Consider the following 72089-nt stretch of genomic DNA (forward strand, 5'->3'; position numbering starts at 1 on the left):
TAGGAAAGCTTTTCATGAGTTGTTGAGAGAGTTTCATGACGACTTTCAAGTTCCTGATACTTAACGTGAAGATTTTTTATGTCTTCAATTAAGGATTCAGATCGAGTCATTTCAGCACCTAACAGATCATCGCTTCTGTCTAGCAGTTTTTGAATATGTTCCATAGCTTTCTGTTGTTCAGTTGCAATTTTAGCAAGTGTTTTGTAGCTGGGTTTTGAGTCACAATCAGAGTCATCATCACTAGATGTTTGATAGTGAGTAGTGCGTGTGTTTACCTTGGCACCGCGTGCCATGAAGCAGTAGGTAGAAGCGGAGTAGTCCTTGTCATTTGCATCGGTGTCGGTGACGAGGTCATTGTCTTCAGTATTGAAGATGGACTTGGCAACGTATGCTGTAGCCAGACTTGCGACGCCTGAATCGGACTCCTCCTCAGACTCCACCTCCGCCTCCTCAGAAGCGGACTCCTCCTCTGAATCCATTTCCTTGCCAACACAACGCACGTGCCTTGCCAGATGAGCTCTTCTTGTGTGATGAAGACTTAGAGGAAGACTTGGACGAAGACTTTGAGTATTTCTTCTTCTTCTTGTCGTCAGAGTCATATTCCTTGCTCTTCTTCTTCTTTTTGTTCTCATTGTCCCACTATGGACACTCAGAGATGAAGTGGCCAGGTTTCTTGCACTTGTGACATGTTTTCTTCTTGTAGTCGTGAGCAGAAGCTTCATCATTCCTTGAGCTTGATCAGGAAGACTTTATGAAGCCTTTCTTCTTGGTGAATTTTTGGAACTTCTTCACAAGCATAGCAAGTTCCCTTCCAATGTCTTCAGGATCATCAGAACTACTGTCAGATTCTTCTTCAGATGAGGAGACAGCTTTTGCCTTCAAGGCACGACTTCGCCCATAGTTTGGACCGTAGATATCTCTTTTCTCAGAAAGCTGAAACTCATGTGTATTGAGCCTCTCAAGTATGTCAGATGGATCGAGTGTCTTGAAATCAGGACGTTCTTGAATCATCAGGGCTAGGATGTCAAACGAACTATCAAGTGATCTCAGTAGTGTCTTGACGATTTCATGTTTGGTGATCTCAGTAGCGCCGAGGGCTTGAAGCTCATTTGTGATGTCAGTGAGTCGGTCAAATGTGTGCTGGACATTCTCATTGTCATTTCGCTTGAAGCGGTTGAAGAGGTTGCGAAGGACACTGATTCTCTGATCTCTCTGGGTTGAGATGCCTTCATTGACCTTGGAGAGCCAGTCCCAGACCAGCTTAGATGTCTTCAAAGAACTCACACGGCCATACTGTCCTTTGGTCAGGTGACCACAGATGATATTCTTGGCAGTAGAGTCCAGTTGAAAAAATTTCTTGACATCAGCAGCAGTGACACCTTCTCCAGCCTTGGGAACGCCGTTTTCAACGACATACCATAGGTCGACATCAATGGCTTCAAGATGCATGCGCATCTTATTCTTCCAATAGGGATATTCAGTTCCATCGAAGACGGGGCACGCAGCGGAGACTTTAATTATCCCTGCAGTCGACATAGCTAAAACTCCAGGTGGTTAAACCGAATCACATAGAACAAGGGAGCACCTTGCTCTGATACCAATTGAAAGTGCATTATATCGACTAGAGGGGGGGTGAATAGGCGATTTTTATGAAAGTCTTCAAAACATGGAAGTTATGAAGACAAACGATAGAAATAAACCTATTACCATGCAGCGGAAGGTAGACTACACTAGGCAAGCCATAGTCAAGTATTCAATAAAGTGAAAGCACAATGACTTAATAGCAGCAATGTAGTAAGGATCAGGTAGGAAGATATTATGAAGCCATACAGAACATGCAGTCACTCAGTGAAGACAAAAGATAGTGCAAACATACAATGACTTCACAAGGAGCAACAGTAAGTAAAGGGAAGGGAAGATGAAACCAGTGACTCGTTGAAGACAATGATTTGTTGGACCAGTTCCAGTTGCTGTGACAACTGTACGTCTGGTTGGGGCGGCTAGGTATTTAAACCTTAGGACACACACTCCCGGACACCCAGTCCTGAACACGCAGCTCAGGACACCCAGTCCTCACCATATTCCCCTTGAGCTAAGGTCACACAGACCTCGCCCAATCACTCTGGTAAGTCTTCAAGGTAGACTCCCAAACCTTCACAGACTTCGTTCACTGGCAATCCACAATGTCTCTTGGATGCTCAGAACGCGACGCCTAATCGGCTGGAGGATGCACAGTCCTCAAGTGTAATAAGTCTTCAGATCACACAGACAAGAAGACTCAAGTGATGCCCAATTCTCTTTGGCTCTGGGTGGTTAGGGCTTTATCCTCGCAAGGAATTCTCTCTCAAAGGCTTCGAGGTGGGTTTCTCTCAAACGACAAAAGTCGTACTCTTAATCTGAGCAGCCAACCATTTATGGTTGTGGGGGGTGGGCTATTTATAGCCACTTGGCAACCCGACCTGATTTGTCCGAAATGACCCTGGGTCACTAAGGAACTGACATGTGTTCCAACGGTCAGATTTCAAACTCACACGGCAACTTTACTTGGGCTACAAGCAAAGCTGACTTGTCCGACTCTGGACAAGATTCGCTCTCATAGTCTTCACTCGAAGACATAGGTTTTTGGTTAGGCATCACTTTAGTCATTCTGACTGGTTCTCTTGGACCCCACTTAACAGTACAGTGGTTCCTATGACTCAACACAAAAGAAAAAGAACTACGAAAGATCTAAGTCTTCGAGCTCCATAGGCTTCATGTGGTGTCTTCTCTTGTCATAGTCTTCAATGTGAATATCTTCATATACCACCTTTGACTTCAATGTCTTCATACATTTTTAGGGGTCATCTCTGGTAGGAAAACCAAATCAATGAGGGACTTCTACCTGTGTTATCCTGCAATTCTCATAAACACATTAGTCCCTCAACTAGGTTTGTCGTCAATACTCCAAAACCAACTAGGGGTGGCACTAGATGCACTTACACAAGGCCTAGTCCGAATTGGACTAGGGGGTGGCGCCCCCTCCTTCCTTCTCTTCTCTTTTCCCCTTCCTTCTCTCCTACTCCTACTACTTGGAAGGGGGGAATCCTACTCCAAGTGGGAGTAGGACTCCCCAGGGCACGCCATAGTAGAGGGCCGGCCCTCCCCCTCCTCCACTCCTTTATATACGGGGGAGGGGGGCACCCCATGGACACACAAGTTGATCATTGATCTTTTAGCCGTGTGTGGTGCCCCCTCCACCATAATCCACCTCGGTCATATTGTAGCGGTGCTTAGGCGAAGCCCTGCATCTGTAGCTTCATCAACACCGTCATCATGCCGTCGTGCTGATGGAACTCTCCCTTGAAGCTCTACTGGATCGTGAGTACGTGGGACATCACCGAGTTGAACGTGTGCAAATCGTGGAGGTGTCGTACGTTCGGTACTAGGATCGGTCGATCGTGAAGACGTACGACTACATCAACCGCGTTGTCATAATGCTTCCGCTTACGGTCTACGAGGGTATGTGGAAGACACTCTCCCCTCTCGTTGCTATGCATCACCATGATCTTGTGTGTGTAGGAATTTTTTTGAAATTACTATGTTCCCCAACAGTGGCATCCGAGCCAGGTTTATGCGTAGATGTTATATGCACGAGTAGAACACAAAGGAGTTGTGGGCGTGGGTATATACATATTTCTTGCCGTCACTAGTTGATTCTTGATTCAGCGGTATTGTTGGATGAAGCGGCTCAGACCGACATTACGCGTACGCTTACGCGAGACTAGTTCTACCGACGTGCTTCGCACACAGGTGGCTGGTGGGTGTCAGTTTCTCCAAATTTAGCTGAATCGGATTCAATGAATAGGGTTCTATCTAAAGATCAAAAAGCAATCACTATACCACGTTGTGGTTTTTGATGCGTAGGTAAGAACGGTGCTTGCTCAGCCCGTAGCAGCCACGTAAAACTTGCAACAACAAAGCAGAGGACGTCTAACTTGTTTTTGCAGGGCATGTTGTGATGTGATATGGTCAAGACGTGATGAGATATAAATTGTTGTATGAGATGATCATGTTTTGTTAAAGTTATCGGCAACTGCCAGGAGCCTTATGATTGTCTCTTTATTGCATAAGATGCAAGCGCCATATAATTGCTTTACTTTATCGCTATGCAATAGCAATAGTTGCAAAAGCAATAGTTGGTGAGACGACCATGTGACGACAGTTGATAGAGATCAAGATGAGGGAGATCATGGTGTCATGCTGGTGACGATAGAGATCATGACGGTGTTTTGGAGATGGAGATCAAAGGCACAAGATGACAATGGCCATATCATGTCACATATTTTGATTGCATGTGATGTTTATCCTTTAAGTATCTTATTTTGCTTAGTTCGGTGGTAGCATTATAAGATGATCTCTCACTAAATTTCAAGGTATAAGTGTTCTCCCTGAGTATGCACCGTTGTGACAGTTCGTCGTGCCGAGACACCACATGATGATCGGGTGTGATAAGCTCTACGTTCACATACAACGGGTGCAAGCCATTTTTGCACACGCGAAATAATCGGGTTAAACTTGATGATCCTAGCATATGCAGATATGGCCTCGGAACACTGGAGACCGAAAGATCGAGCGTAAATCATATAGTAGATATGATCAACATAGTGATGTTCACCATTGAAAACTACTCCATCTCACGTGATGATCAGACATGGTTTAGTTGATTTGGATCACGTGACCGTTTAGATTACTAGAGGGATGTCTATCTAAGTGGGAGTTCTTAAGTAATATGATTAACTGAACTTCAATTTATCATGAACTTAGTCCTGATAGTATTTGCATATCTATGTTGTACATCAAATAGCTCGCGTTTAGCTCCCCTGTTTTATTATTTATATGTTCCTAGAGAAAACTAAGTTGAAAGACGTTAGTAGCAATGATGCGGATTGGATTCATGATCTGAGGATTATCCTCATTGCTGCACAGAAGAATTATGTCCTTGATGCACCGCTAGGTGACAGACCGATTGCAGGAGCAGATGCAGACGTTATGAACGTTTGGCAAGCTCGATATGATGACTACTTGATAGTTTAGTGCACCATGCTTTACGTCTTAGAATCGGGGCTTCAAAGACATTTTGATCGCCACGGAGCATATGAGATGTTCCAAGAGTTGAAATTAGTATTTCAGACTCATGCCCATGTCGAAAGGTATTAGACCTTTCACAAGCACTTTGCCTACAAGATGGAGGAGAATAGCTCAGCTAGTGAGCATGTGCTCAGAATGTCTGAGTAGTACAATCACTTGAATCAAGTGGGAGTTAATCTTCCAGATAAGATAGTGATTGACAAAATTCTCTAGTCACTATCACCAAGTTACTAGAACTTTGTGATGAACTATAATATGCAAGGGATAACGGAAACGATTCCCAAGCTCTTCGTGATGCTGAAATCGACAAAGGTAGAAATCAAGAAAAGCGTCAAGTGTTGATGGTTGACAAGACCACTAGTTTCAAGAAAAGGGCAAAGGGAAGAAGGGGAACTTCAAGAAGAATGGCAAGCAAGTTGCTGCTCAAGTGAAGAAGCCCAAGTCTGGACCTAAGCCTGAGACTAAGTGTTTCTACTGCAAAGGGACTGGTCACTGGAAGCAAAACTGCCCCAAGTATTTGGCGGATTAGAAGGATGGCAAAGTGAACAAAGGTATATTTGATATACATGTATTGATGTGTACTTTACTAGTGTTTATAGCAACCCCTCAGTATTTGATGCTAGTTCAGTTGCTAAGATTAGTAACTCGAAACGGGAGCTGCAGAATGAATAGAGACTAGTTAAGGGTGAAGTGACGATGTGTGTTGGAAGTGGTTCCAAGATTGATATGATCATCATTGCACACTCCCTATACTTTCGGGATTAGTGTTGAACCTAAATAAATGTTATTTGGTGTTTGCGTTAAGCAAAAATATGATTTGATCATGTTTATTGCAATAAGGTTATTCATTTAAATTTAGAGAATAATTGTTGTTCTGTTTACATGAATAAAACCTTCAATGGTCATACACCCAAGGTGAATGGTTTATTGAATCTCGATTGTAGTAATACACATATTCATAATATTTAAGCTAAAAGATGCAAAGTTAAAAATGATAGTGCAACTTATTTGTGGCACTGTCGTTTAGGTCATATTGGTGTAAAGCACATGAAGAAAATCAATGTTGATGGGCTTTTGGAATCACTTGATTATGAATCAGTTGATGCTTGTGAACCATGCCTCATGGGCAAGATGACTAAGACTACGTTCTCCGGAACAATGGAGCGAGCAACAGACTTGTTGGAAATAATACATACTGATGTATGCAGTCCGATGAATGTTGAGGCTCGCGCAGGTATCGTTATTTTCTCACCTTCACAGATGATTTGAGCAGATATGGGTATATCTACTTGATGAAACATAAATCTGAAACATTTGAAAAGTTCAAATAATTTCAGAGTGAAGTGGAAAATCATCGTAACAAGAAAATAAAGTTTCTATGATCTGATCGTGGAGGAGAATATTTGAGTTACGAGTTTGGTCTTCATTTGAAACAATGCGGAATAGTTTCGCAACTCACGCCACCTGGAACACCACAGCGTAATGGTGTGTCCGAACATCGTAGCCGTACTTTATTAGATATGGTGCAATCTATGATGTCTCTTCCCGATTTACCACTATAGTTTTGGGGTTATGCATTATAGACAGCTGCATTCACGTTAAATAGGGCACCATCTAAATCCATTGAGACGACACCATATGAACTGTGGTTTGGCAAGAAACCAAAGTTGTCGTTTCTTAAAGTTTAGGGTTGCGATGCTTATGTAAAAAAGTTTCATACTGATAAGCTCAAACCCAAATCGGAGAAATGTGTCTTCATAGGATACCCAAAGGAGACAATTGGGTACACCTTCTATCACCGATCCGAAGGAAAGACATTTGTTGCTAAGAATGGATCCTTTCTAGAGAAGGAGTTTCTCTTGAAAGAAGTGAGTGGGAGGAAAGTAGAACTTGATGAGGTAATTGTACCTTCTCCCTTATTGGAAAGTAGTTCATCACTGAAATCAGTTCTAGTGATTCCTACACCAGTAAGTGAGGAAGCTAATGATGATGATCATGAAACTTCAGATCAAGTTACTACCGAACCTCGTAGGAAAACCAGAGTATGGTCCGCACCAGAGTGGTACGATAATCCTTTCTGGAAGTCATGTTACTAGACCATGACGAACCTACGAACTATGAGGAAGCGATGATGAGCCCAGATTTCACGAAATGGCTTGAGGCTATGAAATCTGAGATGGGATCCATGTATGAGAACAAAGTATGGACTTTGATTGACTTATCCGATGATCGGTGAGTCATTAATAAAAAATGGATCTTCAAGAGGAAGACGGACGCTGATAGTAGTGTTACTATCTACAAAGCTAGACTTGTCGAAAAAGGTTTTTGACAAAGTTCAAGGTGTTGACTACGATGAGATTTTCTCACTTGTAGCGATGCTTAAGTCTGTCCAAATCATGTTAGCAAATTGCCACATTTTATGAAATCTAGCAAATGGATGTCAAAACTACATTCCTTAATGGATTTCTTAAAGAAGAGTTGTATCTGATGCAACTAGAAGGTTTTGTCGATCCTAAAGGTGCTAACAAAATGTGCAAGCTCCAGCGATCCATATATGGATTGGTGCAAGCATCTCGGAGTTGGAATATATGCTTTGATAAAGTGATCAAAGCATATGGTTTTATACAGACTTGCGGTGAAGCATGTATTTACAAGAAAGTGAGTGGGAGCACTACAACATTTCTAATAAGTATATGTGAATGACATATTGTTGATTGGAAATAATGTAGAATTTTCTGGAAAGCATAAAGGAGTGTTTGAAAGGAGTTTTTCAAATAAAAGACCTCAGTGAAGTTGCTTACACATTGAGCATCGGATCTATAGAGATAGATCAAGACGCTTGATAAGCTTTTCAATGAGTACATACCTTGACAAGATTTTGAATTAGTTCAAAATGGAACAGTGAAAGAAGGAGTTCTTGTCTGTGTTGCAAGGTGTGAAGTTGAGTAAAGACTCAAAACCCAACCACAGCAAAAAAATAGAAAGAGAATGAAAAGTCATTCCCTATGCCTCGGTTATAGGTTTTATAAAGTATGTTATGTTGTTTACCAGTCCTATTGTATACCTTAGCATGATTCTAGCAAGGGAGTACAATAGTGATCTAGGAGTAGATCACTGGACAGCGGTCAAAATTATCCTTAGAGGACTAAGGAAATATTTCTCGGTTATGGAGGTGATAAAAGAGTTTGTCGTAAGGAGTTACATCAATGCAAGCTTTTTACATCGATCTAGATGACACTAAGTCTCGATCTGGATACATATTGAAAGTGGGAGCAATTAGCTAGAGTAGCTCCGTGCATAGCATTGTAGACATAGAAATTTGCGAAATACATATGGATCTGAATGTTGCAGACCCGTAGACTAAACTTCTCTCACAAGCAAAACATAATCACTCTTTGGGTGTTAATCACATATCGATGTGAACTAGATTATTGACTCTAGTAAACCCTTTGGGTATTAGTCACATGAAGATGTGAACTAATAACATAAATATATGAACTAGATTATTGACTCTAGTGCAAGTGGGAGACTGGAGGAAATATGCCCTAGAGGCAATAATAAAGTTATTATTTATTTCCTTATATCATGATAAATGTTTATTATTCATGCTAGAATTGTATTAACCGGAAACTTAGTACATGTGTGAATACATAGACAAACAAAGTGTCACTAGTATGCCTCTACTTGACTAGCTCATTGAATCAAAGATGGTTAAGTTTTCTAGCCATAGACATGAGTTGTCATTTGATTAATGGGATCACATCATTAGAGAATGATGTGATTGACTTGACCCATTCTGTTAGCTTAGAACGATGATCATTTAGTTTATTGTTACTGCTTTCTTCATGACTTATACATGTTCCTCTGACTATGAGATTATGCAACTCCCGAATACCGGAGGAACACTTTGTGTGTTACCAAATGTCACAACATAACTGGGTGATTATAAAGGTGCTCTATAGGTGTCTCCGATGGTACTTGTTGAGTCGGCATAGATCGAGACTAGGATTTGTCACTCCGATTGTAGGAAAGGTATCTCTAGGCCCTCTCGGTAATGCAAATCACTATAACCTTGCAAGCAATGTGACTAATGAGTTAGTTGTGGGATGACGCATTACGAAATGAGTAAAGAGACTTGCAGGTAATGAGATTGAACTAGGTATTGAGATACCGATGATGGAATCTCGGGCAAGTAACACACCGATGACAAAGGGAACAAGTATGTTGTTGTGCGGTTTGACCGATAAAGATCTTCGTAGGATATGTAGGATCCAATATGAGCATCCAGGTTCCGCTGTTGGTTATTGACCGGAGATGAGTCTCGGTCATGTCTACATAGTTCTCGAACCCGTAGGGTCCGCACGCTTAACGTTTGGTGACGATCGGTATTATGAGTTTATGTGTTTTGATGTACCAAAGGTTGTTCGGAGTCCTGGATGAGATCAGGGACATGGCGAGGAGTCTCGAAATGTTCGAGACGTAAAGATCGATATATTGGAAGGCTATATTCGGACATCGGAAAGGTTTTGAGTGGTTCGGGTATTTATCGGAGTACCGGAGAGTTACAGGAATTCACCGGGGAGTATATGGGCCTTATTGGGCTTTAGGGGAGAGAGAGAGGCTGCCTAGGGCAGCCCCCCCCCCCAAGGCCTAGTCCGAATTGGACTAGGGGGAGGGGCGGCGCCCCCTCCTTCCTTCTCTTCTCTCTTCCCCTTTCTTCTCTCCTACTCCTACTACTTGGAAGGGGGGAATCCTACTCCCGGTGGGAGTAGGACTCCCTAGGGCACGCCATAGTAGAGGGCCGGCCCTCCCCCTCCTCCACTCCTTTATATACGGGGAGGGGGCACCCCATGGACACACAAGTTGATCATTGATCTTTTAGCCGTGTGCGGTGCCCCCTCCATCATAATCCACCTCGGCCATATCGTAGCGGTGCTTAGGCGAAGCCCTGCGTCGGTAGCTTCATCAACACCGTCATCATGCCGTCGTGCTGACGGAACTCTCCCTCGAAACTCTACTGGATCGTGAGTTCGTGGGACGTCACCGAGATGAACATGTGCAGATTGCGGAGGTGTCGTACGTTCGGTACTAGGATCGGTCGATCGTGAAGACGTACGACTACATCAACCGCGTTGTCATAACACTTCTGCTTACGGTCTACGAGGGTACATGGACGACACTCTCCCCTCTCGTTGCTATGCATCACCATGATCTTGCGTGTGCGAAGGAATTTTTTTGAAATTACTACGTTCCCCAACAGGTGGTCACTTATGTTCAATATGATCATTGAGAGTCTCAATCTCAGGGAGATAGAACTCTCGGGTAAACAGTTCACCTGGGCAAACTCTCTTCCTACTCCTACTTATGAGAAGCTTGATAGGGTACTTGTGAGTGTGGAATGGGAACAGAAATACCCCTGGCATCGGTGCACGCGATGCAAAGGGCGATTTCTGACCACACACCCTTGTTAGTTGACTCGGGTGACGCAACTCATATTGGCAATAAAAACATTTTCTCGTTTGAACTCAGTTGGTTCGGAAAAAAAATTGAGATGGTGGCAAGAGAGTGGGCTAGGCCAGTTGTGGGCACATCCAACATGGAACGCTGGCAGAATAAGATTAGACACCTGAGACAATTCTTGAGGGGTTGGGCCAAAAATGAGAGTGGGATTTATAAAAATGAGAAGGAGATACTTATCCAGCTAATTCAGACGCTAGATTTGCGGGCAGAAACGAATCTGCTGGACGAGTCCGAGCAAGCATGCAAGTCAAAGGCCGAGTCAAAATTGTGTGCATTGCTTAGATAAGAGGAAATGAAATGGGCCTTACGTGCTAAAGTTCTTAAGGTCGTCCAAGGGGATGACAACACCCAATTTTTCCATATGATTTCTTACGGCAAGCATAGGAGAAAGAAGATTATTCAGCTTGAGCAAGATGAGGGAACAGTTGTGGGCCATGAGAATCTTAAGCTTTACATATCCAACTACTACAAGCAGTTGTTTGGACCACCAGTAGATAACGCGGTGACTCTAGATGAGAGTGTGGTGGAGGATATCCCTCAGTTGCCGTCAGGGGATAATGAGACCCTTTCTGCACCTTTTACTAAGAAGGAGGTGTTTGAGGCGATTGCTCAAATGAAAGTGAATAAGGCACCAGGACCAGATGGGTTCCCGGCAGAATTCTATAAGAAATGTTGGCATATTGTGAAAGATGATCTTATGCCTATGTTTCATGATCTATTTAATGGGCATCTACAACTATTTAATTTAAATTTTGGCATGATTACTGAAAGAACGTCGATGCCGCCTAGAGGGGGGGTGAATAGGCGTTTTAAAATAATTACGGTTTAGGCTTTAACAAATGCGGAATAAACCTAGCGGTTAATTTGTCAAGCACAAAACCTAAAACAACTAGGATCACCTATGTGCACTAACAACTTATGCTAAGCAAGATAAGCAACTATGTGATAGCAAGATATATGACAAGAAACAATATGGCTATCACAAAGTAAAGTGCATAAGTAAAGGGGCTCGGGTAAGAGATAACCGAGGCACGCGGAGACGACGATGTATCCCGAAGTTCACACCCTTGCGGATGCTAATCTCCGTTTGGAGCGGTGTGGAGGCACAATGCTCCGCAAGAAGCCACTAGGGCCACTGTAATCTCCTCACGCCCTCGCACAATGCAAGATGCCATGATTCCACTAAGGGACCCTTGAGGGAGGTCACCGAACCCGTACAAATGGCAACCCTTGGGGCGGTCACCGAACCCGTACACTTTGGTAACCCTTGGGGGCGGTCACCGGTACCCGTCAAATTGCTCGGGGCGATCTCCACAACCTAATTGGAGACCCCGACGCTTGTCCGAAGCTTTACACCACAATGATTGAGCTCCAAACACCACCAACCGTCTAGGGCGCCCAAGCACCCAAGAGGAACAAGCTCAAGGGTACCAAGCACCCAAGAGTAATAAGCTTCTCAACTTGTAACTTCCACGTATCACCGTGGAGAACTCAAACCGATGCACCAAATGCAATGGCAAGGGCACACGGAGTGCCCAAGTCCTTCTCTCTCAAATCCCACCGAAGCAACTAATGCTAGAGAGGAAAATGAGAGGAAGAACAAGAAGGAGAACACCAAGAACTCCAAGATTTAGATCCAAGGGGTTCCCCTCACATAGAGGAGAAAGTGATTGGTGGAAATGTGGATCTAGATCTCCTCTCTCTTTTCCCTCAAAAACTAGCAAGAATCCATGGAGGGGTTGAGAGTTAGCAAGCTCGAAGAAGGTCAACAATGGGGGAAGAACACAAGCTCAAAGGATAAGGTTCAATGGGGAAGAAGACCCCCTTTTATAGGAGGGGGAAATCCAACCGTTATGTGCTCAACCCGCACACGAGCGGTACTACCGCTCAGGCGGAAGAAACAGGGAAAAGGAGCAACAAAACATGAACCTTGGGGTGGTAGTACCGTAGGAGACAGCAGTACTACCGCTGGGTTAGGCGGTACTACCGCACCCTTCGGTGGTACTGCCGCGCAGAACGAAGGGTAAAGGTAAGAGGGAATCAGGCGGTACTACCGCGGAGGAAGGACGGTACTACCGCTAAGGAGCGGTACTGCCGCACTACTGCCGCAGTGAGGTACCACACAATCCGACACAGAAAAAGACCCCTCGAATCAACGCGGTAGGGACCTGGTAAGCCAATGGTAGTACTGCTGCGGAGTCACCGCCGGTACTACCGCTGCGGAGCGGTACTGCCGCTTGTGACTCCTCAGCGGTACTACCGCTGGGTACCACGGTACTACCGTTGGGACCCTGACAAAAACCACACTCAAGAAAACCAGAACTGCCATAACTTCTGCATATGAGCTCCGAATTGAGCAAACTCAAGCTTGTTGGAAACAAGACGACGAGTAGCATCAAAACAGCGACTGGTTATAGTAAGAAGAGGCAGGGGAGTTATGCCTAACAAAAATAGGAGTGAAACCTCCAACCGAGAAGAACCGGCAAAACCTCCAACATTGAAAACATCATAGAAGATGCAAGCGAACTCCGTTTTCGATGAACACAAGCTTGTCAACAAGATGACCGTAAGCTCTAAGACTCACAAAGAGAACCAAACAAGAACCAAGAAAGATGATGCAACGATGCAATGGTTTGAGCTCTCAACGGACGATACGATCAAGCTACTCATCGAGAGCCCCCCTTGATAGTATGGCAATCGATCCTATAACCCGGTCTCCCAACTACCAACATGAGACCGGTAAAATAGAAAACCTATCAAGGGCAAACCTTTGCCTTGCACATGGTCCACTTGAGCTAGATGATGACGATCTTGACTCCCTCAAGTTGGACCACCTTTCTTGATTGTGTTGGCTCGATGAAGACTAGTTGATTGCTCCCCCATACTCCACTATGGGTGAGCCTCTTCCGCACATCTTCATAGGTCCATTGTCACCACAAAGGACAGCAAGCTTCAAGCATTTGATCTCTTCGTGGTGCTCCACTTAAACTTGCACACCGCAACCTAACCCCACAAAGAACCCTCACGAAGACCATGGGTTAGACACAAAGCGTAATTGACAATGCTTACCATACCATGGGATCACTTGATCCCTCTCGGTACATCTTCTATGCTTTGTGGGTTGATCAAATTGATTCACTCTTTAACTTAGTCTTGATCAACCTCTCACAAGACCAATCTTTAGGTAATTCCTTGAATAGCACCTTGGTCGACACAAACTCTCCTTGAAACCAACACATGTACTCCAAGAAAAGCCTATGGACAAAACCTTCAAATATAACTCAAGGCAACCATTAGTCCATAGAGATTGTCATCAATTACCAAAACTAAACATGGGGGCGCCGCATGTTCTTTCAATTACTCTTCTGCCTAAGAAGGAGGAAGCCATTCACATAGAGCAATTCAAGCCCATTTGTCTATTGAATGTGAGTTTCAAGATCTTCACGAAAGTGGCCACCAACAGGCTGACAAAGGTTGCCCATTCGATGGTGCAACCAAGTCGGACTGCCTTCATGCCTGGAAGACACATCCTAGAGGGGGTATTTGTCTTACATGAAACTTTACGTGAAATCCACTCGAAGAAACTCGATGGAGTTATATTCAAAGTGGACTTTGAGAAGGCCTATGACAAGGTCAAATGGCCTTTTCTGCAGCAAGCCATGCACATGAAAGGATTTAATGAGACATGGAGGAATCAGGGGGATTCCTTTGGCCAGAGATGTAGTGTTGGGATAAAGGTGAATGATGACATTGGTCATTACTTTCAAACGCATAAAGGCCTGAGACAAGGAGACCCGATGTCTCCGATACTGTTCAATATTGTGGCAGACATGTTGACAGTTCTCATAGGTCGAGCCAAGGAGAAGGGCTTGGTAGGTGGACTAGTTCCCCATTTGGTGGATGGGGGAGTCTCAATCCTACAATATGCGGATGACACCATTATATTCATGGGGCACGACCTCTCAAAAGCCAGAAATATGAAACTAGTATTATGCCTATTTGAACAATTGTTGGGGTTAAAGATCAATTTTAACAAGAGTGAATTATTCTGCTTTGGCAGTGCCAAAGAAGACCAAGACAATTACAAGAACCTGTTCGGTTGTGAAATGGGATCTTTGCCCTTCAGTTATCTAGGTATTCCAATTCATCATAGGAAATTGACTAATAAAGAATGGAAATGTATCGAGGATCGATTCGAGAAGAAACTAAGCTTATGTCTTATGGAGGAAGGCTCGTATTGATAAATTCGGTCCTAACGAGTATGCCGATGTTCCTCCTGTCTTTTTTTGAGGTGCCCAAAGGGGTATGCAAGAGATTAGACTTCTATCGATCTCGATTTTTTTGGCAGTCTGACGAGGTTAAGACAAAATATTGCCTGGCAAGATGGGATATTATTTGTCGACCAAAAGACTGGGGGGTGTCTTGGGATCGAGAACCTTGAGGTGAAAAATAAGTGCTTGTTGAGCAAATGGCTTTATAGATTATCACAACATTCCGAAGGAATGTGGGCACAAATCCTCCGTAATAAATATTTGCACTCCAAAACTCTAGCCAAGGTTACTGTAAGACCTAACGATTCACCATTTTGGAAGGGAATCATGAGAGTGAAAGAAACCTTCTTCCATAGGGTGAAGTTTATTGTTGGGGACGGAACAACAACAAAGTTTTGGGAGGATACGTGGTTAGGTGACACACCGCTAGCTCTCCAATATCCTTCCCTGTATCGTATTGCTCAACGTAAGGAAGATTACGTAGCAACGGTGATGCAGGAGGTACCTTTAAATATCTAGTTTAGGAGGTCTCTAGTAGGGGAACGATGGACCTCCTGGCTACACTTTGTCAGGAGGTTAATGGACGTTCACCTATCAGATCAGGGAGACTCTTTTAGCTGGAAGCTAACGAGTAACGGAGTGTTCATGATTAAGTCGATGTGCTTAGATCTTATAAATTCTGGCCCAATCCGATGATCGCTTCACATTTGGCAAGTTAAGATTCCTTTACGAATTGAGATTTTTATGTGGTTTGTTCACAAACAAGTTATCCTTACCAAAAATAACTTATTAAGGCGGACATGGGTAGGTAGCTCGCGTTGTTGTTTTTGTGTTCATGATGAAACAATACAACATTTATTTCTTGATTGCCCTCTCGCGAAGTTACTTTGGCGGTCTGTTCATGTAGCTTTTAATATTATTCCTCCAGATAGCATTGAAACGTTGTTTGAACGTGGCTAAATGGGGTGACTACTCATATCATGTCCAATATTTGGATTGGAATATGCGCACTTCTTTGGGCTATATGGAACTGCATGAATGATATGATTTTGAACATAAGACCTATGATTAATTTATTGCAGGTTATATTCAGGGCTATGACATGGATCTGTATGTGATCATTACTCACTCCTACGGCCTCCAGGGAGCAGCTGGCTACTGGGTGCAACCGATGGGAGATGGCAGCACGGTTTTTTTCAATCGGTTTGGATGGCGGTCGCTGCATAGGATAGGTCCTTAATGAATCTCCGTCCAGCCGGATGCGGCTTTGAGCTTTGTACTCTTTATTTCTTTGCTTCTTCTGTGAGCTGTACTTTGTAGACCAGACTTTGTTTGATTCGTCATTTTTTAATAAAGTGACCGCATGCATCTCTCCGATGCAGAGGCCGGGGATGACCTCCTTTTCAAAAAAAAAAAGAAGTTGTCATACATGCTTCAATAATTGTCATGCTACATCATATGAGAGTGCCATGCTAAACATGGGGACGTTGACTTGGGATGGTGCGTTGGGGGGAACGCTTGCGTCGGCCATGAGCGTGAATGGTGCGCCGGCGGGAATTGCCACATGTCACCACTTAGAGACTCGCACGTGGGATCAGACGCACCAGGCAATCTTCCCTCAAAAAACCACTCCAGAAAACATTCACTCGGTATGATTTCCGTTTTCTAAATAGTCCTTCTAGGATTGGAGGTAGATGTTTGACTCTCGGGTGTCAGTGCATCTGATTTTCCTTTTTAAATAGTAAGTGCAAAAAAAGTCAAAAAATCCTGAAATTTTTTGGCAACAAACATGATCAAGTGTTACACTCGTGTAAATTTTTTTGCCAAGGAATAACTTTGATTGTGGGCAGAAAAAAAAACAAATTCGACACTATAGACTCCCTCCGTTCCATAACGTTGCGCACATAGATTTTTTGAAAAGTCAAATTTTGCAAACTTTGACTAAGTTCATAGAGAAACTTCAAATATATAAAATATGAAACTACCTCTTACCATGAATCTAATGACATATGTTTGGCATTCTAGATGTAATTTTTTTCGCACAAGCTTGGTCAAAGTTTATGAGGTTTGAATTTTCAAAAAAAAATCTATATGCACTACATTATGAAACAGAGGGAGTACAAGTTACTGTTCATTCTTTTTGTCCTAAAAAATGTTTTTCCCCAGAAGTTATGAAAGTTTTCATTGACGAAACTTTTTATACGGGTACAACAGAAGGTCAAGTATATTTTCAAAAAGTTCAGATTTTTTAAACTTTTCTTGAAACAATGTTTTTAAACTTTTTTTACAATTGCTAATGGTATGTTTTTTCCATATCAGGTGCACTGACATCTGAGAGCTAGCCAACGGGTGTACATTTCCCTCCTTCGGGAGAAGACGCGTTAGGGTCGCTAGGCACGTAGAACACGGGCAGCAATCTCCATGGGATGGATACCTTTTCTGTTTCAGATTTTTGTGAACGCAACCTTGTGATCCAAGAATCTTGGCTCAAAGCGCGTCTGAAAGCTACACGGTGCTCCTCAAGCAAGTTGCACTGTTGAACCGACCCATGTCCACTACCATACCAAGCACAAGCAGGAGTAACACATGGCTTTGGTGGCCGTATGTACGTATGAGCGACGTACTTTCGCCGGTTATAGTTTATACTCATTCACTCCATGCGTTTGCGGAGTTTGTCAAGAAAGGCGAAAGGTGCCAGGACCGCGGAGAACACGGAAAATACTAGTGAAATTCCATTGCTTTTTCAAGAGGATTTGGTAGCTAGAGAGAAAAATTTAAGCATGTGTGGCCTGCAGTCGTATATATAATTAAGCACGTTCACGAGTCACGACCATCTATCCCGTCGCGCTCAAAAGTTCCCGGAGAGGAGAACCAATTCAACAGTAGCATGCACCTTTATTAAACAGCCCACACCACACGTATTAGTCGTACAAATTTATTTATGCCCTGCGTACACACCACACACTATACTGACGACCGACACTGCAGCCTCGCGAGTGCGAGAAAGGAAGGAATGCTCCCCCAGGTTCTTCATCAGGATGAAAACGTGCAACGACTCTTTGCTAGCTAGCTAGCGTTCCCTGATCTGATCATGGCCTTGAGGAAACTTTGGCAGGTACTTAGGCCAACTCCATCGCGCGATCTCATCCTGTCCGACCTTATTCGTTTGAAGTAAAACGGACAAATGAAACGGTCCAGCGCGCGACGGCCCGGATCTATCTGATCCGTTTTGTGTCCGGGCCGACACATTTCGAGCGCATCTTTGCGTCGGCTTTGGGTCATCGCGGACACCGAACGGACGCGCCGCTCGTCCGTGTCTGGCCGCGTGGCGGGGCGGCTACCTACCTCTCACCCGACAACATCAATGCGCACGGGTGGCCAACCCCGCCTGTCGTCGGTCCAGTGGAAGGTCGCCGTCCTTCTTAAATGGGGAACTCGTGGACCGGTCATCGTCCACACTGCCTCACTCCATCCCGCGGCCTCCTCGAAACCCGACCGCGCTAAACCCTAGCCATCCTTTGTCGAGCTCGCCGGCCGGCCACCTCGAAGCCATGGGCTTCTGGAACCGCAAGGGGAAGCACGACCGCGAGGCCGGCTCCTCGTCGGGGCGCCGCGCCGGCTCCGTGAAGAAGGAGGCCGCATCACCCCACGCCGGGCCCCCGCACCGCCCGCTTTCTCCATCGCCCCCACATTCGCCGGCGAGCGCGACCGGCACTACATCCGCGCGTCGGTGTGCCGCCTTTATTGGGAGACGAGGACGCCGCTCCCCTGGAGCGACGTCCACCTCCCCAACGGATGGCACCTCAGCGCCGACCGTGTGCCGATCCCGCCGGTCCTGGCGAGCGGCCGTGCACGCCGTCAAGAGATCGAGCGCCGCCGCCGCCTCCTCCCCGACGACCTGTACTACGACGATAGGTACGCCCCGGACTCCTCCCTCTGGGATACCTGGCTCAGGGACGAGCACGACGTGCGGCGTGCCTCCTTCGTCGCCGGCACTGCGTCTGGGCCGCGGCGGCCACGTCGAGAGCGCGCAGCGCCTGCTCCCCAGAGCGGGGCGTAGGCTGGTGCCCGGCCTCACGCCCACGCCCTCGCCGTCGCCTTCGTCATCTCCACCACCACCTCCTCGCATGACAGCGGAGGAGGAGGCCCGTCTCATGGCGCATGTCATGGAGGACTCCATGTACACACATGATGAGCGGCAATGGAAGGGCCTGGAGGAGATGATGGCCCGCTCCGCCGCCGGCGAGGTAGCCATCCCCGAGGAGGAGGCGATGGAGGAAGAGCCGGTGGCCGCGTTCCACCTGGGTCTGCTGGGCCAGGGGTGGGGCTGGTCCTGCACTGCACCGGAGATGGCCGCCGCCGTGGGCGTGAACTGGTGCGCCACTCCGCCGCGGTCACCGGAGCGGGAGGCGTCGCCACGGGAGGAGATCGTGCTGGCACCTCCTGCCGTCCAGCCCGCCCCCGTATACCACGCACCGCCGGCCCACCTCTGGACGCCGCCGGCCTACGTGGACCTCGTCAGCGACGACGACGATGCCGGCGGCCACTGAAGACGGCGACGGCGACGGCATCGACGGGCATGGGCAGGAGCGCGCTGGCGGCGGCCGTTTTTTATTTTCTTTTTTATGTTTAATTATGTCAAGTTGGAGTGAAACTAGGCCATTTTGTGGCCGTGACAACCCTAACTAAATTTTATGTTTATTAAACTGCGCTTATTTAATTTTTTTAGTCATTTTATTTATGTTTTTCTTTTTTTTTTCAAATCATGTCCAACGCGGACGTGATTTGGGGTGCGGCCGCGCGGTGGACGCACGCACGACCCGACGAACAAGACCGGACACGGTCGAACCCTGTCGGCGCCCCAAAATGACAAAATATAGCCAAACCAAACGTCCGTTTGGGGTCGCGCGATGAAGATGGCCTTATTTCGTACCGTAGGCACGCCTGATAAGTACTTGGTGAGCGATCACATCACGCTCGCTGTTGGCGACGTGTGCCGGCCGGCCGGGCCCGATTCCGTGGAACAGCATGCACCGGCAAGTGCTCATGGCGGCGGTGCCGACCCTGTCCCTTCCCCTGCTTGGCTGCCCGCCACTGCATACCGATGGTCGGTTTCAGGACATCCGATCATCACCTCACCTCCTGTCCTGCGCTGTGAGCCTGTGACCACCACCAACCGAATCGATGGCCGACCGACCGACCGACCGACGGACGGAAGGGAACAGAACCACTTGGAAACAACAGCGAGCGGTAGCCGGTAGGAGGGAGGGCTAGCGGTAGCGGATGCTCGGCAGCATTATCATGTGCGGTCTAGCGCAAAAGGGAAGGAGGGAGATCGCCGTATCTTCCCGCGCGCGCGTGCGTGGGATCGATGGAGGAGCATATATGCCCATGCAACGTGACAGGAGGGCGCGCAATATACAAACCCTTGCTCTTATAATTTTTGCAGAGCCTACACGTACGGCCGGACCTGATCAAGCCTAAAATAACGAGGAGAATAATTCGAGCATGCAGCTTCAAAAAGAAAGAATTGTTCGAGCATGCAAGTGTGCTGCAGCTGACGTCAAAAGGCACACGCAAAAGAACATAAACAGGCAGTGCATTCCATTTCCATACCGAGTAGACTAGAACGTACTCCCTCCGTTCTTAAATAGAAGTCTTTTTAAACATTTCAAATGGACTACAACATACGGATGTATATAGACATATTTTAGAGTGTAGATTCACTCATTTTACTTTGTATGTAGTCACTTGTTAAAATCTCTAGAAAGACCTATATTTTGGAACGGAGGGAGTAGTACTCATGTATTATTAAGTTGCTTGTCTTATCTGCTAATGAAGTCATTCTCTATGCCAAGCAAGATCATCCATACACCGAACGCGCGCTCGCTCGCGGATTCGTTTCGCTGTCCTTGATTTATTGCTGGATTATCTTTATTATCATTATCGAGTATAGTTTTTATGTCTGGATCATGTACGTGACGTGCTTGTCGTTGGTATTTCTACATCCCCACGTGTATCATGCCGCTTCTGCGTGCACTGTGCACGCAGCACAGCACATACAGCGCGCTGTCAGGCATCTTTGCTTTGTGGGAAGCTAGGGGCCAATCAACCAGTTAGACCTCCCTTTGCGATCTCTGCGCCACAGAGAGTATCTCCATTATTTGGATACTCCCAATTTTCTTGGGCAACTTGCACTCTTTCACATCACTAACTACTCCTTGGCTAGTATGCTACCACACAAAGTTTCCACATTGTTGACTGAAAATGAAAAGGATATCTTGTGTTTCGAGTAAAGCAGCTGAGGTAGATTACCTGTGCATACAAAGGATATTGAACGATGTTAGTCCAGACTGTTGGAAAAAGAAGAGAACAGCGGCTAGCAACCGGAACCGGAATGCAGAAATTGATAGAACAGTAGCTGCGAGATCCAACACAGTTTCTCCAAGTGATGCTGATCTTATTCTTAGCAGAAATTTTCTGCTAAACCGGCGGTTGCTAGATACAAAAAACAGACTTCAGCAACAAATCCAGCACGTATTGTACATTGTCGATCGAGGGCAGGGGCACGAGCACAGAGGAAGAAAAAGTTGGGAGAAAATAAGTTCACCAACTGTCTACGGCTAAACCAAGAAACAGACGACTCTCGGATCACCAAATCCTGGCGTGGACGGCAACATCCTGTCCGGCGTCGCCGCCGTCGGCCTCGTCCCCGGCGATCTGGTCGAGCACGAGGACGATACCCATGGCGAAGGCCGCGTCGAAGCCGGGGCCAACCCGCAGCACGAACACGTCCCTGCCCATCACCACCCGCGCCGCCTCGTCCACCTTCCTCCGGATCTCCGCCACCACCGTCTCCTCCCCGTCCTCGCCCTTGGCCACCACGCGGCAGCAGCGCCGTCCGAAGGAGCCCTCGACGCGGAGCTCGGCGGCAGCGGCGGAGGCGGGGGAAGGGAGGAGCTCGACGACGGCGCCGCGCCCGGCGCCGCCGAGAATGGAGGACCTCCGGGCGGAGAAGAGGGACTTCTGGCCGTCGGCGCGGGCGCCCAGGAAGCCCTCCCAGCGCTGGTGCAGGGACGGGCGGCGGCGGCGCACGGTGAGGAGGGGCTCGCCGGCGGGGCCGAGCAGCGCGAGCTCGCCCGGGGAGGCGGCGCCCCCGCCGTGGCCGCGGCCGTAGGTGTCGGCGCGGAAGGCGAGGCCGCCGGTGCGGTTGTCGTAGGCCGCGAAGCCGTCGCCGGGGGAGAAGTGGGAGGTCTTGCGCACTGTGAGCAGCCGCTCCTTGAGGTCGCAGTACTCCTCGCCCACCACCGCCATTGCTGCTAGCTGCTGCATCTCCCTCTGCGCGGGCGCGAGCTGCCTGTGCTCGAAGGCCGGGGCGCGCGCTCTCGTTGCTTGCTTGCTTGCTTTGGTAAGGTTCGGGAGCTCGAGGCTCCGAGGTCCACGATATATAGAAGGAGACCACACGCTCCGCGTTGGCGTTCAGTTCAGTAGGGATGAAGTGAGAACGGTCGGTGTAGATTCGAAGGTGGTGGGGTATCAGAGTGTTGATGTCGCAACGCATTCGTCCTTTCGGAGGTGCATGCACTCGGTCCATTGGACGGGTCTTGTGAACAACTTAAAAGGTGGATACGAAGGAGTATATATGTGTATATTGCAACGGATTTGTTAATTTCGTGCTGACTGAAATTGAATTCACCGACAATCGGTTTTTTGTTGGAAAAAATCTCCTCTTCTCTCTCCCTCTCTTTTTAGAGATTCCACTATGTACTATATACAAAGCAAAATGAATGAACATATACTCTAAAATATGCCTATATACATCTGTATGTAGTTTGTAGTGGAATCTCTAAAAAGAATTACATTTAGGAACGAAGGGAGTATAACGGTGGGTGCGAGTCGGATCCCGCCATGACGCTGGGTGGGATCCCAAGCTGTTGAGCAGATGGCGGCGCCGAGGCGTGGCGAGACGTAATTTCAGCCGGAGCCAACAATGACACAGGCCTAGCATTCTTGGTGGGGTCGGGGCAATTTTAAACTTGAGATGGGCCAGGGTTCAAATTAGGGTTCGGGTCAAAGGAGTCATCGGTAAACCAAGGGTGGTTTAGTGAAACGTTTTAACAAGTGGTGGTGGCCATCAATCTGGATAGTGTGGAGCCAACGAAACGGAGGAATAAGGGTGAGGATGACTAGAAAAGTATCATGAGACTAATTTGATGTTCTACATATTGATATATTAGCATATTGCAACGGATTTGTTAATTTCGTGTTGACTAAAATCGAATTCATCGATAATCGGGTTTTTTGTTGTCGGAAACAATCTCCTCTTCTTTCACTCATCTTCTTTGATACTAGTGAGTACGAGTTGTAGCCCACCACGACATCGTTCAGGCTACAGCTTGTAATCACTGGCATCCGTTGATGACTTGAAAGCAATCTCCTCTTCTCTATCTCATCTTCCTTGATATTGGTGAGCACGAGTTGGAGCCCACCACGGCACCGGGCAGGAGATCGAGCCGCTGAGGGCATGGCGGTGTCAATGCAAGGCGGGATTTAATTCGAGCCAGTAGCAGCTGTGACACAGTGTCACATACACAAATGTTGTTGACAGAGTCAAGGCAAAATCAAAAATGAGATGAGTTAGAGGTTTAGATTAGGGTTGAAGTTGGAGGATGGTTTAAGAGGATCTTTGAGCAGGTGGGAATGGCCACCAAACTTGATGGTGTGGACCTCACAAAACGGAGGAATAAAGATAAACTGTGGGAATCGTAAGAGTCAATTTTAATATTCTAGATGTTAATGTAGTTTTTTATAACTTGATCAACTAGAAAAAGTCTAATTTAAAACAAAATATTGACTTAGAATGGAGGGAGTAGCGGCGTAGCCACTCACGGCAATTTGTATTGCTTCTTGGCATTTCTCATATGAAATGAGATAAGCCTTATAGGGTGTATTCTAGAAAGTTGTTCAACACATGGTAGTAATCAAATGACATAACTACAATAAATGTTAGATTGTATCTCACGAAGCGTTTTTCTTCCTGCCTCCCTCCCGCGAAATCCTAGGAGCTAGGGCAGCGCCGGTGGTCTAGCTCCTCGTCGGCGAGATCACGGGCCTCTCACTCCCTCTGTTCGCCACTTCGGTGACAAGAGGGGCAGGGACCTGTTTGTTTCGGACCGGTGGTGGTAGGGTGAAGTTTTTAGATTAGGTTTTAGTCCATAGTTAACGGTGGTGAGATGGTTTGTCCTCTCCATGCCTCGCCCTCGCCGTGATGGTGCTTCTTGGCATCGTTTGAAGGCGTAGGTGGATGGTTTGTCATAAGATTTGGTTTTCCGGGCCGGGTTTTTCTTCCGCAGGTTCGCCTCGCTGGCGCTGTGGTACGGAACGGATGGCGCACAAGTGGCACTCTCTGGCCAACACCCAACAAGTGGCGGTGCAAGCATTGAACCCGGACGAACGCACGAATACGACAGGAGTACGATCGAGGTGCGTTCCTAGCTAGCCGGCGCAGCCACGTCCACAGCCCTAGGCACCTAGCAAGCCAATAATCCCCATTCCCATGCCGTCGAGGTCGCGAGGCCGACGACGACTTGGCGCAACGCGCGGCGACCACGGTGGCCGGCCGGCGTATGGCGCGGACTGCGCGTGAGGATTAATTGCGCCGCCGGATTGTTTCCTCGGATCGCAGCAAACGTGTAGACAGAGTACAGCATGGGGCAATGGAGTACGCTACGTGAACGTGATGACGCGTACATCTTGGGCGCCTCGTACGTGCACATGGGTGGACGGACCTAACAGAAGCGCCGACCGATCAAGTTGACGCTGCCGGGTTCGATGCACGGCGTGCCATACATACACCGAACTCGAGAGAAAATTGGAGTCTCGGCACGGCGGCGACTGATCCTGCCGTCCTGCGTCGATGGATCGAGCACGGCGTACCGTCCTCGACCAGGGATACGCTGACGTCACTGGTTTTTCAGGTTTTGTTGTACAGCTCAGCCCTATCCGGTTTTGTCCACGGCAAGCAAGCACGCGCACCAAGCGCACGCGGTAAAGCCTGGACCAGCGCGATCCAAAGATAGGACCCTCTTGTCTGGCGAACGTTTGCTGGGAGTGAGTGACATTTGCGAACTTTTATACTGTATGACATTTTTAGTTCCATAATAGATACATGTCAATCGCCTGACTTTTAAATTTGCGGTCAGTCGGTTTTTGGTTGAACGGAGAAACAAAAGGAGAGGAGGAAGAACTCGCCGGAGGGGAGGAAGAAGCTCGCTGGGCTGGCTATCCCATCATCTATCTTAGGGTGGGGGAATGGGGGAGGCAGCACGGCGGTTGGGGAGGGGGGACAGCACGGTGATGGTGAAGGTTTGCTGGAGAGAAGAAAAGGCGAGGCCTGGGCCTAGAGGGATGGTCGGAGGCGGCAGCGACATGGTGGTGGGAGGAGGTTTCGGGAAGGACGGGGCGTCGTGGTTGCCCGGTAGCGCCATCGGTCGCGGGTGGTGGTGGCCGGCGGTTCGGCCGATGCTCCGTCAGATGGTTGGAAGAAGATGCATTGGCAGGTTGAAGACGACTTGGCAGTCGTTAGATCGGAGATCGAGGGTGGAGAACAGTTGACTGACCCAAATTAGGAATTCAGTCAACTGGCACCTAGCCAATCCCTTTTAGTTCTATAGAGGTTGACAGTTTCTTCACAACAGCATGGCAGTTTCTGAAAAGATATATTTTTAAAGAAAAAGCGAGTAGAAGCTGCCATCAATTGATCTCGCGCCGTAACTAAAACTGCCAGCAAACAATATTTTTTTTTGTTTGTGAGGAGCGAATTTGTTTTTCATCCTCTTCACTAAGACGTCAGTTACATAGCATTACTTCAATGATTTTTTTTTGACGAAATGCAGCTTGGTTGCTTTCGTCGCGATTAGGAGTAAAACGTTACAAATGGGTAACCAGAAAGAAAACAAGGAGTGGCGGAGGTTGGGGTTGGGGAATAGAATAGTGTTGTTGTTGTTGTTATTGTTGTTGTTGTTGTTGTTGTTGTTGTTGTTGTTGTTGTTTTTGTTGTTTCTAAACTAGCCCTCAACCAGGCTCCTTGGGCCTTTCAATTAGTGCTATCACCCAACGTCTCCCAGCATCGATCAATATCTTTGCTTCCTCCTGTATGTTGAAAAGAACCTGACCAATCGTAGAGGCTTGTTGGCTGAAGACACGGGCGTTTCGCTCCTTTCATAGTGACCATCAAATGAGCGCATTGATCGATCTTCAAGTTTTTTTCGCGTCCTTCGTAAGCCTCCCTGAAGTGTGTGTCATCCAGCTCGGGAGGGTATCATCTGTGGGCAGCAGCGCCATGTCGCTCGGCATCATCAACAAGTCAAGCACTCGAAGCCACAACCCTTGCGCAAATGGGCAGGTCGCCAATATATGCATCGCCATCTCTGGAGTTTGTTGGTATAGCAAACAGGTTGAGTTATGTGGCCACCCACGCTCGACAAGGTTATCAGCCGTAAGACAACGTCCTTGAATCGCCAGCCAAACAAAGAACTGGCACTTCGGCGGGGCCTCAGAGTTTCAAGCCATTTTGGCAAAGTCCTGCTTGATGGTTGCAGTAAAGAAAATTCTGTTCGCAGAGGCTGCGCTGTAAGCATCATTGGTCGTCCATCTTCATGAGATTGAGTCCCGTTGATCCGGATTGAGGTGCACTGCTTGAAGGTCGTGCCATAGGTTTGTAAACTGGAGGAGCGCAAACGTGGGCGGGCGTCCATTAACCAGACTTCAAGCGAAACTTAACAATTCTTTACACGCAGACATCATACCAGACCACCCGCTCACTTATCCGGCTGTAAAATATCGTCCGTGTCATGATCCTTTTCCCCGGGCGCGTGAGCAGGTCATCATCAGCCGTGCGCATCACGTCGTCGTCATGAAGAGGTCATGGGAAAAATATGGAAATATCGGCGCGTGGCCAAACCTTTTGGGATCATGTCCCCCCTTCGAGTTTATCCCGATTAGGCAGGTTAGATCCGGGCTGCCGTCAGCCATTATACGCACGCACACTTCGCGTCTCTCCGCCGGTACGCGCCATGCGCCACGTCGCCACGTCGCCATGGACACGAGGCATGGGCGCGCGATCCTTGGGGCCCCCGTTATCTCCCTGCTCCGGATAGTTCCACGGCGGCCGCTCGCCGGTCGCCGTGCTATGCTATGCTCCTCTCGTGCCGTGCGTGACCCGGGGAGCAGCCCTATCTAGCTGGGGCCTAGGGCTGATCTGGCGCGCTAGTAGTTTAGTGAGCAACCACACCGCGTGTTTCGACTTTTTTTGTGGACGGCCGTCGATTGCCAGGCTGCTGTTCATGGTCAATTAATTGGTCGTGGTTCTGGCACCGGGGTCAAGCTAGTGGCTCTCTAATCCATATCATTACGGTAGAGAGTGACCGGAGCTGCCGATACACTGTGCGTGCTTGTAGTAGAGCTAGCTTGTTTCCCAGCCATGACGTTTGTGTGTTGCCTTGGCGTGTACTTAAAACAAGCACGCGCATGGCGTGTAAGGCGGCAGCAACTTGGCTGACATGGCGGCCGAATGGTTGGCCTGATCCTCTATGCAGTCTGCTGACGTCATGCTTGGCCGATCTTATAGACTAGCCAAAATGGAGAGTAACATATACTAGTAACATACACATATCTCTAGACTATGTTACTATCTTTATAGTGAGTAGTAACATTAGTATGGTAACACGCAAAGCCTTATTTATTAGGTTATAGACTCGTATTGCATTAGGACATGTGATGTTACAGTAACTAACTAAGTTACTCAAACTATCTCTCCCCTCATTAACTCATTGCTACATAAGCAAATTTGCTTAGTTGGATTCGATGTTACTGCTAAAATTACTCTCACTGTGACTAGTCTTAGGCGTCGAGACATTACCCAAAATTAACCTTCAACCCTGAGCCTGAAAGCGAAATTAAGGGTTTGACCCTGAACCGCCGAGAGCCAAGAAATGCTGTGGGCTGCGAGGAGCGAGCCTAACATTAATGGTATCCCAGAAGGCCAGAACCCAGATGGGAATGAGCATACATCTAGGTTGACAGCGTCTCATCTACAATAATACTGTCTTGAGATATTCTCAGACGACCGACCGTTTCTTTTTTTTTCTCTGCGGGAAAGACATCCGCCAGTTTCGTTGTTTCTGCATCACAGATGTTTACTAGCGTGGTATACACGAAGGACTAAAGCTCCATTCAGGCAAAAAAAAAAACAGAGGACTAAAGCACCATTCAGGCAACAAAATAGGCGCATGATTGTACTACGGCGATGATAGCTTTTCTGGAAGCCACGGCATCACTATTCGAGGCAAATTTGGCAATTTTGACCTGTGGATGAAATCATTTCACAAAATGAATTTCCTTTAAAAAAAATTCACTCAGCTGACCTTTTTGAGTAACGCCCGACACGGAGGCGCCACACTACACTGTGCAACGCCTGACTGACAGGCGTTACACGCCTGGCCAGCCTCGCACCATGAACTGCGTAAAAATTACTAAGTAAATGTGCAGCGGCTAAGAGCTAGGCGCCACACTATATTGTGCACGTCGCCTCAAGCCAGCGCAAGGAACTTCGCCTCCATCTCCATGCATCGCATGCAGCAGCTGGGTATCACGTCTTTTCAGATAGGCCGGAACGGATACACGCGCAGCAGCCCTCTCTTTACTCCCTGTACGTTGCAACAGCTGCATCAAGGATTGGATGGATGGAATAGCAGTGCATGCAGCTGCACCTGCTGCGGCAAGCAGCTTTCTTGTCTCGTTGGAGTACTACTAGTAGTGCTAGCAGTTTTGTAGCCCTGTGTTTGCTGCGCGCCTGCAAGCAGCGGCAACTGTATAGTGCAACGCCTAGGGTCTAAGGCGCTACACTGTATAGTGTGGCGTAGCTCTTAGGCGTTGCACATTGACTTAGTAATTTTTCGGCAGTCCGAGATGCTACGTTGGTCAGGCGTGTAGCGCCTGTCAGTCAGGCGTTACACAGTGTAGTGTGACGTCTTCGTATCGGGCGCCACTCAAAAAGGTCAGCTGAGTGAATTTCTTTTAAAGAGAGTTTATTTTGTGAAATGATTTCATCCACAGGTCAAAATTGTCAAATTTGCCACTATTCGATGAGACTACCCACACAATGCCGGAGAAAGCAAGAAAAATGTTTATCTGAAATGCACGCATCTTTGCACAAAAGGATGCATGATTGCCATGCACAAGTATGACCCACGGTCGTGGAATAATTGAGAACCTGCCAACCACCTCAGGATGTGATACGGCGGCGGATCAGAGGCTAGCGACATGCAATGAACACCCATCCAATTAAGCCCTCCAGTGGCACTATCACGCATCCTCCAAAGCCCGAAGTGGTACAGTCAAAACTAAAGACAAGGCAATATATATTAATTAGTTGATGGCACTATCTTGTACCCAAGCCAACTTTATACTACTAGCACTACTCTCAATCCTCTGGGTTCTCCCAACAGGCAACAACTTCCGCAGTCGCCTTACGGGTGATCTTGAGCGAGGCATACTTGTCATCTGAAAAGCATAAAACTGTACATCAACACTATGAGGTACCCCAGCTCATACTAGTGATTGTATTTCAAACTGATAACTCGTTGTAGTAGCATTACAACAGACAATGCTTGCACTAATTTTCTCATGAACAGCCATAATATTACCTTAACAGCCCAATAACGTAACAGAACACACTGATTTATAGTGACAGCAATATTCGTTCCCATGAACTTCAATGCAAGAAAGATGCGGCAGACGAGATATTGCAAGATGCAATGCACATAGGAAAACGGTAACACACCTTACTCGGGCTTTGGCTCATTGATGACTGCACCCACACTCTTAAACCAGCGTATCAGGTTGCGGTGGTCCTTCACATAGAGCCACGCTTGTAGAAACGGGAAGAGCTTCTCATTTATGCCACGGGCCTCAATGTAAAAATGGAATGCATCACGCACCTTCTCATCCAACTCTCTGTCAACCCAAACGCAAATTTCGATAAATTATAAATAAAACCTAGCAAGTTAACACTCATGGCATCTGTTACTTTGTTAGTATTATCATGTACAAACAAGGCTAGCACCAGTACAAACCGAATTACTCTATCAGCGGGCAATTAAAAATTAAACATCACATGCTTCTGCATACCAGGGAAAACAAGCAACCACAATCCAAGCAGCTATGCAAAGTTGCAAACAATAGCAGCACACAGGACAACTCATCGATTATTACAGAAGGGTTAGGATCAGTGCTTATAAGAAATTCAATTTGGATATCCATCTGCATTGATATCCGCTCTCAAGAGGGCCTATTCAAACAAAGGTGACTGGGTCACTGGAGAACAATGTAAATGATCTTTAATATTAGAATAAATATCAAGAAACCATAACTATTGGGACATAGAGGTTTCAAAAAGCCACAACTTATGGAATTTATTTCACTTAACCATAACTCTTGGGGCACATGGTTACAACCCAAATCATATGTTTAGCTAGGTCAACAGCAATTCCGACCTACAGGGTCCACTGGCCAGATCTGAGTGACAAAAAGGCTGGGTTTGGAAGAGCTCATAGACCAGCCAAATAAGCCAGAAGCTATCCCTGATCAAAAGCTTAAAAACAGCTTAATCTCACAGGCCATTCGTTTTCCCGTTAGTGGCAGGAAGCCTCGAATGTGAGGCTTCCTGAGCTACTCAGCGCCCTCACCCACCATCCTCATGGCAATGCCCCTAAACTTCATGAAAATTACATCAAATATGCTTCCGGAGTGAATGCTGCTTTGCCACATGCTGGCTGGTACATATATATTTGAGATTAGGGCTTTGGTCTGAGACATAGCAATGGGCTTTCATCCAGGAGTCTGAGGTCAGGGAGGCTTTAAAAAAGATGAAAGGAGGCAAGGCGATGGGCTCTGATTGTATCCCCATTGAGGTGTGGAGAGGCTTCAGAGACATAGTGATAGTATGGCTAACTAAACTTTTCAACCTCGTTTCTCAGGCAAACAAGATGCTAGAAGAATGGCTGGAGTATATTAGTACCAATCTTCAAAAACAAGGGGATGTTCAAAGTTGTACTAATTAAAGTGGAATTAAGCTGACGAGCCATACAATGAAGCTATGAGAGAGAGTCATTGAGCACCGCTTAAGAATAATGACAAGCGTGGCCAAAAATCAGTTTGGTTTCATGCATTGGAGGTCGACCATGGAAGCCAGTTTCTTGGTACGCCAACTTATGGAGGGATACATGGAGCAAAAGAAGGACCTGTGTATGGTGTTCATTGACTTGGAGAAGGCCTTTTATAAGATACCGCACAATGTCATGTGGTGGGCCTTGGAGAAACACAGACTCCCAACAAAGTACATTATCCTCATCAAGGACATGTACGATAATGTTGTGACAAGTGCTCGAACAAGTGATGGCGACACTGATGACTTCCTGATTAAAATTGGATTGCACAAAGGGTTAGCTTTGAGCCATTATCTTTTTGCTTTGGTGATGGATGAGGTCACAAGGGACATACAAGGAGATATCCCATGGTGTATGCACTTTGCGGATGATGCCGTGCTAGTCGATGATAGTTGGATGGGGTTAATAGAAAGTTAGAGCTATGGAGACAAACTTGTTGTCTGTTTTAGGCTTAGTAGAACTAAAATCGAGTACATGAGGTGTGGTTTCAGTACTACTAGGCACAAGCAGGGGGAGGTTAGCCTTGATGGGCAGGTGGTACCTCGGAAGAACACCTTTCGAAATTCGGGGTCAATGCTGCAGAAGGATGGTGATATTGACGAAGATGTGAGCCATCAAATCAAAGCCGAACAGATGAAGTGGCGCCAAGCTTCTGGCTTTTTCTGTGACAAGAGAAGAGAGTGCCACAAAAGCTAAAAGGCAGGTTCTATAGGATGGCGATTCGACCCGCAATGTTGTATGGTGCTGAGTGTTGGCCGACTAAAAGGCGACATGTTCAACAGTTTACGTGTAGTGGAGATGCGCATGCTGAGATGGATGTGTGGACACACAAAGAAGGATCTGGTCCGGAATAATGATATACGTGACACAGCTGGGGTAGCACCGATTGAAGAGAAGCTTGTCGAAAATCATCTGAGATGGTTTGGGCATATTCAGCGCAGACCTCCAGAAGCTCCATTGCATAGCAGACGGCTAAAACATGTTGATAGTGTCAAGGGAGGTTGGGGTAGACCAAACTTGACATGGGAGGAGTCCGTAAAGAGAGATCCGAAGGACTGGAATATCACCAAAGAACTAGTCATGGACAGGGGTAAGCTAGCTATCCATGTACCATAACCATCAGTTGGTTGTGAGATTTTATGGGTTTCAGCTCTAGCCCACCCCAACTTGTTTGGGACTAAAGCCTTTGTTATTGTTGTTGTTGTATTAGGGCTTTGGTCTGAAATTTGATGAATTAACAGTTCAACCGCAGTCTTACATTGCCTTGATGGGTGCGGGGTGATATATTGGTGGACAACGATCCAACCAGGCTGGGTTCAACCCATTCCAGGTGAGTGTGTGACGAGGCAGTATCATCTTGGTCATTTTGCCACATCAGATATGAATCAGTGTGCCTGCAGGTCAGAGTCACTGTCAACTGAGCTGTGACGCAAGATTTGGGGTGGGCTCCTATAACCGACCACCCCAATAGTTGTGGTTAAGTAATTTCTCCCCTAAAAGTTCAGTTTTCTATAACTTTGTCCCAACATATGCGGTTCCTTGATATTTATACTACATATTTCAATTCGAACTTCTCCAGCATTGTGCATATTGGAACCAAGTAGGCACATGCATTCTACACCCCTATTTCCTTCAAGACACGATAGCAGTAATTTAACCAAGTATACCATCATGCAACATTAAGATCATCCTATGTCTGCAGGCAGCCAGCCATTGTTGCAGGGCCACAGGCCTAAGATTCTTTATCGAAGTATCACCATCTCTAAGATAGCAAATCACCATTTGTTCACAACATGTAAAATTCTAAAGATAGTGACTACAGAGTACTAACTACAAAAGGACTTGGCAATGAAAGATTCCCATACGAGTACCAAGTTCTGAGCACATTGGTATACCTAAAACTCTTCCTTTGACACAAAATATCCATGTTTTCAGTTCTCATGACGCATTGCCAACAGCTACTTCATACAAAACAACAGGCAATATGCAGCTGAAATATCTCCTCACACCACTTGCAGGATGTTCTTACTTCTTGGTGCCCTTATTAAAGTTTCAATTTGAATTGCCTGCCATCATTTATGATCGATTGATTATGAATGAAACCACCATCTTTGAGCCTATGTCTTACATTGATTAGTTAACAAATAGGTCGTGTCATAGCTAACAAATAGAAAATCTGTTTTACTCAATTCTATCAGACAGAATCAATCTAAAGGATGTTGTCAACAAAGCCTCTACACATATAACACCAGATCACCAGCTCCCCGAATCGGTCAACCTAATAACCTATTAACCAGTTTTATATTGCGCAACAAATTAGATTCCTCCTAAAACTGAAGCACTGACTTTACCGTACAAGCTCATGTGTTAACAAAATTACAAACAATCAAATTCGCACGCATTGAGAAGAAATAACTCACTGGAAGATGCGGCCCTGGTACTCGCCACCGCCCTTCGCCGCCGCGGCCACCGCCACCGCACCAGACGCGGCCGTCTTCGACCGAAGGCAGACGGAATGGATCCCGACGGCGTCGGGGTACAATCCACAGAGGAACTGCAGCGACTTGCTGCTCTCCGGCCTGGAGATGTCGACGTGGAGGAAGAGCTGGCTGATTGACCCGCTCACCCCACCTGCGCCGTCGGAGCCGTCGGAGTCAGAGTCGGCGCCGGGGGGCATGATGTTGGAGAGCCTGGCGACGGAGATGGAGATCTCCTCACCGGCCTCGCCGTAGCTGCGGCGGAGCACGGGGCCCGAAGTCTGGTCCAGGGCGCCCTTGACGATGGTGTAGGGCTTGGGCGGGCTGATCTTGGGCGGGGGCGTCATTTTGGAGACCTCGAGGTAGTGCTCCTTGAGGGAGCGGAGGAGGATGGAGTTCACGGCCGAGGAGGACGCGACTGCGGTGGCCGCGGCGGAGGAGCGTGGCCGTGGTGAGTTGGAGAGGGCGCGGCGAAGGAGCGCCGTGGCGGCGGAGGGGGCGGCGCGGCGGAGCATCCTGGCGAGGCGGAGAGAAGGGTTTAGGGGTTACTGCGGATGGGGAATTATGCGGTTTGTTTGTCTGTTTATTTTCGTCCAGAGGAAATTACGGCTGCTAATGACATGTGGGCCGAATGGTACAGTTTGCTGTCTTTCTCATTAACCGTGTTTTCTCCTTCGAGTTAGAATCGTAATGGTTTATCAGGACATGTTTGGCTAGATAGCTGATTTTCATACCTAGACTGAAAATATAGAAGAATCAGAAGATCAAAATACCTAAAGACGATTGACGCTCTGGAGTGTTTATCATGTGGGATCTTAGCATGATGATTTTTTGATTGTCTACTACAATAAAATTTGCCTATACTATAAAGGAGGATCGATGATTGTGACGCTCACTCAGCTCGCTCTACTCCTTGTAGTCGCTGATATGTGGTCTATGAATCTGAATGTAATCTGTATCACTTCTTATGTTCTTTATACTGCCTTGACAGTTGATAAATAGCAGGTTGTGAGTTTTTCCTAAAGAAAAATATTAAAGATAGGTAAAAATAAAAAATATTCAATAACACAATAAATTATTTGCACAATAAAGAAGTAATATTTTCATTAGGAAATAGCAAAAAGGAGATTAGTAGTAAGAAACAGTTTGCACAAAACACAGAAAATGTGCAGAAAAGTGCAAATGAAGTTTACAAAATCAAATTAATAGTTGAAACATATTGAGCAATACAAAAGTAAGTTGCATATTATAAATACTCGGGTTGCACAGTTTGAAAATGCAACCTGTACATCCTTAAAGTTAAATAGAACAATTTTAGAAAACTCAAAATGTATGACTAAAAGAACCAAATAAAAAAATCACATAACAAATACATGTTGCTTTTTTTGCGAGGGTAAAGGAGTTTTATTCCAAATGAATAATGTTACAATCGAGAGGCAAAAGTTCCTCTATATAGGTCGGACCTCTATCTAGCCACACAACAGTAGTACTCTTCGTACGACTATAGAAAGACAAACGATCTGCTATCCTATTTTGCTCACGTTTAATCTTTAGTGGAATAAACTCCTTCTCTACTATAAGATGCTTGATCTCAGCAACTAAATGACCATATGCCGACTGGGATAGGTTGTCTCCAGTCAAAGCCAAAAGTGCCTCCGAGGAATCAGATTGAAGGATGACCGGTAAGTTAGTGTGTTGGACTGCCAGAGCCATACCTTACATTAGCGAGTGTAGCTCCGTCTCTAATGCATCATTACAATTAAATAGACAACGGTAGGCCACAAAGATCACACTTTCATCATGTTTCCTCAAGATCATACCAGCCGACGCCGATTCATCCACCATGGAGAAAGCCCCATCAATGGATAAAGCGACCCTGTTCGCTGGTGGGCTCGGCCATTGCATTTAAAGAAACATGAAATTAGCTTGGATAAAAAGAGATGGTTAATTTTGCAATAAAACAAATATAATCGACTTATTGCACCAAAAGAACAATGAATCAACTAAAGCGTATTCATTCAAAAAAAACAAAGCGTAACCATTTTCTGTTGCTTTCTGACTATAGCGAATTATTTTGTTTTCGGTATTACTAGCAAGGAAATTAACTCGAGGGACCAAATTTTGGTATAAAACCAATTAGCTTAATTTATTTCCTAAAAACCCCCCTCTTAGAGCATCTTCAATAGATGGTTCAAATTTTGGCGGTCCAAAACCGGAGATGTAAAATATGAACCGCCAAAAAATGTGTTTTGGAGCTTTGAAAAATGCTCAACTCCAACAGATAGTCCAAATCGGAGATGTAAAAGAGCAACTCCAACAAATGGTCCAAAACAAAGATGTAAAATCGCCTTGATCGTCTTCTTCAACCTCGGGACGTCGGCCGCCTTCGTCAAATCCATCGCCATCAAGCTCTCCCCGACCTCCCTGAGCGCGCCATCCTCCCCATGATGAGCTTCTATCCCAATCCCCCTATTTTCCCCCTTCGATCGGTGTCGTTTGCCACCGCTCTCGTGCTCGTCTGTGGTCGCCATGGCCGGAGCCCGACCTCCCCTGTACGTGCTCCTTTGCCGGCCAGCAGCGACGAAGGCGGGCAGCAGCCGACGCGAACACCACGAGCAGCGATGGAGGCGGGCAGCAGCCGTCGCGAACACCACGGCCAGCAGCTCGGCAGGACAGGGTCAGTGCGGGGCGGCGGCGGGGCCGGGAGGCGGTGGCAACGGTGCGGGCCAGCGAGCAGCGGCGGGCAGCGGAGGCGGGCGGCGGCCTAAGGACCATGCGGAGGCCTACATGGGCAGCCGGGCCGCCGGAGGTGCTGAATCCCACCGCGACTGCCTCCCGATTTGGTGGCGCCCGGGCGGCTGCGAGACGGCTTCCGGCGAGGGAAATTGTGACGCCCGGACAATTGAGCTACAGTAAGCTCATCCTAATGTGCCATGTCATCATGTTTTGTTAAAGCTATTCTGCCACTTGATGAAAACCGAGTCAAATTCAAGTTTCAAATAACAACTCAAATTCTTATTTCTTCAAACTGTCAAATAAAAATGTTGGTAGTGTTGCAAATATTCATTAACTAATTATCATGATTAATCCAACATTATTTGATTTACTAAAATTCCCCTAACCTAGTTAAAACTGAGCTGGCAACGGTTAATTGATACATTTTAATTTAAATAAATGTTTGGGCTTTCCGAATATTTCCAGAGCTTGTGTGTGGTCTTGATACATTGTCTAGTATTTACGTATGGAATGTCTAATGCAACGAAAATCAGTTGTTATTAACTTAAATTGCAAAACAGTGTGGAAAATGAAAACACAAAGAAAATATGAAAATGAAACTAGAAATAAACCTAACCTACTAGGCACTTGGCCCATCTAGCAAAACGGCCCAGGCCAACCCCCCACTTGCCTCCCACCTCTCGCTACAGGAGGCGGGGAGACCGTGGCACGCATCCACGGCCATGGTCGCAGCCATGGCGTGCGTGGCGGCCATCGAGCCCCTCCCCGACGCCTTATGACCTATGTCGCGCCCCTCATAACCCTAGCCCCTCTCTATTCTCCCCCCATCTCTCGCGCCGCCTCCTCTTCCCGCGCCATCACCGAGCTTCGCTCGTCGCCGCGCCTCGCCGTGGCCTTGACCAACGGCCTTCCCGAGCCACGTGAATACGTCGAGGAGCTCCGCCCGCCTCATCCTCATCGACGCCAAGCAGCAGCTCAAGCGGCGGAGCACCGCATCGCCGCCATCGTGGCATCCTCTCCGCGCACGGCCGTGGCACCTCGCCACCGATTGCATCACCGTCGAGTCGTCCCTGGCCTCCCCGAGCGCGTCATCGAACTCCGCGGTGAGCCGCGCTACCTCCCGCATATTTTTCCCCGTCGATTCTCCGCTGTAACTCCACCCGTGCTCGCATGGCCGCTATGGCCGGAGCTAGCCGCGGCCACACCAGCGTTCCGCCCGCGCTCTGGCCGTCCATGACCGCGCGTCCTAGCCTGCCGCCGCTCCCCGACCGTGGCAAGGCGCCCGCCCACGCAACCACGGCCCTGCCTGTTGCCCGCACGCTGCTATGGCCGCTGGCTTCTGCTGCTGCTCCTCCTCTGGCCGCGGCTGATCATTTTACCTGCTAACCCTCTTGTCGTCGATGTCGTTTGCTGCTGCTGCACCTTGTACTGCTACTGCTGCTGCTTTCCTACGCTGATGCTCTTGCTGTTGAGTCGTTGTTCCCTTCTACTGCTATCTCCGTTGCTGCTCATAGCCACAGCCGCCGCTGCCTTTTGCTGCCACTGAACGCTCCTTGGCCTCGGTTGTGGCCGTAGCCATGGCCGAGTGTCCTGTGCGGTGCATGTGTGCACATGCGTGAGGCTTGCTATGCCTCTGGCCGGACTGTTCAAATTAGATTAGGCCTAATCATACTAGTTAGATAATTGCTACACTATGATATATGGCTCCATTTAAGTTAGTTTTTATTTATTAGATTAGATTTAACTTTGTGACATGTGGGCCACCACCTCCCTTTTGACCAGTCAAATTGACTTGGTCAACTCGAATTAAAACAAAACCAGAAATTTTAGAATATTGTTAGAACCTTAGAAGATCATATAAAATAAACCGTATATCAGATGAAAATGTTTTGTACATAAAAGTGTCTCAGAATTTCGAAATGAATCCGGTTACGCAGCCCGTTCGTCCGCCACACATCCCTGGCATATCCAACACGCAACTTTCCCCTTCCGGTTCATCTGTCCGAAAACGTGAAACACCGGGAATACTTTCCCGGATGTTTTCCCCCTTCACCGGTACCACCTCGTACCGCGTTAGGGCACGCCTAGCATCACGCTTTGTCATGTCATGCATCGTCATGCTTTTGTTTGCATTATATTTATTGTTTCTTCCCCCTCTTCTCTCGCTAGACATCGAGACCGACGCCGCTGCTACCCAGTACGACTACGGTGTTGACGACCCCTCTCTCTTGCCAGAGCAACCAGGCAAGCCCCCCCCCCTTGATCGCCAGATATCTCCTACTCTCCTCAATACTGCTTGCATTAGAGTAGTGTAGCCTGTTACTGTTGGAAATATGCCCTAGAGGCAATAATAAATTAGTTATTATTATATTTCCTTGTTCATGATAATCGTTTATTATCCATGCTAGAATTGTATTGATAGGAAACTCAGATACATGTGTGGATACATAGACAACACCATGTCCCTAGTAAGCCTCTAGTTGACTAGCTCGTTAATCAATAGATGGTTACGGTTTCCTGACCATGGACATTGGATGTCGTTGATAACGGGATCACATCATTAGGAGAATGATGTGATGGACAAGACCCAATCCTAAGCCTAGCACAAAGATCGTATAGTTCGTATGCTAAAGCTTTTCTAATGTCAAGTATCATTTCCTTAGACCATGAGATTGTGCAACTCCCGGATACCGTAGGAGTGCTTTGGGTGTGCCAAACGTCACAACGTAACTGGGTGGCTATAAAGGTACACTACAGGTATCTCCGAAAGTGTCTGTTGGGTTGGCACGAATCGAGACTGGGATTTGTCACTCCGTGTGACGGAGAGGTATCTCTGGGCCCACTCGGTAGGACATCATCATAATGTGCACAATGTGATCAAGGAGTTGATCACGGGATGATGTGTTGCGAAATGAGTAAAGAGACTTGCCGGTAACGAGATTGAACAAGGTATCGGGATACCGACGATCGAATCTCGGGCAAGTATCGTACCGCTAGACAAAGGGAATTGTATACGGGATTGATTAAGTCCTTGACATCGTGGTTCATCCGATGAGATCATCGAGGAACATGTGGGAGCCAACATGGGTATCCAGATCCCGCTGTTGGTTATTGACCAGAGAGTCATCTCGGTCATGTCTGCATGTCTCCTGAACCCGTAGGGTCTACACACTTAAGGTTCGGTGACGCTAGGGTTATAGAGATATTAGTATGCGGTAACCCGAAAGTTGTTCGGAGTCCCGTATGAGATCCCGGACGTCACGAGGAGTTCCGGAATGGTCCGGAGGTAAAGAATTATATATAGGAAGTGCTATTTCGGCTATCGGGACAAGTTTCGGGGTCATCGATATTGTACCGGGACCACCGGAAGGGTCCCGGGGGTCCACCGGGTGGGGCCACCTGCCCCGGGGGGCCACATGGGCTGTAGGGGGTGCGCCTTGGCCTATATGGGCCAAGGGCACCAGCCCCAAGAGGCCCATGCGCCAAGAGAAGAGGGAAAGGAAGAGTCCTAAAAGGGGAAGGCACCTCCGAGGTGCCTTGGGGAGGAGGGACTCCTCCCTGGCCGCACCCTTCCTTGGAGGAAGGGCCAAAGGCTGCGCCCCCCTCTCCCTTGGCCCTATATATAGTGGGGGAAAGGGAGGGCAGCCGCACCTAAGCCCTGGCGCCTCCCTCTCCCTCCCATGACACATCTCCCTCCTCCCGCAGCGCTTGGCGAAGCCTTATTGGAATCCCACTACTTCCACCACCACGCCGTCGTGCTGCTGGATCTTCATCAACCTCTCCTCCCCCCTTGCTGGATCAAGAAGGAGGAGACGTCGCTGCTCCGTACGTGTGTTGAACGCGGAGGTGCCGTCCGTTCGGCGCTAGGATCATCGGTGATTTGGATCACGACGAGTACGACTCCATCAACCCCGTTCTCTTGAACGCTTCCGCGCGCGATCTACAAGGGTATGTAGATCCACTCCTCCCTCGTTGCTAGATGACTCCATAGATTGATCTTGGTGACACGTAGGAAAATTTTGAATTATTGCTACGTTCCCCAACAGTGGCATCATGAGCTAGGTCTATGCGTAGTTTCTATGCACGAGTAGAACACAAAGTAGTTGTGGGCGTTGATTTTGTTCAATATGCTTGCCGTTACTAGTCTTATCTTGATTCGGCGGCATCGTGGGATGAAGCGGCCCGGACCGACCTTACACGTACTCTTACGTGAGACTGGTTCCACCGACTGACATGCACTAGTTGCATAAGGTGGCTAGCGGGTGTCTGTCTCTCCCACTTTAGTCGGATTGGATTCAATGAAAAGGGTCCTTATGAAGGGTAAATAGCAATTGGCATATCACGTTGTGGTCTTTGCGTAGGTAAGAAACGTTCTTGCTAGAAACCCATAGCAGCCACGTAAAACATGCAAACAACAATTAGAGGACGTCTAACTTGTTTTTGCAGGGTATGCTATGTGATGTGATATGGCCAAAGGATGTGATGAATGATATATGTGATGTATGAGATGATCATGTTCTTGTAATAGGAATCACGACTTGCATGTCGATGAGTATGACAACCGGCAGGAGCCATAGGAGTTGTCTTTATTTATTTATGACCTGCGTGTCAACATAAACGTCATGTAATTACTTTACTTTATTGCTAACCGTTAGCTGTAGTAGTAGAAGTAATAGATGACGTGACAACTTCAAGAAGACACAATGATGGAGATCATGATGATGGAGATCATGGTGTCATGCCGGTGACGATGATGATCATGGAGCCCTGAAGATGGAGATCAAGAGGAGCAAAGTGATGATGGCCATATCATGTCGCTATTTGATTGCATGTGATGTTTATCATGTTTATGCATCTTGTTTACTTAGAACGACGGTAGTAAATAAGATGATCCCTCATAATAATTTCAAGAAAGTGTTCCCCCTAACTGTGCACCGTTGCGACAGTTCGTTGTTTCGAAGCACCACGTGATGATCGGGTGTGATAGATTCTAACATTCACATACAACGGGTGTAAGACAGATTTACACATGCAAAACACTTAGGTTGACTTGACGAGCCTAGCATGTACAGACATGACCTCGGAACACAAGAGATCGAAAGGTCGAGCATGAGTCGTATAGTAGATACGATCAACATGAAGATGTTCACCGATGTTGACTAGTCCGTCTCACGTGATGATCGGACACGGCCTAGTTGACTCGGATCATGTAATCACTTAGATGACTAGAGGGATGTCTATCTGAGTGGGAGTTCATAAGATGAACTTAATTATCCTGAACATTATCAAAAGGTCTTCGCAAATTATGTCGTAGCTCGCGCTTCAGTTCTACTGTTTAGATATGTTCCTAGAGAAAATTTAGTTGAAAGTTGATAGTAGCAATTATGCGGACTAGGTCCGTAGACTGAGGATTGTCCTTGTTGCTTCATAGAAGGCTTATGTCCTTAATGCACCGCTCAGTGTGCTGAACCTCGAACGTTGTCTATGGATGTTGCGAACATCTGACATACACATTTTGATAATTACGTGATAGTTCAGTTAAACGGCTTAGAGTTGAGGCACCGAAGACGTTTTGAAACGTCGCGAAACATATGAGATGTTTCGAGGGCTGAAATTGGGATTTCAGGCTCGTGCCCACGTCAAGAGGTATAAGACCTCCGACGATTTTCTTAGCCCACAAACTAAGGGAGAAAATCTCAATTGTTGAGCTTGTGCTTAGATTGTCTGAGTACAACAATCATTTGAATCAAGTGGGAGTTGATCTTCCAAATGAAATAGTGATGGTTCTCCGAAATCATTACCACAAAGCTGCTAGAGCTTCGTGATGAACTATAATATATCAGGGACATATATGATGATCTTTGAGATATTCGCGATGTTTGACACCACAAAAGTAGAAATCAAGAAGGAGCATCAATTGTTGATGGTTGGTGAAACCACTAGTTTCAAGAAGGGCAAGGGCACGAAGGGATACTTCATGAAATGGCAATTCAGCTGCTGCTCTAGTGAAGAAACCCAAGGTTGAACCCAAACCCGAGACTAAGTGCTTCTGTAATAAGGGGAACAGCCACTGGAGCAGAATTACCCTAGATACTTGGTAGATGAGAAGGCTGGCAAGGTCGATAGAAGTATATTGGATATACATTGTGTTGATGTGTACTTTACTAGTACTCCTAGTAGCACCAGGGTATTAGATACCGGTTCGGTTGCTAAGTGTTAGTAACTCGAAATAAAAGCTACGGAATAAACGGAGACTAGCTAAAGGTGAGATGACGATATGTGTTGGAAGTATTTCCAAGGTTGATCAAATATCGTACGCTCCCTCTACCATCAAGATTGGTGTTTGCGTTGAGCATAGACATGATTGGATTATGTCTATCGCAATACGGTTATTCATTTAAAGAGAATAATGGTTACTCTGTTTATTTGAATAATACCTTCAATGGTCTTACACCTAAAATGAATGGTTTATTGAATCTCGATCGTAGTGATACACATGTTCATGCCAAAAGATAGTAATGATAGTACCACCTACTTGTGGCACTGCCACTTAAGTCATATCGGTATAAAACGCATGAAGAAGCTCCATGTTGATGGATCTTTGGACTCACTCATTTTTGAAAGGATTGAGACATGCGAACCATGTTTGTTGGTAGATATGCATGAAGAAACTCTATACAGATGGATCGTTTGGACTCACTTGATTTTGAATCACTTGTGACATGCAAATCATACCACATGGGCAAGATGACTGAAAGCCTCGTTTTCAGTAAAATGGAACTAGAAAGCAACTTGTTGGAAGTAATACATTTTGATGTGTGCAGTCCAATGAGTGCTGAGGCGTGTAGTGGATATCATTATGTTCTTACTTCACAGATGATTTGAGTAGATGTTGAGTATATTTACTTGATGAATCACGAGTCTGAATTATTAAAAGGTTCAAGTAATTTCAGGGTGAAGTTGAAAGATCGTCGTGACAAGAGGATAAAAGATCTATGATATGATCATAGAGATGAATATCTGAATTACGAGTTTGGCACAGAATTAAGACATTGTGGAAATTGTTTCACAACTAATACAGCCTGGAACACCATAGTGTGATGGTGTGTCCGAACATCATAACTGCACCCTATTGGATATGATGCATACCATGATGTCTCTTATCGAATTACCACAATAGTTTATGGGTTAGGCATTAGAGACAACCACATTCACTTTAAAAGGGGCACCACGTAATTCCGATGAGATGACACCGTATGAACTATGGTTTAGAGAAACCTAAGCTGTCATTTCTTAAAAGTTTGGGGCTGCGATGCTTATGTGAAAATGTTTCAGGCTGATAAGCTCGAACCCAAAGCGAATAAATGCATCTTCATAGGACACCCAAAACAGTTGGGTATACCTCCTGTCTCAGATCCGAAAGCAATAAGGGATTGTTTCTAGAAATGGGTCCTTTCTCGAGGAAAAGTTTCTCTCGAAAGAATTGAGTGGGAGGATGGTGGAGACTTGATGAGGTTATTGAACCGTATCTTCAACTAGTGTGTGGCAGGGCACAGGAGTTGTTCCTGTGGCACCTACACCAATTGAAGTGGAAGCTTATGATAGTGATCATGAAACTTCAGATCAAGTCACTACCAATCCTCGTGGGATGAAAAGGATGCGTACTACTTCAGAGTGGTACGTAATCCTGTCTTGGAAGTCATGTTGCTAGACAACAATGAACCTACGATCTATGGAGAAGCGATGGTGGGCCTGGATTCCAAAATGGCTCGAGGCCATATAATCCGAGAGAGGATCCATATATGAAAACAAAGTGTATACTTTGGGAGAACTACATGATGGTCGTAAGGCTATTAGGTACATATGGATTTTAAAAGGAAGACGGACAATGATGGTAAGTATCACCATTAAGAAAGCTCGACTTGTTGTTAAGATGTTTTCCGACAAGTTCAAGGAGTTGACTACGATGAGACTTTCTCACTCATAGCGATGCTAAGAGTCTGTTGGAATTATATTAGCGATTACTGCATTATTTATGAAATCTTGCAGATAGGATGTCAAAACATTGTTTCCTCGATGATTTTCTTGAGTAAAGGTTGTATGTGATACAACCGGAAGGTTTTGTCAATCCTGAAAGATGCTAATAAGTATGCAAAGCTCCAGCAATCCTTCTGAGGACTGGAGTAAGCATCTCGGAGTTGGAATGTATGCTTTGATGATGATCAAAGATTTTGGGTTTATACAAAGTTTATGAGAAACTTGTATTTCCAAAGAAGTGAGTGGGAGCACTATGGAATTTCTGATGAGTACATGTTGTTGACATATTGTGGATCAGAAATGACGTGGAATTTCTGGTAAGCATATAGGGTTATTTGAAAAGTGTTTTTCAATGGAAAGCCTGGATTAAGCTACTTGAACATTGAGCATCAAGATCTATAAGGATAGATCAAAACGCTTAATGGTACTTTCAAATGAGCACATACCTTGACATGATCTTGAAGGTGTTCAAGATGGATCAGTCAAAGAAGGAGTTCTTGCCTGAGTTGTAAGGTATGAAGTTAAGACTTAAAGCTCGACCACGGCAGAAGAGAGAGAAAGGACGAAGGTCGTCCCCTATGCTTTAGATGTAGGCTCTACAGTATGCTATGCTGTGTACCGCACCTGAAGTGTGCCTTGCCATGAGTCAGTCAAGGGGGACAAGAGTGATCCAAGAATGGATCACAAGACAGTGGACAAAGTTATCCTTAGTAACAAGTGGACTAAGGAATTTTCTCGATTATGGAGGTGGTAAAAGAGTTCGTCGTAAAGGGTTACGCCGATGCAAACTTTGACACTAATCCAGATTATTTTGAGTAGTAAACTGGATTCGTATAGTAGAACAGTTATTTGGAATAGCTCCAATTGTAGCGTAGTAGTTGCATCTACAAGATGACATAGAAATTTGCGAAGTACATACGGATCTGAAAGATTCAGACCCGTTGACTATAACATCTCTCACAAGCATAACATGATCAAACCCAGAACTCATCGAGTGTTAATCACATGGTAATGTGAACTAGATTATTGACTCTAGTAAACTCTTTGGGTGTTAGTCACATGGGGATGTGACCTTGAGTGTTAATCACATATCGATGTGAACTGGATTATTGACTCTAGTGCAAGTGGGAGACTGTTGGAAATATGCCCTAGAGGCAATAATAAATTAGTTATTATTATATTTCCTTGTTCATGATAATCGTTTATTATCCATGCTAGAATTGTATTGATAGGAAACTCAGATACATGTGTGGATACATAGACAACACCATGTCCCTAGTAAGCCTCTAGTTGACTAGCTCGTTAATCAATAGATGGTTACGGTTTCCTGACCATGGACATTGGATGTCATTGATAACGGGATCACATCATTAGGAGAATGATGTGATGGACAAGACCCAATCCTAAGCCTAGCACAAAGATCGTATAGTTCGTATGCTAAAGCTTTTCTAATGTCAAGTATCATTTCCTTAGACCATGAGATTGTGCAACTCCCGGATACCGTAGGAGTGCTTTGGGTGTGCCAAACGTCACAACGTAACTAGGTGGCTATAAAGGTACACTACAGGTATCTCCGAAAGTGTCTGTTGGGTTGGCACGAATCGAGACTGGGATTTGTCACTCCGTGTGACGGAGAGGTATCTCTGGGCCCACTCGGTAGGACATCATCATAATGTGCACAATGTGATCAAGGAGTTGATCACGGGATGATGTGTTACGAAACGAGTAAAGAGACTTGCCGGTAACGAGATTGAACAAGGTATCGGGATACCGACGATCGAATCTCAGGCAAGTATCGTACCGCTAGACAAAGGGAATTGTATACGGGATTGATTAAGTCCTTGACATCGTGGTTCATCCGATGAGATCATCGTGGAACATGTGGGAGCCAACATGGGTATCCAGATCCCGCTGTTGGTTATTGACCAGAGAGTCATCTCGGTCATGTCTGCATGTCTCCCGAACCCGTAGGGTCTACACACTTAAGGTTCGGTGACGCTAGGGTTATAGAGATATTAGTATGCGGTAACCCGAAAGTTGTTCGGAGTCCCGGATGAGATCCCGAACGTCACGAGGAGTTCCGGAATGGTCCGGAGGTAAAGAATTATATATAGGAAGTGTTATTTCGGCTATCGGGACAAGTTTCGGGGTCATCGGTATTGTACCGGGACCACCGGAAGGGTCCCGGGGGTCCACCGGGTGGGGCCACCTGCCCCGGGGGGCCACATGGGCTGTAGGGGGTGCGCCTTGGCCTATATGGGCCAAGGGCACCAGCCCCAAGAGGCCCATGCGCCAAGAGAAGAGGGAAAGGAAGAGTCCTAAAAGGGGAAGGCACCTCCGAGGTGCCTTGGGGAGGAGGGACTCCTCCCTGGCCGCACCCTTCCTTGGAGGAAGGGCCAAAGGCTGCGCCCCCCTCTCCCTTGGCCCTATATATAGTGGGGGAAAGGGAGGGCAGCCGCACCTAAGCCCTGGCGCCTCCCTCTCCCTCCCATGACACATCTTCCTCCTCCCGCAGCGCTTGGCGAAGCCCTGTTGGAATCCCGCTACTTCCACCACCACGCCGTCGTGCTGCTGGATCTCCATCAACCTCTCCTTCCCCCTTGCTGGATCAAGGAGGAGACTTCGCTGCTCTGTACGTGTGTTGAATGCGGAGGTGCCGTCCGTTCGGTGCTAGGATCATCGGTGATTTGGATCACGACGAGTACGACTCCATCAACCCCGTTCTCTTGAACGCTTCCGCGCGCGATCTACAAGGGTATGTAGATCCACTCCTCCCTCGTTGCTAGATGACTCCATAGATTGATCTTGGTGACACGTAGGAAAATTTTGAATTATTGCTACGTTCCCCAACAGTTACTGCTTTCCGTTAATCCTATTCTGATGCATAGCCTGTCATTGTTGCTACAACTGTTGATACCTTACCTGCAATCCTAAATGCTTAGTATAGGATGCTAGTTTACCATCAGTGGCCCTACATTCTTGTCCGTCTGCCATGCTATACTATCGGGCCGTGATCACTCGGGAGTTGATCACGGGTATATACTTATATACATAATATATGATACTTGTGGTGACTAAAGACGGGTCGGCTCGTAGGATTACCCGCGAGTGATTCACGGATTGGGTCCGAAAGGACGTTTGTCCTGACGGCCCTCTGAGTGGATCTTTGTGGCGAAGCTACAGGGCAGGTTGAGACCACCTAGGAGAGAGGTGGGCCTGGCCTTGGTCGGCGTTCGCGGTTTTTTCAAGATAACACATTTAACGAGATCTTGGTATTTGATCTGAGTCTGGCTACTGGCCTATACGCACTAACCATCTACGCGGGGACAGTTATGGGCACTCGACATCGTGGTATCAGCCGAAACCTTCGTGACGTCAGCTGAAAGGATCGATATGGTTGACTAGAGGGGGGGTGAATAGGCAACTAACAATTTTTAGCTTTTCTTTAGCAATTTAAACTTTGCATCAAAGTAGGTTGTCTAGATATGCAACTAGGTGAGCAACCTATATGATGCAACACGAATAGGAACACAAGCAAGCAAGATATATGAAACAAATAAGCTTCCACAAGTAAAGGCACGAGATAACCAAGAGTGGAGATGGTGGAGACGAGGATGTGTTGCCGAAGTTCCTTCCCTTTGAGAGGAAGTACGTCTCTGTTGGAGCGGTGTGGAGGCACAATGCTCCCCAAGAAGCCACTAGGGCCACTGTAATCTCCTCACGCCCTCACACAATGCGAGATGCCGTGATTCCACTATTGGTGCCCTTGGAGACAGCGACCGAACCTTTACAAACGAGGTTGGGGCAATCTCCACAACTCAATTGGAGGCTCCCAACGACACCATGAAGCTTCGCCACAATGGACTATGGCTTCGCGAGTGACCTCAACCGTCTAGGATGCTCAAACACCCAAGAGTAACAAGATCCGCAAGGGATTAGTGGGGGGGAATCAAATATCTCTTGGTGGAAGTGTAGATCGGGGCCTTCTCAACCACTCCCGAGCAAATCAACAAGTTTGATTGGCTAGGGAGTGAGATCGGGCGAAAATGGAGCTTGGAGCGATAATGGAACTTTAATGGTGGGAGAGGTGAGTCAACGGGGAAGAAGGGGACCCCTTATATAGTGTCTGGAAAAGATCCAACCGTTACCCACCAACCAGCCCGCGGCCAGCGGTACTACCGCGCCTGGCCAGCAGTACTACCGCAAGGCCGCGCGGTACTACTGCTTGCAACCAAGCGGTACTACCGCACGGCTGTGCGGTACTACCGTACCGACCCACGGTACTGCCGCGACCCCAGCACAGAACCGAAGAACAGAAGCTGGGGGCGGAACTCCCGCACGCGCGGTACTACCGCGCCCCCCATGCGGTACTACCGCGAGGCAAAAGTCCCAGCCAGGGGATAAGGGAAACTTCCGTGCCTACTTCCGCAAAGAAACGGAAGTAGCAAAAACCCGACACAGTAGTACTGCCGTGGGGCGGTACTACTGCCTGACCGCATAGCGCGGTACTACCACACGGCGAAAGCGGTACTACCGCGGTAGGTGCGGATGTAAAAAATTACATCCGCTCTTAATACCGCAAAGGGGCGGCACTAGCCTGGTGGGCAGCGGTAGTGCGGCTCCAGGGGAGCGGTACTACCGTGGGCACCAGCGGTACTACCGCACCACTGCGCGATACTACCGCGGATGCCCACGGTAGTACCGTTGACCCAGGAGCAGTACTACCGCAACCAACAACAGCAGCCAGTCAAAGGAGGCAGGAAAACGGAGGAAGCTCCAAGGAAGAAGGAGGGGATAAGAAGGAGACGTGTACGTGATGATTCCACCCAAACCTTTCCAACGCGGACCCCCTCTTAATAGTATGGCTTTCCTACGACTCAAATCCACCAAAAAGAAACGTAGAAAAGACGCCGTCTTTGTCAGTCTTTGAGGGGCACCCAATCGTCTTGTGTCTAGTAAAGAAGTGTCTGGAATACTCATGGCACACGATTAGTCCGCAAATGCGTTGTCATCAATCACCAAAACACTTAGGGATAAATATGTCATCCTAAATGCTTAGTATAGGATGCTAGTTTACCATCAGTGGCCCTACATTCTTGTCCGTCTGCCATGCTATACTATCGGGCCGTGATCACTCGGGAGTTGATCATGGGTATATACTTATATACATAATATATGATACTTGTGGTGACTAAAGACGGGTCAGCTCGCAGGAGTACCCGCGAGTGATTCACGGATTGGGTCTGAAAGGACGTTTGTCCTGACGGCCCTCTGAGTGGATCTTTGTGGCGAAGCGACAGGGCAGGTTGAGACCACCTAGGAGAGAGGTGGGCCTGGTCCTGGTCGGTGTTCGCGGTTTTTTCAAGATAACACATTTAACGAGATCTTGGTATTTGATCTGAGTCTGGCTACTGGCCTATACGCACTAACCATCTACGCGGGGACAGTTATGGGCACTCGACGTCGTGGTATCAGCCGAAGCCTTCGTGACGTCAGCGATTGTGCTGCGCGCGCCGGGTTGGACTGGAACGCTTACTCTTGTATAAGGGAGGCTAGGTCTGCTCACCGGCCACGTACGCAACGTGTAAGTGTGCAATGGGCGATGGGCCCAGACCCCTGCTGAAGGAAATATGCCCTAGAGGCAATAATAATGTTATTATTTTATTTCCTTATATCATGATAAATGTTCATTATTCATGCTAGAATTGTATTATCTGGAAACATAATACTTGTGTGAATACATAGACAAACTAAACGTCACTAGTATGCCTCTACTTGACTAGCTCGTTAATCAAAGATGGTTATGTTTCCTAACCATAGACATGTGTTGTCATTTGATTAACGGGATCACATTATTAAGAGAATGATGTGATTGACATGACCCATTCCATTAGCTTAGCACCCGATCGTTTAGTATGTTGCTATTGCTTTCTTCATGACTTATACATGTTCCTATGACTATGAGATTATGCAACTCCCGTTTGCCGGAGGAACACTTTGTGTGCTACCAAACGTCACAACGTAACTGGGTGATTATAAAGGAGCTCTACAGGTGTCTCCAAAGGTAAATGTTGGGTTGGCATATTTCGAGATTAGGATTTGTCACTCCGATTGTCGGAGAGGTATCTCTGGGCCCTCTCGGTAATGCACATCACATAAGCCTTGCAAGCATTTCAACTAATAAGTTAGTTGCGAGATGATGTATTATGAAACAAGTAAAGAGACTTGCCGGTAACAAGATTGAACTAGGTATTGAGATACCGACGATCGAATCTCGGGCAAGTAACATACCGATGACAAAGGGAACAACGTATGTTGTTATGCGGTCTGACCGATAAAGATCTTCGTAGAATATGTGGGAGCCAATATGAGCATCTAGGTTCCGCTATTGGTTATTGACCGGAGACGTGTCTCGGTCATGTCTACATTGTTCTCGAACCCGTAGGGTCCGCACGCTTAAGGTTTCGATGACAGTTATATTATGAGTTTATGAGTTTTGATGTACCGAAGTTAGTTCGGAGTCCCGGATGTGATCACGAACATGACGAGGAGTCTCGAAATGGTCGAGACATAAAGATTGATATATTGGACGGCTATATTCGGACACCGGAAGTGTTCCAGGTGATTTCGGAGAAAACCGGAGTGCCGGAGGGTTACCGGAACCCCCCAGAGAAGTAATGGGCCTTATGGGCCCTAGTGGAGAGAGAGAGGGGCGGCCAGGGTGGGCCGCGCGCCCCCTCCCCCTCTGGTCCGAATTGGACTAGGAGAGGGGGGGGCGCCCCCCTTTCCTTCTCCCTCTCCCCCTTCCTTTCCCCCTCCTAGTAGGAGTAGGAAAGAGGGGAGTCCTACTCCTACTAGGAGGAGGACTCCTCCTCCTTGGCGCGCCCTAGGGCTGGCCGGCCTCCTCCCCTTGCTCCTTTATATACGGGGACAGGGGCACCCCTAGACACACAAGTTGATCCACGTGATCGTTTTCTTAGCCGTGTGCAATGCCCCCTTCCACCATACTCCTCGATAATATTGTAGCGGTGCTCAGGCGAAGCCCTGCGACGGTAGAACATCAAGATCTTCACCACGCCGTCGTGCTGACGGAACTCTTCCCCGACACTTTGCTGGATCGGAGTCCGGGGATCGTCATCGAGCTGAACGTGTGCTAAAACTCGGAGGTGCCGTAGTTTCGGTGCTTGATCGGTCGGGCCATGAAGACATACGACTACATCAACCGCGTTGTCATAATGCTTCCGCTGTCGGTCTACGAGGGTACGTAGATCACACTCTCCCCTCTTGTTGCTATGCATCACCATGATCTTGCGTGTGCGTAGGAAAATTTTGAAATTACTACGTTCCCCAACAGTGGCATCCGAGCCACGTGTTGATGTTATATGCACGAGTAGAACACAAGTGAGTTGTGGGCGATATAAGTCATACTGCTTACCAGCATGTCATACTTTGGTTCGGCGGTATTGTTGGATGAAGCGGTCCGGACCGACATTACGCGTACGCTTACGTGAGACTGGTTCTACCGACGTGCTTTGCACACAGGTGGCTGGCGGGTGTCAGTTTCTCCAACTTTAGTTGAACTGAGTGTGGCTACGCCCGGTCCTTGCGAAGGTTAAAACAGCACCAACCTGACAAACTATCATTGTGATTTTGATGCGTAGGTAAGATTGGTTCTTGCTTAAGCCCGTAGCAGCCACGTAAAACTTGCAACAACAAAGTAGAAGACGTCTAACTTGTTTTTGCAGGGCATGTTGTGATGTGATATGGTCAAGACATGATGCTAAATTTTATTGTATGAGATGATCATGTTTTGTAACCGAGTTATCGGCAACTGGCAGGAGCCATATGGTTGTCGCTTTATTGTATGCAATGCAATTGCGCTGTAATGCTTTACTTTATCACGAAGCGGTAGCGATAGTCGTGGAAGCATAAGATTGGCGAGACGATAACGATGCTACGATGGTGATCAATGTGTCGCGCCGGTGATGATGGTGATCATGACGGTGCTTCGAAGATGGAGATCACAAGCACAAAATGATGATGGCCATATCATATCACTTATATTGATTGCATGTGATGTTTATCTTTTATGCATCTTATCTTGCTTTGATTGACGGTAGCATTTTAAGATGATCTCTCACTAATTATCAAGAAGTGTTCTCCCTGAGTATGCACCGTTGCGAAAGTTCTTCGTGCTGAGACACCACGTGATGATCGGGTGTGATAGGCTCTACGTTCAAATACAACGGGTGCAAAACAGTTGCACACGCGGAATACTCAGGTTATACTTGACGAGCCAGGCATATACAGATATGGCCTCGGAACACGGAGACCGAAAGGTCGAGCGTGAATCATATAGTAGATATGATCAACATAGTGATGTTCACCAATGAAACTACTCCATCTCACATGATGATCGAACATGGTTTAGTTGATTTGGATCACGTGATCACTTAGAGGATTAGAGGGATGTCTATTTAAGTGGGAGTTCTTTAGTAATATGATTAATTGAACTTAAATTTTATCATGAACTTAGTACCTGATAGTATCTTGCTTGTTTATGTTCGATTGTAGATAGATGGCCCGTGTTGTTGTTCCGTTGAATTTTAATGCGTTCCTTGAGAAAGCAAAGTTGAAAGATGATGGTAGCAATTACACGGACTGGGTCCGTAACTTGAGGATTATCCTCATTGCTGCACAGAAGAATTACATCCTGGAAGCACCGCTGGTTGTCAGGCCTGCTGCTGGAGCAACACCAGATGTTATGAACGTCTGGCAGAGCAAAGCTGATGACTACTCGATAGTTCAGTGTGCCATGCTTTACGGCTTAGAATCGGGACTTCAATGACGTTTTGAACGTCATGGATCATATGAGATGTTCCAGGAGTTGAAGTTAATATTTCAAGCAAATGCCCGGATTGAGAGATATGAAGTCTCCAATAAGTTCTATAGCTGCAAGATGGAGGAGAATAGTTTTGTCAGTGAGCATATACTCAAAATGTCTGGGTATAATAATCACTTGATTCAATTGGGAGTTAATCTTCCAGATAATTGCGTCATTGACAGAATTCTTCAATCACTGCCACCTAGCTACAAGAGCTTCGTGATGAACTATAATATGCAAGGGATGAATAAGACTATTCCCGAGCTCTTCGCAATGCTGAAAGCTGCAGAGGTAGAAACCAAGAAGGAGCATCAAGTGTTGATGGTCCACAAGACCACTAGTTTCAAGAAAAATGGCAAAGGGAAGAAGAAGGGGAACTTCAAAAAGAACAGCAAGCAAGTTGCTGCTCAAGAGAAGAAACCCAAATCTGGACCTAAGCCTGAAACTGAGTGCTTCTACTGCAAGCAGACTGGTCACTGGAAGCGGAACTGCCCCAAGTATTTGGCGGATAAGAAGGATGGCAAGGTGAACAAAGGTATATGTGATATACATGTTATTGATGTGTACCTTACTAATGCTCGCAGTAGCACCTGGGTATTTGATACTGGTTCTGTTGCTAACATTTACAACTCGAAACAGGGACTACAGATTAAGCGAACATTGGCTAAGGACGAGGTGACGATGCGCGTGGGAAATGGTTCCAAAGTCGATGTGATCGCGGTCGGCACGCTACCTCTACATCTACCTTTGGGGTTAGTATTAGACCTAAATAATTGTTATTTGGTGCCAGCGTTGAGCATGAACATTATATCTGGATCTTGTTTGATGCGAGACGGTTATTCATTTAAATCAGAGAATAATGGTTGTACTATTTTTATGAGTAAAATCTTTTATGGTCATGCACCCATGAAGAATGGTCTATTCTTATTAAATCTTGATAGTAGTGACACACATATACATAATGTTAAAGCCAAAAGATGCAGAGTTGATAATGATAGTGCAACTTATTTGTGGCACTGCCGTTTAGGTCATATCGGTATAAAGCGCATGAAGAAACTCCATACTGATGGACTTTTGGAACCACTTGATTATGAATCACTTGGTACTTGCGAACCGTGCCTTATGGCTAAGATGACAAAAACACCGTTCTCCGGTACTATGGAGAGAGCAACAGATTTGTTCGAAATCATACATACAGATGTATGTGGTCCGATGAATGTTGAGGCTCATGGCGGATATCATTATTTTCTCACCTTCACAGATGACTTAAGCAGATATGGGTATATCTACTTAATGAAACATAAGTCTGAAACATTTGAAAAGTTCAAAGAATTTCAGAGTGAAGTTGAAAATCATTGTAACAAGAAAATAAAATTCCTACGATCTGATCGTGGAGGAGAATATTTGAGTTACGAGTTTGGTGTGCATTTGAAACAATGCGGAATAGTTTCGCAGCTCACGCCACCCGGAACACCACAGCGTAATGGTGTGTCCGAACGTCGTAATCGTACTTTACTAGATATGGTGCGATCTATGATGTCTCTTACTGATTTACCGCTATCATTTTGGGGTTATGCTCTAGAGACGGCCGCATTTACGTTAAATAGGGCACCATCAAAATCCGTTGAGACGACGCCTTATGAACTATGGTTTGGCAAGAAACCAAAATTGTCGTTTCTGAAAGTTTGGGGCTGCGATGCTTATGTGAAAAAGTTTCAACCTGATAAGCTCAAACCCAAATCGGAGAAATGTGTCTTCACAGGATATCCAAAAGAAACTATTGGATACACCTTCTATCACAGATCCGAAGGCAAGACTTTTGTTGCTAAATTCGGAAACTTTCTAGAGAAGGAGTTTCTCTCGAAAGAAGTGAGCGGGAGGAAAGTAGAACTTGATGAGGTAATTGTACCTGCTCCCTTATTGGAAAGTAGTACATCACAGAAACCGGTTTCTGTGACACCTGTAGGGTAACGCAGCAGAAAACGAAAATTTTCTGACCTACGCACCAGCCTAGGACCACTATGGAGACTGCATACAAGGTTTGATCTATTTCGTTACCGACTCGTAGCGCGGCGGGAAGTAGAGTCGATGACGATCGGCGATGCAGATCCCCGCAGCTAGGATTTACAACCTCCCAACCACGAGGATGTATACCCTCATCTGCTCCTCAGACAGCCCTCCGGGAGGCGGTTGAATAGTCCCCCGGACGGTGTTGCGGACAGCCCTTCGGGAGGACCTTCAAAACTCGGACGGTCATTCGGACAGCCCTTCGGGAGGACTCACAGAACTCGGACCGTCACTTGGACAGCCCTTCGGGAGGCATTCTCGAACAGCCCCTCGGGCACTAAGATCGAAACTACGACCTCTCTACAGAGTTGCACACATACGATGTCATCTATCCGGCAGGGCTTCGCCGTTCAGAACTAGTTCCTGCCGGAACCCAGACAGCCTTTCGGCTCTACGAAACTGTTTCGCTGGGAGGGAGAGAGAAGACAGATCATGCATGGCACTTGTATGTGAGAAAGAGTGAGTGTGGAGGGCTGCCCCTCCACCTCTATTTATAGGAAATCCCAAGGGGTAGGGTAGTTTCACACAAAAACCCAAAATGCACATGAATGAAGTCCTTCCACAAGGACCTAGGAGTGAAACCAAGGAACAAGAGGGTCCCCAAGGGGGGATACCCCATGTGGCCGGCCACACCCCCATGACGGGCCCAAAAATGGCTCCTATCCATCCATGTCATCCCCAAGATCTTTTGGAGCAAAGCCCCAAAAGGTGGCTTTCCATAAAGCTGATTTTCACTATTCACGACGACATTTTTCAGCGTCCGTTCGAACTGAAAATATTTATGTGGTCTTAGAACATTTCCAGTACCCACCAAAATGATTTTCAACGCGTTCCGAAACAATTCCGGTTTAGTGATTTTCATCTGCGAAAAGCATCTGAAGTGGTTCCGGCAGCTCCGAAGCATATCCGGTTATTATCCCGGAAAATTCCAGAAAGCTTCCAGAATGATTCTGGCACCCTCCAAGAATTATCAGGCATGTGCCGAAACCAATTTGACTTAATGGTATCCCCTGAAACAACTTTTCAGTTTCATCGAAACTCATCCGATGACCTCTCTCTGCGGAACCTTTTCCGCTGTCCGAAAATTTTTCGGTGATTTTCTCTCAGACTCCTTGTCTAGTATTCAGAAGATAGATGACCCTTAAGCGTGTGACCCTATAGGTTCGGTGAAGTATAGACATGACCCGGAACCCCTTCCGATCAATGATCAACATCGGAGCCGTGGACACCCATATTGACCCCTATACCCACACGAATAAATATTCGAGTGAACCTCCAGTTGCAGTGAGCTATTCCTTTTGCTTCGCGATATGTCACAAACACCCGAGGTGAGATTTATTGCATCCCATGGGACGAACCATTTGTCCACCATGCAAGTTACCTCGTTACCGGTTTTGTTCTCTTTTCTCGTTTCCATGTTCTGGCATCCTAGTGATCAAATCACACTATGTCTGGCCAGACGATAATGGATACCGTAATACCGAGAGGGCCCGAGAATATCTCTCCATCGTCGGAGGAGCAAATCCCAATCTTGAGCTATCAAGTTACTTGACACACTTTTCCATGAACCCGTAAGCCGCCGTAATAGCCACCCATTTATGGATGACGTTTAACAAACCCCAAAGTTCATGAAGCAAGCATGAAGAAACTCGATACTCTCATGGTCCAAGGAATCATGCAAACGTTAACCATCTCTGTGATATGCACCATTAACTTGTGACGAATGAATCTCTTAGCATAACATCAATCCGGGTCGATTCAACACAAATGTTCTCTTAACATTGTGCCCTCAAAATTGCTGGCATAGACATGCCCATGATCAGGAAAACAGAACCATCATGCAACACTTGAGCTAGTCTTAGAGGCAGACTAGGAATACTTCTTACCATTTATTATTCCACACGTGCATATGAGTCTTCCTCCGAGCCTCATAGATATTGCAGACTCGAGAATCATTGCAGTTATAGCATGGAACATAAACATAATTATGAACTCGAAGATAAATAATATCATTTATTATTGCCTCTAGGGCATATCTCCTACAGACTCCCACTTGCACTAGAGTCAATAATCTAGTTAATGCTAATGCACTTTACACCTGTGGCACATTGGTGTAAATATGCTTCGCTTGTGGTATAGCCTGATGTCCAACGGATCTGACGACTTGAGCTCCGAGTGTATCTTTGCATATCCCAGCGTTTTCACGCTTTCACAAAATTCATATTTTGTGTGGACTTGGCTTTGTATGTATGTGAATCACAGGTCGAACCTGGATTCCTCAGACTGAGTTATGGAGCAACTACCTGCAGTAGTGTCCCATTGACAAAAGCCATCTTGGAACCATACTAAGTTCATGCATGAACTATATGATTCAACATCTTGTTTGTCGCTTCTAAAGCGTCAACATACTTAGCCCTTGTTATAGAAATCGCCACAGTATATTGTTTGGAACAATTTCAAACTATCGTGCCACCATATTGTGTATCACACAAAAACCCTTAATTTAAATCGAAAATCGCATGGAGCATTGATGAAGACTGTATCGATGTAATTACTTACAACGAGCACTTTCATAATCTCTGCTTGCGAGAAAACATGTCATTAGTACTACTCTGGTACTAAATGACATCTTTCACTGTTGTCCTATGATCAGTACTTTTGACCATTTTGGTATCTATACTCACAACACCTTTGGAGTATCGCACATATCTGGTTGTTTTACATACCATGGAATACATGATTAATCCAAAACACGAAGGTGTGTGGAATCTCCATCATGTATTTTACTCATCAGTGTTTTGGGACACCGAGTTTTGTAAAAACTCTTTCCATGTGACTTCGGCAAGAATCACTCCTTGGCATTTTAAATGCTAAAAGGTTTTAGAATCTTATCAATATGTATTCATTGCTTAGCCCCATTAGGTAAATCTATCTCCATAGATCATCATGCCTAATATTGAGGCTATTTAGCCTAAGCACTTCATCGAAAAACTATTTTCAAATGAAGTCCTAATTTGTGTCAAGGAAATTATTTCCAATTACCAATGTGTCAAGCACACACGGTTTTTAGAAAAATTATTGCGCTCCCACTTACCTTCTTGAATTACAAGCATCTTCATTACCCATTGATGAAGTCAAAATCCCTTTTGACCATTTCATCAAAACACGAAGATTCCAACTCCATTTTGCTCTCTTCTGTCCATCGCTGGAACTCTGAAGTTTGCATACCTACTAGCATCCTCTGGATCGACAAATTACTTTGGACTGTATCACATACAAGTCCTAGGTTTCATTTCCATCAGATGGAAATCCTTTTGTTATCCATGTATCATATCTCAAATTGAAATATGTATTAATTGCTAGTTCAACCCGAACCGACTTTAAGCATCGCTACGGTGAAAACAACCTCATCGTAGTCAATTCTTGAACTTGTTATTTCAACAAGTCGAGCTTTATGGATAAAACATTTTTATCCGTATCAGTTTTAAGTTCCATAAATATTCGTTAGACTCTAAATCTTCCGAAAGGTGTATCAAGGTTTTAATCTTGAATCACTTATATGGAAACTAACTCAGGTTGTATTGGCATTTAGCCAATTCCGGAGTCAGGGCCCATCAACGCTTCCTTGTGTATCGTAGGTATAATGTTGTCTAACAACAATATCTCGTTTGCGCACCTGAGAGGTTTGCACAAGCCTTGCCTACATGGTTCAGCTGCAAGTTCGACCGAAGTTCATACATTTTATTGTAGAGACTTCCGTATCAGTCGCAGTAGAAAACTCTGGAATTACTTCCAAGGTCTCTTTCCTTTGATCTGATGACGAAGATACTGTTTATCTCGTCGAGTTGCACTATTCTCCCACTCACCTTTTTGAAAGAACCATTCTCTTTAAAAGCACACCATTTCGCGGCAAAACTATTTGCCTCGGTATAGTGAGGGAGGAATATCCAACATTTTGGTATAACCTACAAAGTAGCACTTGTCTGATTTGGAATAGGTTTGTAACCTTTTACACAAGCCCCATATTCCAAATGTTAAGAAAAGATAAAAAATGGTTGGGCGTACCATACCATGGCTTCATTTCAATAGACCCGATGTAGCTCTTTTCAGTGTAAAAGCCGCAGTCTCTAAAGCATCACTTTAAAAGGTATAATGGCAAATTTATTTATGTCATCTTTGACCTTGCCATGTCATAAATGGTTTGATTACATCTTCACAGACATTCCACTCATAGTGGTGTTCCGGAAGGTGTAAGTTATGAAACTCTTTTCACAACTCATCAGACATTCGCTAAACTTGTAACTTAGATATTCCTTTCTGCAATCAAATTGTAGAAACATAATTTCCTTGTTACAATAACTTCTACTTCATTTTTGAAAACCTTTCGAATGATTTCAAAAGATCCAGACATACGTCTCATCAAGCAAATATCCATATATCTACTTGAGTCAATTTTGAAGATATATAAATCCACTACTTGCAACAACATTTATTGAACTACACACATCAAAATGTATGATCACCAATATGTTTGTTGCTCATTCCTTATGGCATGTGAACAGTATTTCAGTCACTTCACTTTTCGGAGGAAAGTTGCAAGTGTCAGATGATTCAAAATCAAAAAGACTTCAAAATCCATCATAATGGAATTTTCCATGCAGGTTTCTCCAATGTGACCAAATGTAGTGCCACACTTGTGTGGTATTCTTTTAGTCTTGCGACATTTAGCGTCAGTGTTACGGATGTATCATATTACCATCAATATTCATAACATACATCCCATCTTGGATGGAAGCATGGCCCTTCATGTTATTCATAATACTTAACAACAATTGTTGTTTTTATGAACAACTCTTTTGCAACAAACAATGTGCAATGGGCTAGAGTGTATGAAACTCTAAAATGAATTATGAAAGTAAACCTAGAGGTATTGTATTATTTTCAATATTCATAACATACATCTCATTCATAATGAAAGTATGGCCCTTGTGTTATTCATAACATCGAACATAAAAAGTTCTCTTATGAACAACCTTCTTGCAAGAGGCTAGAGTTTGTAAAACTCTAAATGAATTATGAAAATAAATACAGAAGGCAATACACCGATGGAAGGTATAGTAACATTACTATGTTCCCTGTGTATACCTAAACCTCATTTCTAGCTAGTCTTTTAGGCCATAGTAGTTCTTACATCGAGTTGCAACATAATGCAATCGAGCGGGTATCTTTGTGATTTAACTCACAATACCCAAGAATCAGTGATCAACAATTTAATCATAATTCCCAAGGACTATATCTTTGACCAGCCTTCTATACATCAAAAACTTGTATGACATTCATACATGAGCTGGATATTTCAGTCTTCTTTCTATTTGCCTTTATACTTATAACAGTTTAACTTTTAGTATTTCTCCTACTTCCAGAAAAACATCCAACTTCATCATATGAAAGGCTTTCTTCTGGATCCCTCTCTAATCAGTCTAATGCATAGTAAACTCCTTTATTAATGGTTTGCAAACAAACCTTGCTTTGGATATCTCATATCTTTTAGCCTTTGTCTGTCTCTGAAAATGATTTTCAGATTCCATGAATATCACATAACTATCCAAACTTTTGAAGTTCGGGTCTCATGGAAGCAAACATATTGCACTTGACTGAAAATGGAATTCTAGCTTTTGGATCGAAGGACGAGAGTCACATGATCCAAACATCGTTGTATGGGTAATGTCATGAAATTTCTCTCCCCTTTCCTAAAGGGTTTTCTTCGTTATATCCTGTCATGGATATCATGCTCTGTTTGTCCTTGGGAAGAATATACCCCTATAATATGTGTTTAAACACATTTTCCTTTCCATTGTTCTATTTAATCTGATAACCATATTCACCTTTCCGTCGTTTGGTTTAACCTTTCTTGTGATCTATATGATCTAAGCAGTAATAATTCACTGCTTATGTAAACCCCTCGGTGTACAACTCTGTCAGTGAGACCCTGTTTCTATTGTCGATGATTTTCCGGTAACCGCCGATGGACGAGAACTTTGCCTATTGGTCCGCCTCGTTCAACGAGCAGGAAAACGGTTCTATTCGTTCCTCGCCCTTGGTACCAATGTTGTTGTTGACATAATCGACAGGCTATCTTGTGACATGTCTTGCGTACATGTTTGTGCAAGATGTCATCGCTCTTCCTACTTTTAACCCACATGGTGGGCCCATAACCCACAGGTCCCATGATCGAAACCCGACCTCTTGTACATCCATGTTTCTAAAGTTATTCCTCACACTTGGCTTCGTATGAAAATCACGAGCCACCTTCTAGAGATGATCTATTCTAGTATCCAACGCATTTTTTCCCTTTTGCTCTGAACCCCCCTTTTCACCTTCTGATTAGGCATCGAATGATTGCCTGCCCGTTCGAAACTTTTCTACCATCGCATATTGCTCTCAATGAGTTCCCTGAGTTATAACTCGAGAAATAATCCATGCCTTCTTCCCCAAGTTCACCGTCAGATGCCCACCTTTATGGAGATGCGTTCTTCCAGAGTTTTTTTCCCTCTTGTCGCATTCGTAAGACGAATTCCCGAAGAAAGGATGGCAAATTCATCATGAAGACCTGAAGCAGAGAAATGAAGACATCAATATAATGGATCAACTTCTTCAGAGCAACCAAGACCGAGAAGATTCGTTAGAATTTCGTAACCAGATTTCCCCCCCTTACTCCACCTCTTAAATCTCGGGACGAGATTTCTTGTAGTGGAGGAGAATTGTGACGCCCGGACAATTGAGCTACAGTAAGCTCACCCTAATGTGCCATGTCATCATGTTTTGTTAAAGCCATTCTGCCACTTGATGAAAACCGAGTCAAATTCAAGTTTCAAATAACAAGTCAAATTCTTATTTCTTCAAACTGTCAAATAAAAATGTTGGTCGTGTTGCAAATATTCATTAACTAATTATCATGATTAAGCCAACATTATTTGATTTATTAAAATTCCCCTAACCTAGTTAAAACTGAGCTGGCAACGGTTAATTGATACATTTTAATTTAAATAAATGTTTGGGCTTTCCGAATATTTCCAGAGCTTGTGTGTGGTCTTGATACATTGTCTAGTCACTACAACAAGAACCCCCTTAAGCAACGCATTGATGTGTTGTCGTATGTCCATATAAGCGTTGCTAAGGTCTACACCAACGGATTTATATGCGTTGTTGTTGGTGGCGTTGCAAAGGTCTACAACAACATATATAAATACGTTGGTAAGCAGCATGAATATGTGTTGTAAGGCTGCAACGTATAGAGCTTAACAACACTATGTATGCGTTGGTGGCTGCCCAGAAAAATATCCTTATAATTCCTAGAAGCATAGCTTGGACAATTAATTTATTTTGCATATAAAAATTCTAAATTATTATGTTAATGTTGATAGTGCATAGGAGACACAAATATAATAATTAGAAAGGTCACATATATTAAATCAACTCGGTTGCTTTACAAAGAGCATGATACAAAGATTACAGTATGTGAAACTATCTAGTAGTAGTCTGATTCTCAACCTTGCAATCAACATGTCAGCCATCTAAAACATAATGTTTGAAACATTGACCTGAATGACATTCTAATAACCTAATCTAAAACTAGTAGCCACCTTCGTGATTTTGCAACCAACTTCCGAGCCATGCATCATCGATTTATATTGGCAATCTACAACAACAAAGAAATGGGGAAAATAAGGTGCCAAAAAATAAAATCAAGGTAATAGGGCAGTAAAATTCAAACAAAGAGCAACATATGAAGCTTGAAGGCTATGTGATAGTTCATCTTGCTATATGTACAATAGGTTTGTTTTAGTGGTTGTATCGACCAAGAATCAATTACCAAGTTCAACACCCTCAATTTTTGTTTTATATTCTAGGTCGGTGTACTTTGGAGTGTAGCAAGAGAAACATTCTTGTTTAGATTTCCCAAGCTAAGCAGGAACTACAATGAGCATTCATATTGCAAAATGAATGATCAATAATAAATTGTTGCTCAACCATGCATGTTGATTTCCAAACAGTAGAGAAATGAGCATACCTTATCTTTAGATGGATGTTAGTTTGATGCTCGCATCTCCGTATCAAAGAGAAAGTTTCACTTCAGATACAATATGTTGCTTCACTAAAGACGTTAGTTCAAAGTTTTACTTCTCTGAACACCCAAGTCAAAGCAAGCACCAGAACAGAATAATCATTCCATCATCCAACATACGTCATCACCTGTGAAGGGCTTTGATCTATCATAATTTGAACACTTCTTTACAGTCCCAGCCATAGCACTCAACTCTATAGACAGAGAAAAGAGAGCCTTATGAATAGACCATTCATATGTTAATTAGTTAATAAACACCTTACAAAGAATATAATGAAGGAGGTAAATGCCCAAAAAATATGTCCGCCGACAAATAGAGCATGCTTCATTGCAAACACAGATCTGAAGTTACCAAAACAGTGCATATATAAATGCAGAGATTTAAAAATGTCCAGAAATACTTGAAAAAAAGGGCAGCCCGGTGCATTTAGCTCCCGCTTGCGCAGGGTCCGGGGAAGGGTCCGACCACTTTGGGTCTATAGTACGCAGCCTTTCCCTACATTTCTGTAAGAGGCTGTTTCCAGGACTTGAACCCGTGACCTCATGGTCACAAGGCAGCTAAAATACTTGAAGTTGATAGAAAATAATTCGCACAAAGCTAAATCAGGTGGCTGTATTAAATGTTAACAAGTGTGTTTTCTAGTGATTTTCATTTAAATATATATATATGATTGACAACAATAGTAATCTGAGTGAATACAAAATCTTTTTCAACATGATTTTTTGAATTACACTGCAGATGATGTCACTTAAATCACCTACAGCTTTACAATCCAACATTATTCATGTTGTACCTCCTTCTACAGAAGTAGCCCGCTATATATGCCCTGAACTTTCTCCCAAATAGGGATGCAGGGCGGTGCCCGATCCGCCCCACTTCTAGTTCAAAATGGGAAAATTCTGTTTTAGCTTGATCAGAGTGCGTTAGAGTATTTTGCACTAGCTGGGCACTTTTCTGGGACTTCACGGCACGCCGCTCTGCACCCCTACTCCCAAAGATGAATATGTAAGAAATTTTTGTCCTGTAAAGAATGATGGATTCATTTCACAAGCACTTGCTAGCACATTTAAGTAGATTGAACAAAAACACTGACTGACAATCTTTAAAAGTCCTAACAACAATATAAATTTGTAATGATATACCTTAAGTTTAAGGTTGACTCACATGAGTTGTGACGCCCGGTTCAAAGACTCTGAAGATCAACGCGTCGTGGAAGACGGTGCGCAGCAAACACACTGTTGTGAAGACCAATGCTGCGGAGCTACACCAAGTGCTCCAGCGTTAGGCTGCTAGCAGCTGCTGCTACTACACTCTAGGATGACAGCCACAATCAAATCTGAACTGAAGTTACTATATCCAGCCGGTGAAAGTGTTGAACATGCATATACACAGGTCATGATCTGATCGATTCATCGATCAAAATAAGCCAGCCACGATCGTACATGGGCTATTGCCTGCTGGCTTTGGGATTATCTAATTTCGTCCTAGTTCATTAACATATTGGATAATGAGTAATTAGCTGCGGCCAGCCGGTCATTAGCGTGTACATACACAACGGCGCAAGCCAACAACCACAACGGTGGATCAGGAATACTATAATACTTAAAGGAAATTGCTAGATGATTGGTATTTTTTTCTACAAGGTAGACACCTTAATCTTCACACAAAGTCGGTCATCAGCAGAACATATTAAAATGAAAATGCCCAAACAGCATACTTATTTTCCAGTCGCAGACCTTATCTTCTGTTGTCACCTTCCAAGGAAGGTATAAGATGAAATCCAGCATCTAACCAACGCAAGTAGAATCTCTGTTCCAAAGGATTGGGAATATACAGGGTTCATCAACCAGCCACATATCACAAAGTAGTACCACATACCTACGAAAACACCCAAAATTGAAAGTCTCCATTTTAATAGCCAGCATGAGTGTTTGCCTGTCTCGCAAATACCAACAACCTAGGCTGATCGAGTGAACTGGCAGCAAGCAAAGAGAGAGGCGAGAGAATACAAAATTACCATGGCGTTGAGGTTGGAGAAGTCCTTGGCGAGGATGTGGTACTGGCAGAATCGATGGACAAGCACGAACAAGCTGACGGCGGCTACGAGGATGGAGATGAAGAAGCTGCAGGTGGTCTTGCCTCCGATGAAGACTCTCCTGCTCCAGAAGGTTCCGCACCATCTGGTCCGGCAAGTCGCCGCCTCGCCGGGCGGTCGACATTGTCACGCTCCGTCGATGCCGCAGGGTTGGCGTTTGGGGGCGTATCCTAGATTGGTCTGGGTGGGAGTGGAGGGAGGTGCTGGAGAGATGGGGAAGTCCTCGACATCGAGATCACGGGGCGTAGTTGAGGCGGCGAGGACGGAGACGAACAGGAGGAATCTGGATCAGGGATCACACGATAGAACGAAGGTAGGTGGGGGCGACTTGTGCGGTGTGCCTACCTATCGGGAGGAAGTGGGTTGTTTCCTTTATTTTTATTTTGGAAAATGATATTTCCTTAATTGTTGTAGGGAGTGGTTAATAGTCATGGGAAGTGGTAGCGGCAATCCCAGCAACACATGGTTATTTCGTTTTTTTTAGCATCAGTACAAATACAAGCGCTCATATACACGCGCATACACTCATCCCTATGAACGCACACACGTACACCCTACCCCTATGAGCACCTTCGAGAGACTGAGCCGGCATATCATCTTGAGATTTACGAAGTCATCGTACGCGCCTCGTCGTCGACGGGAACGTCTCCTACCACTGAAAGCGCATCGCCGGAAATCCTGAAATAAATCCAAGAATAATGCGAGCATCAGGATTTGAACCCTGATGGGTTGGGGATACCACTATCCACCTAACCAACTCAACCACAGGTTGATTCGCCACATGGCTATTTCGTTGGAAGGTATGCGTGGTTATAGAGGGGTTCGTGGTGTAGTGAGTATTTACATATGGAATGTCTAATGCAACAAAAATCAGTTGTTATTAACTTAAATTGCAAAACGGTGTGGAAAATGAAAACACAAAGAAAATATGAAAATGAAACTAGAAATAAACCTAACCTACTGGGCACTTGGCCCATCTAGCAAAACGGCCCAGGCCAACCCCCCACTTGCCTCCCACCTCTCGCTACAGGAGGCGGGGAGACCGTGGCACACATCCACGGCCATGGTCGCAGCCATGGCGTGCGTGGCGGCCATCGAGCCCCTCCCCGACGCCTTATGACCTGTGTCGCGCCCCCCATAACCCTAGCCCCTCTCTATTCTCCTCCCCACCTCTCGCGCCGCCTCCTCTTCCCGCGCCATCACCGAGCTCCGCTCGTCGCCGCGCCTCGCCGTGGCCTTGACCAACAGCCTTCCTGAGCCACGTGAATACGTCGAGGAGCTCCGCCCGCCTCATCCTCATCGACGCCAAGCAACAGCTCAAGCGGCGGAGCACCGCATCGCCGCCATCGTGGCATCCTCTCCGCGCACGGCCGTGGCACCTCGCCACCGATTGCATCACCGTCGAGTCGTCCCTGGCCTCCCCGAACGCGTCATAGAACTCCGCGGTGAGCCGCGCTACCTCCCGCGTATTTTCTCCCGTCGATTCTCCACTGTAACTCCACCCGTGCTCGCATGGCCACTATGGCCGGAGCTAGCCGCGGCCACACCAGCGTTCCGCCCGCGCTCTGGCCGTCCATGACCGCGCGTCCTGGCCTACCGCCGCTCCCCGACCGTGGCAAGGCGCCCGCCCACGCAACCACGGCCCTGCTTGTTGCCCGCACGCAGCTATGGCCGCTGGCTTCTGCTGCTGCTCCTCCTCTGGCCGCGGCTGATCATTTTACCTGCTAACCCTCTTGTCGTCGCTGTCGTTTGCTGCTGTTGCACCTTGTACTGCTAGTGCTGCTGCTTTCCTACGCTGATGCTCTTGCTGTTGAGTCGTTGTTCCCTTCTACTGCTATCTCCGTTGCTGCTCATAGCGGCAGCCGCCGCTGCCTTTTGCTGCCACTGAACGCTCCTTGGCCTCGGTTGTGGCCGTAGCCATGGCCGAGTGTCCTGTGCGGTGCATGTGTGCACATGCGTGAGGCTTGCTATGCCTCTGGCCGGACTGTTCAAATTAGATTAGGCCTAATCATACTAGTTAGGATAATTGCTACACTATGATATATGGCCCCATTTAAGTTAGTTTTTATTTATTAGATTAGATTTAACTTTGTGACATGTGGGCCACCACCTCCCCTTTGACCAGTCAAATTGACTTGATCAACTCGAATTAAAATAAAACCAGAAATTTTAGAATATTGTTAAAACCTTAGAAGATCATATAAAATAAACCATATATCAGATGAAAATGTTTTGTACATAAAAGTGTCTCAGAATTTCGAAACGAATCCGGTTACATAGCCCGTTCGTCCGCCACACATCCCTAGCATACCGAACACGCAACTTTTCCCCTTCGGTTCATCTGTCCGAAAACGTGAAACACCGCCCGGATGTTTTCCCCCTTCACCGGTACCACCTCGTACCGCGTTAGGGCACGCCTAGCATCACGCTTTGTCATGTCATGCATCGTCATGCATCGTCATGCTTTTGTTTGCATTATATTTATTGTTTCTTCCCCCTCTTCTCTCGCTAGACATCGAGACCGACGCCGCTGCTACCCAGTACGACTACGGTGTTGACGACCCCTCTCTCTTGCCAGAGCAACCAGGCAAGCCCCCCTCCCCTTGATCACCAGATATCGCCTACTCTCCTCTATACTGCTTGCATTAGAGTAGTGTAGCCTGTTACTGCTTTCCGTTAATCCTATTCTGATGCATAGCCTGTCATTGTTGTTACAACTGTTGATATCTTACCTGCAATCCTAAATGCTTAGTATAGGATGCTAGTTTACCATCAGTGGCCCTACATTCTTGTCCGTCTGCCATGCAATACTATCGGGCCATGATCACTCGGGAGTTGATCACGAGTATATACTTATATACATAATATATGATACTTGTGGTGACTAAAGACGGGTCGGCTCGTAGGAGTACCCGCGAGTGATTCACGGATTGGGTCCGAAAGGACATTTGTCCTGACGGCCCTCTGAGTGGATCTTTGTGGCGAAGCGACAGGGCAGGTTGAGACCACCTAGGAGAGAGGTGGGCCTGGCCCTGGTCGGCGTTCGCGGTTATTTCAAGACAATGTTCGGGATATCGCTTATCGGGAACTTATCGGTCGACCCATGATAAGGGGTAAACTGGCCATTTTATCGGCATATCGGCCGATTTATCGCCATATCGGCTGATTTATCGGCCGATTTATCTTATCGGTCAGACAACGGTAAGCGATAAATCGACCGATTTATCAGAATATCGGAAGATATCTTGAACAATGTTTCAAGATAACACATTTAACGAGATCTTGGTATTTGATCTGAGTCTGGCTACTGGCCTATACGCACTAATCATCTACGCGGGGACAGTTATGGGCACTCGACGTCATGGTATCAGCCGAAGCCTTCGTGACGTCAGTGACTGTGCGGCACGCGCCGGGTTGGACTGGAACGCCTACTCTTGTATAAGGGAGGCTAGGTCTGCTCACCATAGGATTGGACTGGAAGGTCTACTCTTGTATAAACGACTGTGCGTACGCAACACGCAGGTGTGCAATGGGCGATGGGTCCAGACCCCTGCGCCATAGGATTTAGACCGACGTGCTGACCTCTCTGTTGTGCCTAGGTAGGGCTGCGACGTGTTGATCTTCCGAGGCTGGGCATGACCCAGGAAAGTGTGTCCGGCCAAATGGGATCGAGCGTGTTGGGTTATGTGGTGCACCCCTGCAGGGAGGTTAATCTATTCGAATAGTCGTGATCTTCGGTAACAGGACGACTTGGAGTTGTACCTTGACCTTATGACAACTAGAACCTGATACTTAATAAAACACACCCTTCCAAGTGCCAGATACAACCGGTGATCGCTCTCTCACAGGGCGACGGGGGGAGGATCATTGGTTAGGATTATGCTACGCGATGTTACTTGGTGAACTTACCATCTACTCTCTTTTTCTGCTGCAAGATGGATGTTACCAGAAGCGTATTCTTCGATAGGACTAGCTATCCCCCTCTTATTCCGGCATTCTGCAGTTCAGTCCACATATGTTACCCCCCCTTTTTCATTTGATATCAATGCATACATATGTAGTGTAGCTCCTTGCTTGCGAGTACTTTGGATGAGTACTCACGGTTGCTTTGCTCCCTCTTTTCCCCCTTTCTATACCCGTTTGCTGCGACCAGACGATGGAGCCCAGGAGCCAGACGCCACCGTCGACGACGACTCCTACTACATTGGAGGTGCCTACTACTACATGCAGCCCGCTGACGACGACTAGGAGTAGTTTAGGAGGATCCCAGGCAGGAGGCCTGCGCCTCTTTCGATCTGTATCCCAGTTTATGCTAGCCTTCTTAAGGCAAACTTGTTTAACTTATGTCTGTACTTAGATATTGTTGCTTCCGCTGACTCGTCTATGATCGAGCTCTTGTATTCGAGCCCTCGAGGCCCCTGGCTTGTAATATGATGCTTGTATGACTTATTTTAATTTTAGAGTTGTGTTGTGATATCTCCCCGTGAGTCCCTGATCTTGATCGTACACGTCTCCGTGTATGATTAGTGTATGATTGAATCGGGGGCGTCACAGAGACGATGGGGGCGAGGGCGGCGGAGGGCGACGCTGGCGATTTGGGGCGGTGGCGGCGATGGCGGCGGGGGGATTTGGGTGGTGGTGGCGGTGGATTCCGCCGACTGGTGTTCGGGCGGGCGGACGAGCGTGGCTGTGAAATGAAATGAAGGGCGGTTGGGCGTTGGCGGGCAGTCGCCGAATTTGACCAGATTCATCTCGTGATGTATATTTGCATCGCGAGGTGTTGCATTTTACATTACGAGAAGGCCGCGGTCCAATATTTTTTACATATGAACCGTCTGTTGAAATAGCGTTTTTTGCCCCAAACAGTCTAAAAATTAGGTATTTTTACATTTAAACCGTCTATTGAAGATGCTCTTGATTACTTTCACGACTCGCCCTACGAGTAAGGCCCTGTTCGGCAACTCTCCGCTCCACGGCTCAGCTCCTGGAGCGGCCGGAGCGGAGCGGCGCCGTAGCCTATTTTATCGGAGTCATCAGAGTGACGCTCCGCTGGCTCCCATATTTTGAGGAGTTGGATGACTGCCGAACAGGCACTAAAGCTATCAATTCTTGCGAGAGACGAACACGGCAAACTTTTCCCAAGGTTTTTTTTTAGGGGAACTTTTCCCAAGCGTTGACACGCAGACTTCCGTGTCAAGGTTGCTCACGCCCTTCCACATGCTTCTGGAAGCGGCCAGCCCACAACGGGATTGCTCTCCAAGGCAAAGCCCAAACACGCCACCAGAAATAAGGAGCGGCCCAGTCCCTTTCCCCAATTCAGATTCCCCAAGATCGTCTCGTCTCGTCTCGAATCGCATCCATGGGTTGGCGTTGACACGACGACGGCGAGGGCGACGGTGGCCGCGGCGGGCTCGGCGACATCCCCGACCTCGCCGGCCGAGGCGGCGGCGAGGCGGCGCACGTCGGCACGCGCCGGGTGGTGCAGTCCCGCTGCCACACGGAGGAGGTGGAGCCCGGCCGCTTCGTCCGCAAGTGCGAGAAGACCGAGCAGCTCCTCCGCAACTGCGTCGGCAGGTAAAATTCCCGGCTCCCGCCCCCCGCCCCCCACTACCCCCCGGCCCCGCAATCCGTCCGAGCTCTCCTGCAAGGATCGCATATTTGCATGTTATTATCTTGGTAATAATTGAAGTAGTGCTTTCCTGGAATGCATGGAGTCGATTTCCTGGTGATTGAGGCTCCCGGTTTGAGGTGCCGCCGCGCCTCTTGGAATGGATTTGTTGAGGCAGGCACGGTTGATTTGTATACCGATTTGTTTTGGTCATGCGCAGGCGGATGAGTGAAAATGACGAGTAATAATCTGTATACAACAAATATTTCTTCCCGGTTCACAATTGGGCCATTAATGTCTATGGAATTGCCATCCAGTTTTAGGTTTAGATGTAGGTATCGATGCCTATGCTTTCAGTCATCTCTGTTGTTAGCGTCTTGTGCTGTACCTGTTGATTTACAGCTATGATGGCTTAACAGTTCGAAAGGAAAATTGTGTGGTAACTATGTATGGTTAATACACTTGTCTTGTTAATACACTTGTCTGTAGTCACGAGCATGTTCATTCTTGGTAGACTTGTAGGCGGTTGACCACGGACATCACCTTGCTATATTTTACACATAGTCAATAATGAAATGTTACGCGTTCCAGAGATCTTGTCGCTTGTCAGTTGAGGAACAGCGAAACACAATCTTTCTGTTCTGCACATTGTTATGATGTGGTGTGTAGAGGAAGTAAGCAATTTCTTTGTACCAATAGAAGATGCGACATCTTATCATTAGAAATACAAATGTTAAAAGCATCAGAAATTTGTATCAACTTAGCATATTTTGTCAACTTCCTTGCACATGGCTATCAACATTGATTGGTGATTGAATCACAATTTCAAGAATTCCCCTTCCTCAAAGTGAGTTACTAATTACCTGCTCATTCTGAAGAGGATACTGCATTATGTCCAAATAGGCTTGGTATTTT

At 46.1% G+C, this 72089-nt stretch overlaps 2 protein-coding genes, 1 long non-coding RNA gene and 1 pseudogene across 5 annotated transcripts; 1 reads left to right on the top strand and 3 right to left on the bottom strand.

The window, feature by feature from the left end:
* Positions 1 to 21301: 21301 nt before the first annotated feature.
* On the bottom strand, positions 21302 to 22344 carry LOC119269148 (protein LURP-one-related 5-like). Its single transcript, XM_037550916.1, has one exon. It carries the CDS (start codon positions 22248 to 22250, stop codon positions 21570 to 21572), a length of 681 nt encoding a protein of 226 aa, XP_037406813.1. The 5' UTR covers positions 22251 to 22344; the 3' UTR covers positions 21302 to 21569.
* Positions 22345 to 29233: 6889 nt separating this feature from the next.
* On the bottom strand, positions 29234 to 34184 carry LOC119269150. The gene is made up of 3 exons (XM_037550917.1): positions 33565 to 34184; positions 29761 to 29933; positions 29234 to 29480 (listed from the first exon to the last, which is right to left on the bottom strand). The coding sequence occupies exons 1-2, from the start codon at positions 34134 to 34136 to the stop codon at positions 29762 to 29764; spliced, it is 744 nt and encodes a 247-aa protein (XP_037406814.1). The 5' UTR covers positions 34137 to 34184; the 3' UTR covers positions 29234 to 29480; position 29761.
* Positions 34185 to 62788: 28604 nt separating this feature from the next.
* LOC119269151 lies at positions 62789 to 65901 on the bottom strand. 3 transcript variants are annotated; one of them, XR_005133481.1, is made up of 4 exons: positions 65489 to 65901; positions 64636 to 65349; positions 63417 to 63664; positions 62789 to 63044 (listed from the first exon to the last, which is right to left on the bottom strand). It is a non-coding gene; the product is annotated as an uncharacterized LOC119269151 (long non-coding RNA). The 3 variants fall into 3 exon arrangements; XR_005133479.1 differs by having other exon boundaries at positions 64636 to 65901; XR_005133480.1 differs by having other exon boundaries at positions 64614 to 65901.
* A 5009-nt stretch (positions 65902 to 70910) lies between these two features.
* Positions 70911 to 72089, top strand: part of LOC119269152 — a 1804-nt pseudogene continuing 625 nt past the window's right edge.

The sequence above is a fragment of the Triticum dicoccoides genome, chromosome 3A (assembly GCF_002162155.2).
Source record: "Triticum dicoccoides isolate Atlit2015 ecotype Zavitan chromosome 3A, WEW_v2.0, whole genome shotgun sequence".
In the NCBI taxonomy this organism is placed as follows: Eukaryota; Viridiplantae; Streptophyta; class Magnoliopsida; order Poales; family Poaceae; genus Triticum; species Triticum dicoccoides.

Excerpts from the sequence above, each read along its gene's own strand:
- LOC119269148 (XM_037550916.1), bottom strand. The coding sequence starts at position 22,250 with ATGCAGCAGCTAGCAGCAATGGCGGTGGTGGGCGAGGAGTACTGCGAC.
- LOC119269150 (XM_037550917.1), bottom strand. The coding sequence starts at position 34,136 with ATGCTCCGCCGCGCCGCCCCCTCCGCCGCCACGGCGCTCCTTCGCCGC. Across the intron at positions 29,934-33,564 it reads TACCAGGGCCGCATCTTCCA|AGAGTTGGATGAGAAGGTGC; the intron begins GTGAGTTATTTC and ends TTGGGTTGACAG.